At 33.6% G+C, this 72,089-nt stretch overlaps 6 protein-coding genes and 1 long non-coding RNA gene across 7 annotated transcripts; 6 read left to right on the top strand and 1 right to left on the bottom strand.

Moving 5' to 3' along the window:
• Positions 1-14,210: 14,210 nt before the first annotated feature.
• On the top strand, positions 14,211-29,366 carry LOC120580875 (uncharacterized). The gene is made up of 3 exons (XR_005646644.1): positions 14,211-14,375; positions 14,481-14,602; positions 27,536-29,366. It is a non-coding gene; the product is annotated as an uncharacterized lncRNA (long non-coding RNA).
• Positions 29,367-36,490: 7,124 nt separating this feature from the next.
• Positions 36,491-37,906, top strand: LOC112422861 (uncharacterized). The gene is made up of 2 exons (XM_039826844.1): positions 36,491-36,555; positions 36,750-37,906. The coding sequence occupies exon 2, from the start codon at positions 37,378-37,380 to the stop codon at positions 37,861-37,863; it is 486 nt and encodes a 161-aa protein (XP_039682778.1). The 5' UTR covers positions 36,491-36,555; positions 36,750-37,377; the 3' UTR covers positions 37,864-37,906.
• Positions 37,907-41,969: 4,063 nt separating this feature from the next.
• Positions 41,970-42,662, top strand: LOC112422860 (uncharacterized). Its single transcript, XM_024786582.2, has 2 exons — positions 41,970-42,246; positions 42,346-42,662. The coding sequence occupies exons 1-2, from the start codon at positions 41,970-41,972 to the stop codon at positions 42,660-42,662; spliced, it is 594 nt and encodes a 197-aa protein (XP_024642350.2).
• A 70-nt stretch (positions 42,663-42,732) lies between these two features.
• LOC112422859 (uncharacterized) lies at positions 42,733-43,243 on the top strand. The gene is made up of 2 exons (XM_024786581.1): positions 42,733-43,133; positions 43,222-43,243. Exons 1-2 carry the CDS (start codon positions 42,733-42,735, stop codon positions 43,241-43,243), a joined length of 423 nt encoding a protein of 140 aa, XP_024642349.1.
• A 2,258-nt stretch (positions 43,244-45,501) lies between these two features.
• LOC25496777 (protein DETOXIFICATION 16) lies at positions 45,502-48,237 on the top strand. Its single transcript, XM_024786580.1, has 4 exons — positions 45,502-45,699; positions 47,148-47,692; positions 47,932-48,018; positions 48,153-48,237. Exons 1-4 carry the CDS (start codon positions 45,502-45,504, stop codon positions 48,235-48,237), a joined length of 915 nt encoding a protein of 304 aa, XP_024642348.1.
• A 243-nt stretch (positions 48,238-48,480) lies between these two features.
• LOC112422858 (protein DETOXIFICATION 15-like) lies at positions 48,481-49,903 on the top strand. Its single transcript, XM_024786579.2, has 4 exons — positions 48,481-48,648; positions 48,735-48,853; positions 48,965-49,051; positions 49,832-49,903. Exons 1-4 carry the CDS (start codon positions 48,483-48,485, stop codon positions 49,901-49,903), a joined length of 444 nt encoding a protein of 147 aa, XP_024642347.2. The 5' UTR covers positions 48,481-48,482.
• A 9,613-nt stretch (positions 49,904-59,516) lies between these two features.
• LOC25496775 (cyclin-dependent kinase D-3) lies at positions 59,517-65,780 on the bottom strand. Its single transcript, XM_013597477.3, has 7 exons — positions 65,374-65,780; positions 63,841-64,139; positions 63,651-63,759; positions 61,834-61,959; positions 61,085-61,320; positions 60,680-60,994; positions 59,517-60,096 (listed from the first exon to the last, which is right to left on the bottom strand). The coding sequence occupies exons 1-7, from the start codon at positions 65,476-65,478 to the stop codon at positions 60,048-60,050; spliced, it is 1,239 nt and encodes a 412-aa protein (XP_013452931.1). The 5' UTR covers positions 65,479-65,780; the 3' UTR covers positions 59,517-60,047.
• Positions 65,781-72,089: the final 6,309 nt, after the last annotated feature.

Raw genomic sequence — 72,089 nt, 5'->3', positions numbered from 1 at the left:
TCTGAATACGATATTGTGTTCAAAACTCAAAAGGCAATCAAAGGTAGCATTCTTGCCGATCATCTTGCTTACCAACCTCTTGATGATTACCAACCAATTGAGTTCGATTTCCCCGATGAAGAGATCATGTATTTAAAATCAAAAGACTACGAAGAACGTTGATTGATGAAGGTCCAGATCCCAATAGCAAGTGGGGTTTGGTCTTTGATGGTGCTGTCAATGCTTATGGTAAAGGAATTGGGGCAGTCATTGTATCCCCGCAGGGACATCACATCCCTTTTACCGCCAGAATTCTGTTCGAATGTACAAACAATATGGCTGAGTATAAAGCATGTATCTTCGGGATCGAGGAAGCAATTGACATGAGAATCAAACACCTCGACATCTATGGAGATTCTGCGCTCGTCATCAATCAGATAAAGGGTGAATGGGAGACCCACCATGCCAAGTTGATTCCTTATCGTGATTATGCGAGACGTTTGCTGACATATTTTACAAAGGTTGAGCTGCACCATATTCCTCGTGATGAGAACCAAATGGCTGATGCTCTTGCTACTCTATCCTCCATGTTTCGAGTAAACCATTGGAATGATGTGCCAATAATCAAAGTGCAACGCCTTGAAAGACCTTCACATGTGTTTGCTATTGGGGATGTGATCGATCAGGCTGGTGAAAATGTGGTTGACTATAAACCCTGGTACTACGACATCAAACAGTTCTTGCTGAGCCGTGAGTATCCGCCAGGTGCTTCCAAACAAGATAAGAAGACCCTGAGAAGATTGGCCAGTAGATTCCTGTTAGATGGAGATATTCTGTACAAGAGAAACTATGACATGGTATTGTTAAGATGTGTTGATGAACATGAAGCAGAACAGTTAATGCATGATGTACATGACGGTACCTTCGGGACCCATGCTACAGGGCATACTATGTCAAGGAAGTTGTTACGGGCAGGTTACTACTGGATGGCCATGGAGCATGATTGCTACCAGCACGCCAGAAAGTGCCACAAATGTCAAATCTATGCTGATAAGATTCATGTGCCTCCGCACGCTCTCAATGTTATTTCATCCCCATGGTCGTTCTCAATGTGGGGCATCGACATGATTGGAAGAATTGAACCGAAGGCTTCAAATGGTCATCGTTTCATCTTAGTGGCAATTGACTACTTCACCAAGTGGGTTGAAGCAGCATCTTATACCAATGTGACCAAGCAAGTGGTAGCTAAGTTCATCAAGAACAACATCATCTGTCGATATGGTGTTCCCAGCAAGATTATTACCGACAATGGTACCAACCTGAATAACAATGTGGTGCAAGCTCTTTGTGAAAAATTCAAAATTGAGCATCATAACTCTTCTCCTTATAGACCTCAGATGAATGGTGCAGTTGAGGCCGCCAACAAGAATATCAAGAGGATTGTCCAGAAGATGGTAACCACTTACAAGGACTGGCATGAGATGTTACCTTATGCTCTGCATGGTTACCGTACTACAGTGCGCAGTTCAACCGGGGCAACCCCTTTCTCTCTTGTATATGGTATGGAAGCAGTTCTCCCTTTGGAAGTGGAGATCCCATCTCTCCGTGTGATCATGGAAGCGAAGTTATCCGAGGCTGAATGGTGCCAAAGCCGGTATGATCAGTTGAATTTGATTGAGGAAAAACGTATGGATGCCATGGCTCGTGGACAGTCATATCAAGCAAGAATGAAGACTGCCTTTGACAAGAAAGTCCATCCTCGAGAATTCAAGGTAGGAGAACTTGTATTGAAAAGGAGGATAAGCCAGCAACCTGACCCAAGGGGCAAGTGGACGCCTAACTATGAAGGTCCTTATGTTGTCAAGAAGGCCTTCTCCGGTGGTGCTTTAATCCTTACACACATGGATGGTGTAGAACTTCCAAATCCAGTGAATGTCGATATAGTCAAGAAATACTTTGCCTAGAAATGTGAAAAGAACAGCGTGGTAGGTCGAAAACCCGAAAGGGCGGCCTAGGCAAAAATGCGCTTCCCGGTGGATCGAAAACCCGAAAGGGCGGTCCAGGCAAAAATAAGGGACAAAAAAAAAAAAATTTAAAAAAGCTCGCTGAGATTGTACACAACTCAGGCAAAAATGAGTGTCTCGATGAGCCGAAAACCCGGAAGGGCGGTTCATGCAAAAATGAGATTGAAACAAAAGGCAAGTAACTATATCTGGCTAACCACCGTCCCCCTGGGGCATCTGCAGCTGTTAACGACTATCTTCATCAAAAGCTCCTACGCTTGCGAATTCAAAATTTCTAGGAAATGTAATGATTGCTGTGTTCAATGTATCACCAACCCATAAAATTACCATTTTCCAAGCTTTGTAAATCCGTGGAGTCACGCCTTCGGCTGACCACCACTCTTATACATCAATTTGAGCCTGTGCTTTTGTTTGAAACTCTGTTTTCTTTTTACTCTCAAAGTTATGTACAAAAACATTTTCCTTCTATTTTTAATGACAAATGCTCGAAACAAGCATCTTGAAGATTGAAAAAGTTTTTTTTGAAAAGGAAACCTGAGCAACAGGGTACATTCAAATGAAACATGCATGAGCGAGTGTGTGTTGGTGTCTATTTCAATATATGTTACAAGCAGGTTCTCCTCCAGGATAGTCTGTGGTCAATGGCAAGAATGAAAAAACAGAATGAAAATGCATGAAAATGAATAGGCTCGCTAAGTTGAAAACCCGGAAGGGCGGCTTAGGCAAAAATGAGCACCCCGCTGGATTGACAACCCGAAAGGGCAGTTCAGGCAAAAATGGGGCATTGAAAAGAATTTATTTCCCTGGTGGATCGAAAACCCGAAAGGGCGATCCAGGCAAAAATGGGATGCAAAAAATGAATGATTGAAAAATTGAAAAAATAACATGCAAAAAGCATTGACCACAGATGCGACATCCACGATACATCCGACATTATTCCCAGTAGAGTCTCCCGAGATTCTATCCTCAGCAAGTTGCATAGCTACCTGCCCTCAGCCATGGTTCCGATACGTCTCCCAACGACGTCATCTCCAAAGAGGATTTCCAAGAATGTGTAATATAGCACGAGCCATTACGTGCCCAATACTCCAGTGTCTTGTCTGTCTCCGCGGAACTGTGTCTACAAATCGCCAACAGTCATGCATTACAAGCATTCATACATGCATAATCATGCATATTACGTGCCCATGCATTTAATGAAATTGTTACATCATTCATGCATGTTGCATTTCCAATGTCAACATCAGTCTCAACTCAATACTCATGTCGGGTTCTCTGTCAAAACCTTGTGAGCCAATAATATCGGTCAATTTCTACCTTTCAAATCAAATCGACGTCAAGTCAATTTCAACCTATATTTTGTCAAAAAACTAATCCCCTGTGAATTTGTTTCTGTTCGGTCAAGTGGCTAGTTCAAGTCCAAGAACAGCTTGTACCTATCAATTTGCTTATGTTATCGGTCGAGTGCCCAGCTCAATCCAAGAGCAGCTTGTACCTGTCAATATGTTTCTGTTTGGTCAAGTTACCAGTTCGAATCCAAGAACGACTTGTACCCGTTTACTTTTCAATGTTATCGGTGGAATAACCAGTTCGCATCCAAGAACAAGCTCGCACCTGTCTATTTGCCATGCTTTCAGTCGAGTGACTAGTTCGAATCAAGAACAACTCGTGCCTGTCTATCTTTTCTATGTCTCCGGTCGAGTGACCAGTTCGAATCCAAGAACAACTCGCACCTGTTTGTCTGCTTTTATTCCAGGTCAAGTGCCCAGCTCAATCCAAGAGCAGCTTGTACCCGTCAATTTGTTCCTAGTCTCCTATCTACCATGTTATCTGTTATCTCGTCAATGTCTACCAATCCCGCAATGGATGCGACATCTTTTGTTAATTCCAGCTTTCGTTTGTCTCGCACTCATAATCCAAATGTTGCATGGCATTCATGATATTTGAAAATGTACGAGCGTATTTTTACGTCTAAACACAGTGCAAATGTTAATATTTAAGTATCTTCGTCCCGTCAAGCCAAAGACTCCGTCTCTTGACCCTCCAGACAAAGAAACTTAAATAGGGGCAGCTGTTATACCCTGATTTTGGACCTAAAAATACTCGTTCAAACTTCTTTTCTAACACTGATACTTGTCAGTTCGCTGTTATTTTTTCTCTGAATCTTTACTCTCTTTTTAAAACATATTTTACTGCCTCTGTCTGTCTTTTCTTGCATTACAAGTCATTTAAGACCTCTCTGAAACGTCGCATTACTTTTCTTGCATTTTATTTCAAAAAATCATACAAAAGGGTATTTTGGTCATTTCCTGCAGTGGAACCCATTTTAGTCCCTGTGTTCGCCTCTGAGTCTTTTCAATTTGTCTGTACAAATCATTGTGGAGTCTCTGTTTAAAAGTCATTTCAAAAATTGCATCTGAGTCAGTTTGAGTCAGTTTAGCCCCTAGGGGCATTTTGGTCTTTTCCTGTCAAAATTTCGGCAGAGAGGTATTTTAAAATACCTCATTTTCGTAGCTGGTTCATTTTAGTCCTTTTGTTGATTTTATTTTTTGGTTTCACTTTACGTTTTTTTCAAATTACCAATTTTAGTCCAATTTTATTTTTAATTGCATTTTAGTCCAAAACATTTAAAAATTCCATTTCAGTCTTTTTTTTTATTATTGCAGTTTAGTCCTTTTAGTTTCCTTTTTTGCAGGAAGGTCCTTGAATCAAATACAGTCCATTCCAGGTGGCAGTGTCCCATTGGGTCTCAGATACAAGTGGCAGCCTATAAAAGGCGCATTTAATGCACAAGTCAGAAGAAAAAAAAATCACGCGCCACCACCAAAAAAAACACCTGAGAATTCTCTCTCTTGGCAGTTACAGATCAAAACAGAAAAATCACAAGAACAATCACAAAAACCCTAAAATTTCCAGAATCAAATTCATCCAAATTCATCTTTTTTTCTGTGATTCTCAGAGATTCTTTTGCGAATCGTCATCATCGAATCAAATCCTCCGCAATTCCAGTGCGAATTCATCACCATTGGCGACGAATTCAAGCACGATCACGAAGGATCTGGAGCTTGAGAAGAAGAGAAAAAGAAACAGAATCTGAACCGGTGAAGAAGAAGAAGGAACAACACCGATTTATTTTCGATTTCAAAGCAAGAAATCAACAAGCAGAACCAGATTCATGTGTTTCCGAAGATCTTCGCTCAAAATCTCCCATTGAAACCGTAGGTAAACACGTAAAACTCCACTTTCTTTCTCAAAAATATCAACAAACACGAATCAGTTATAGATCTGCAAAGTTCCAAAGATTTCATTCAACAAAACACTAAAAAGAATCAAGAAAAATCTTTTTCAAAACCGTGAACAAAAGTGTAGATCTACAACGATTCAAACCTTGCATGAAAAAACCAGTACCGGATTCGTGTTTAGAACGAAAAAGGATTTCTAAAAGTGTAAAAAATTTTGAAAACGGAGAAAGTTGTTCAGCTTCCGGCGGCGGCGCCGCCGCCCTTGGGGCGGCCGGCCACCACGCCGGAGGAACAAGTTTCACCGGAGAAGATGAAGTTCATCTTCGTTTTTCCAGTTTCCGGCGAGGTGTAGGAAGAGAGAAGTGAGAGAAGAGAAAGAAGGAAGGGGAAACAAAATGAAAAAACCAGTCCCATGCCTTTTATAAACAATTAAACCGGTCCGGTTTATTTCTGTTTTTTTTTCCTTCATTCTAAGCCATTGGATCTAGGGTTTGGGATCTTGGATCAATCCAACGGTTCCTGTGCACCCAGATCCAATGGACGTTGGGCTTATGGTCTGGGCTTAGTTTCTTTTTCTTTCCCTTGTTTTTCCTGCTATCTGCACCATGCCTATTTGTTAATTGCACCATTGTTCGTCCAATTTTTGCCATAAAAATTCCAAAAAAATTGTTATATGTTTCTTAATACATTTTAACACTCTTGTGATATTTTTCAGTGGTTTAAAAAATGATAAAAATGTGTGTGTTATTTTTCTTGATTAATTTTGTGTTTGGTCTAAGTTTGTGTATTTTTGTGGTATATTTTCTCATAAAATGTTGGCATGTGATATGGATGATTGGTGTGAAATTTCATGGTGAATGAGATGCTGATCATGTGTATGTCTTGCTGATTGTGGATGTAGATTTTCATGTCTTTCTTGTTTTGAAAGCAATGTGTGTTTTTATCAAGAAATAAAGTGCAAAATGTCTTTGAAAATGTGTCATGATGCTTGGCTTGAATATGTCCTATTTGTTCCCACATTATAGCTCAAAATTAAACCCCTTTAACATCGCTATAATGAGGGGATTAGAGGTCATGTGCATGTCTAAGTGTCATAACCAATTTTAGGTATATTTTGCCATTTTATTTCATTTCATTACTTTTTTCTCTCTTACTATTCTATCCAATTTTGTTTACCTTTCTACTATTTTTATGCTTTATGATACTAACCATTTCATCTCACATTTCATTCATCCCATAGTTTTGGCATCATTTTTATTCATTTCTATATCAATTGGGTTTGTAATAATTTTAGATAGATTAGTTCCTTTTTAAATTCTTTGCAAGACCATAGCATGTATCTAGGACTCAATGTAAAGGACTATGGACACTATAAGTGATGTACACCGACACGAGCACCGACACATGCACACACCCCACATGGATGTTCTAGATGCATGATTAGGGAATGTATGTTTAGATGTATGCTTAGGTTTTACAACGTTTAGACAAAAAAATCATTTTTCAAAAATATGAATAACCTCACTTGAAAACTTTTTTTTTCTAAAATAGGAGTCAAAACTCCTCATTTCCCTTTTGTTTTCTCAAGAAAAAAATCCCAATGAATTTTAATCATACTTAGACTTTATTTTGCAAAATAACTACTTCCACCTCACATTTTCCAAATCTCATGCCCTTGAGGCCTCTCATCTCCATTCTTCAAAATTCCTTTTTCAAACTTAAAATCAACCAACAAAAACAAAAACAATTTTCGAGAACGAACTACGTTTGGTTTTGATCCCTTAAAAGGGTACGTAGGCAATGAGTTAAAACTCCTCCAAGCCAAGTAAAATAAAATCTCAATCATCTTCTCTTCCCCCATTCTTCACTCAAATAAAATTTCTCTTTTAAATAAGTAGGCAATAAAAATAAAGCGTAGAAATAAACTTAGGAGAACGGTTCTTATGGAATACCATAATCGTTCCGGGTGCCTAACACCTTCCCGTAGCGAAAACGACCCCCGAACTTAGAATCTAAGGGTTTTTTCTCAATTTTGCCCTTCCCAAGAAAAAATAGAGAATATCAAAGATTGAAAGGTTCAAGCCTAATTAATGACTTGACACCCGAAAATCGCGATAACAGGGTTATAGTTGTAAGCTTGATTAGTCGGTTATAGTTCCAACTCAAATTCAGCAACCAAATTCTCCCACCTACTTTCAAACTCTTCGATATCAAAATCACCAAACATACATCGTTTGAACTTCGGGACAAATTTTGGATTTTTGATATTGCTTGATGCATTTCTTGCCAAGTGCCAGGCACAAAAACGATGATGAGCATGTGGAAATACACTTCTAATAGCATTTCTCATGGATAAATCTCCGTCAGTTATAACCGACACATGTGCCTTTCCGTCCATTGCCTCAAGAAATTGTTGCAAGAGCTACACGTAACTTACCTCAGTTTTATCACCAACAATTGCACTGCCGAATATTAGACTTTGATTGTGATGATTTACTCCGGAAAAAAATAACTAACGGTGTATTATATCTAATTTTCCGATAATTAGCATCAAATGCCAAAACATCTGCAAACACCTTGTAGTCCATACGGCTAACCCCATCACGCCAAAATAAATGTCGAAGTGTTCCATCCTCATTCACAATGTGCCTCCAGTACATCATATCGTCCGTCCTAGACAATCCCTTCAGAAATTCAACTGCTTCATCTACATCCGATGTCTTCCTCTCCCTCTCCTTGAATTTCTCATTGTACATGGTCCTTTTTTAATATCCTAGATTTTTGAACCCACCACCTTGTGAAGCTAAAAAACCATAGATACGTGACGTAGGAATGCCAGCTTTTCTCATTGCTTTCATTTGAAATTTGTCATAATCACTCATCTTTCTATGTGCAGGTAGCATCCCTCATACTTCTCATCCAAAAATGTGTGATTATGAATATCGTCAAACATTTTTATGTACCACCGTTCACAACCTTAGTCAACGTGTACTTGAATTTTTGCCATACACCCACACCTACTAGTTGGCTTGTGCTCTCTTTTTCTTTCATGATTATTGACATTCCTTGCATCCCAGAGACCTTCTCTATGATAAACAAAGGCTTGTTGAATAACATCGCGATCCTTGTTCTTAACAACACGGGATCTTCTACAAGCAAATCCATGCACACAACCATACATATTGTAAAACTTGAATGCAACTACACGATCTGGAAAATGGTACATCATATTTTCATCAGAGCTTAATTCCTTGAAATTAATTTTCTCAAAGTCAGTCGTTCAATCAACCGCAAATTCATCTTCAAAACTGCACCCATACATCGAATTCTACGTGTCTTCCATATCATCATCCGAGGAACACATAACACTCTCCGAACAAGAGCCATTATCCAAGTCCTGTAGAATATAACATGCTAAATAACTTAGTAATTGCAAAACCTACGACCGTAATTATTGTATGCTTTTCGCTAATATATGCAACTTCTATAATATTTTAGACAGAAATGTAATCACTTTAACATACCTCTGAACCTTCCTACCTATGTTGCCTTCCCAAGTTATGTTGCCTTCCCCAGTTATGTTGCTCACATTTGAAACTTGAAAAATTTCAAGAATTTCACTAATATCCATTTTGATGTTCCTAATGCATACATAAATTGAATTAGACACGATCACTTGGATAGCCATACACAGCAGGAAAACAAGGATGGGTATACTAGTAGAAGAAAAAAAAACTTATTCAATGAAGCTTTGGTACAAACCATCCAGTGCAAACCAATTAAATTTCCTAATAATTGAGCACGACCGTGCCAATATAACACATGGTCGTGCGTGGTCCAGGCCATATTGAGTTTAGTTCCAGGGAGTTCGCACACGACCGTGCCAAAAAACCACACGGTCGTGTGTATGCTTCAGTACAATTCCAACTAGAGTTCCAGTGAGATTACGCACGACCATGTGTTTAATTTGCACGACCGTGCGTTACTACATAAAAGTAAATCTATAATCGAAAATTAAGAACACTCAAGAACAGCAACTTCAATGGTGACCATCTTGATCAAAATGCATTTCAGGTATGAAAACCAGTGCTAGTATTCAATAACCATACTTCATCATATATACCAAGCTTATACATACCTTCAAGTTTAAAGATTTCAGAAATCTACCAACATCTTCAATGAATTCAGATCTACAAACCAAACTAAGATGCAATCTCCAAACTTCAATGGAAAAATGAACTGATATTGAACAATATTGTTGATGGGTAGGTTGGTTGATGGTGAGTGAAAATTTTACGTTAATGGGTAGGTTGGTTGATGGTGAATGAAAATTTCTGGAACTATGAAGAAATGAAGAACATGATGAAGGAGAAGAGGATGCAAGAAGGAAAACGTGAGAAAAAACTAATGTGAGAAACTAGTTGTGCTGATGTGTTACCAAGGGGTGAATTACTACTCTCAATGTTTAAGTTTTGGGGGGTGTATCCAGCAAAAACAATAAAACCAATATTTTCCATTATAATATGTTTCCTTTTATTATTTATTTATTTTCAGCAGGTCACCCCACCCCACCAAAACTGTCACCTGTCCTTAAAATGTTGCATTTTTGTTGTTTGTGCATGGTGCACAAATCTTACATTTGTGCATACTAAATGCCACTTATAATAGACAATTAGAATATATTATACAATATTAACATCATAATATACAAAGGTGGTCTCTGGAATGTCAGGCATAAATACCACATCAGAGTAACTACAAAATAAAAATATCTACATGAAACATCAATCCCACCTCAAAAAAAGTAGCAAAGTACAAGTTGTTCAAATATGATACCCATGAAGTTTATTTCCTGCTAAAAATAGATTAAAGTTGGGGTGAGAACTACCTTCTCAGTGGCTTCCTATCTAAAAATATTAAGATTCCATCAATCTTGCTTTCTATACAAGCAAAAATGGCAAAATGGCAAATTCACAAGTCTACCTAAAGACTACTTGTGTACATCATATTTATTCTTAACCATTTTCATAAATATACATCTAAATGTTTAGAATTCCGAACGTGAGAATTAATCTGGAATACTAACTTATCTGATTTGTGAACTTTAGGGGTCGTAACAAAAAAGTAACCACTAACAAGTCAGTTACCTCAACATAAATTAGTAAGGCGGAAATATATTAACTCCTGTAAACGGGTGCACCGTTTACCCTTCTTACACGTCCCGTCGTATACTAGACGAAGGAATCGCTTAGCTAAGGCGACTCTAACATTCTCACTTAATTCTAAACAATAATTTTAAATGATTATTTTAGCAATTGACTAATAAATTATAATCAATTACATCTCTTCAATCATAGATTATCAACATATGACAAACAATTAGGACATGCTCAAATTCACACAACTTTCAACTTTAGACTAAACACCATCAATTTATGGATGATCGACAAAAACAAAGGACATTGAAAAGCAACGGATCTTCAATGGGAGTCGCATCAAATTTTCATCCCCTCTGGCAGGGGCAATTGCTGATCAATTAAGATATAACAAAGGTTAAAATAGCACAAAGGAATGAAACTAAGTTGATAGTGGAATCACATCTAATGAAGAAGAAGAAGTGATATCTCTATGAAACACGTAAAAAATGTATAGAAATCATTACAAATTACATAAAACAACAAAGTTAGACAAATAAAAAAAGTAGAGATCTAAAAAGAAAACACTCTTAAATTTTTTTATTACTGCTAGAACAACGGCATAAACTTTAAACCTAACATAAATGAAAAAACTTGCTTATTGTATCCCCAGGGCCGGCCTAAGGGGATGCCAGCACCACCAGCAGCAGCAGCACGATTGATATTTATAGCTAGCAGCAGCAGCAGCAGCACGATTGATATTTATAGCTATGGAGTGATCTTAATGGAAATATTAAGTGGAAAGCGTGTGGAAGATCAAGAATTTGATGAAGGGGAAAACATTGTGGATTGGGTTAAGTCCAAAATGATTATTTTTATTTTTTTTGAAAGAAGTCCAAAATGACTTGTTCTCCAGTAGTTTATAGTTTTATACTACTCTTTGTTCTTCACATGCTATCTCTACATTTTGTTTCTGTGGACCAACATTTATACATTACGTTTTGCTGTTTGTGAATATTTTTCTATTTGTTTTTTTTAGGGTACAATTTCTATGTTTGTTTTTGTTATTATAATTATTGCGCAAACTTTTATTACTTAATTGTTGTTACTAAGTAGTAGATAATTAAATGTATAAAATATATGATTGGATAACAATTCCATGGTCATTGTTGGGAAGTGTTGGAGGAAGAATTCTATACCTAACTACAAGCTAAGGTTTGAATTGTTCCAATTTTACAGAGAAGGTAAGAAGCCCGACTACTTGGGATTCTTTCGTAACTAAAATCATTGTCAATTTGAAGGTACACATCAATGTACTAGCCAAATTGACAATGATACAAACAATGCATCATTTTTTTACAAAACAAACAATGCATCATGTGTACCGTATGGTATGTTATGATTATTGACTATGTGAGAGTGTTCTATTAGATTCACTAATTGGGGAATCAATCTAAAAGTTAGATTTTGTAAACCTAAGGGTTCTTAACACTCATTCTATTGTATGAATTTTACTTGAACCTCTTTGCTTACAAGAATATGAATAGGAGATAATTTCATGAATCCTTATTATTTTCATCCTACACTCTTACCCTTATATAAAATAAATAAAAATAAAAAATCCTTTATTTGGCAGACCTGTTCTATTAGTAAAGTAATTATAAGATTTTGATGAGTCTAATTTGACTATTTTTTCAGAGGAATAATGTGGGCCATATAGTTTTCGGAGACCAATATGTTTTTCACTTGGTTAAATATTTTTTAAAATAGGAAAAATTATGCATGTATGTAGTCCTTTAGTTTTGACCTTGTTTCTTGGATTGATCTATCAAGTATAGTTTACTTCTCAAATTGTTCTGTTAAGTTTCAACACATGCACGCTGTGATATATTGTATAAACTTCCGTTGGACTATGTTTTTCTTCTTTTTTTTTTTAAGCAAAAATAGCTGCAGATGGTGAACTAACTGCAACACCCTGTAAATATATAAATAAAGAGAAATAAGAACAAAAGGAGAAGTGAGACATAAACCAAAACCTTCTCAAACAAAGAAAAAGCAAAAGCAAAAAAACAAAGCAAAAAAAAACCAAAAGATAGCAAGGAGAGAGACAAAACCCACACATGGAACTCAAATCAATTCGGAGGTCTGCCCCTGGAACGAGTGTTATGACCCTGAAAATGTTTCTGCACCTTTTTCTTCTTAGACACCTCAATAAAAGGCTCTTCTTCAGCAAGAGAACGATTCTTCAGGTAGTTGATAGCTGCCTCTCTTTCTTCCTCATCAATATAAACTCGAGGCGCACTTGCACAAGCATCATTGCCTTTCAATATGGCCGCAAAATCTCCAAGTCATGATCAATGTTAGGATTTAAAACCTCTTTAGAAACCATGACATTGGAAGAACCTAAACCATACCAAGATGGGGAATCTTGATTATAATCTAAGTTTATCACAACGTCACTCCAAGTACCAACGATGCGCATATCAGGAAATTCGTTGCTTTGTTGGTCTACACCTTGTATTTCAATCATAGCTTCAACAGATGTTGATTTAACCTGAACTGCCCCAACGGAAGTGCTAGAAAATAGTTCTTCCTCAAGGTTTATAACATCACCCACCAACACATTAGTTGTTACTTCCTTAGACCTTATTATGTCACGGATAATAGGATCTTCATCAAACACAATATTACTACAGCCTTGCACATGCCTTTTAAGGACATTCTTAATAAGATTATCTTTAGTGGACACCTTTTCACGAGCAATTTTGTTGGCATAATCTTTTTTACAATGATCCGTTGAATGACCAATAGAATTACAAGTGAAACAAAAGTATGGTGGATGCTCATAGTCAATCTCAATGTCAAAAGCAAAATGAGTTGTGTTATTTAAACAATCATTAAAAAAACTAACTAAAAATTACTACTCCCTCCGTCCCTAATTATAAGACCCTTTTGAGAATTTTTTTGTCCCTTTTTATAAGACCCCTTTGCTATTTCCAACTATATTAATATTTCTTTACATGCATGCCCCTATTTATTATACATAATTTTCTTCAATCAGCAATAAATATCATATTGAAAACATAAATCAATTCTCTCTTAAAGGATAAAATTGTAAAAACAGTAGTAATTACAAACATATTTAATACAAATATCCACTATCTTAATTCCCGTTATTTTTTCAAAAGGGTCCTATAATTAGGGACGGAGGGAGTAATTTTTTTATAGAACAAAAATTACTAATTAAAAAATTAAACTGCAAATTATTAAAAATAAAAACCACTAAATTAAAATTATTTCGGGTTCATCACACTCATTCAAGTGTTTACAACCATAACTTAAATTACATGTAAATCAATTGGTCCTCCTCGTCGAAATTATTGGTGTTTGGTTGTTGAGTGAGGAGCCATAAAGATGAGTGGGTTGTCTCGTACATTTTTATTCTTGTGTACTTCGGTATTAACTCCAATCTCCAACCACCCTAGTTCACCAAATGGTACAAATGTTTTTTCTTTCAAAAAAAAAAATAGTACAAATATTTTTAAAATAAACAATCAATTTAGGGTGAACCAATTGTTATTCTTTGGGGTTGAAATTTGGGTCCCCATATCGGTCCTTTAAGATCAATTATGTAATATATATTATTTTATAACTTAGTTAATTGTTTATACAAAAAATTACACACTTCATCCATTAAGAAAAATTGTTTAAATTACACACTACATAAATTGAATCCCACTTTTTTTTTTTTTTTAAATTAAATCACACATTTATTGAAGTTCAACTACTTCACTCGGTTGGTGAGCTAAGGCCTTTATTATATAATCTAAGTTGAAGCAACATAATACACTCATCACTTGAAGCATTTTATAATCCCACTCTACTCATCTCTCAAAACAATTTCAAATTTCGGCCAATATTCTTTTGTTTCGGTTCATGTTTTAACCATCATTAATCATTGCACTTTGTCCAAATCCAAACCCTAATTTCGGTTGGTGAGTTTCTAATTTTATTTCTTTTTTTTTTACTTTCTTGTTATGTTTCGAATTTCCTGATCTATTCATCAAATTTCTATTGGTTTGAAATTTTCCATGTTGAAGTTTAGAGAACAAGGTTTGGGACTGCTCAAAATCAGTAGATATATTTATTAAGAAATATGTGAAGAAGCATGGCTGCAAGAAGTTCAGGAGGACTCAAAGTGAAAGGAAATTTTTTGTACACGGTAAGTATTCATCTTCCCATGTATTTGATTTCACGTGTTTTTCTTTGAGAAAAAATTTCACTCCAAAATGTTTTTAGTTGAGAAATTTTTTCAGGAATTTCTACGATACACCCGCAAATTAAGGTGTACCGGTACTCCTACTTCAAAAATCTTTAAATTAACTATTATTTTTACGGAATAAAGAGCTATTTGTTGATATATATATTTTAGAAAATGTCATTTCATAAGAAAAAAACGTCATTTGATTGTTTATAAAAATCATACTAATTTTTTTTACATTTTATTGTAAAAAATAATCAAAATTCTCTATTATGAGTACTAAAAACTCAGAAAAATTAAATTTTATTTCGTCGACGTTTTTGGTTAATAAGATTTAATTATTATAATTATAGGTGATGGAAAACAATTTTTCTCTTCAAAAAATAAGACATTTAACTATTAATTTGTTGATTGGGTGTACCAATACACTCAAATTTTTGAGTGTACCATAGAATTTGTCAATTTTTTCACTTATTCTTCATGACTAGATGTATGGTCGTGCTCCGGACCGATTCGTATGGTCCGACTCAAAAAACGACCCAATATACATGCGACACGTGGCACTATTTTGTCTTTTTGCAACGGTCAAAATTTCAACCCATTTCGTCCTTTTACCTCTTTACCCTTTCAGTAAAATGGCCAGTCTAATTGTGCGTATTACATAAACACCCCTGTCAATTTCTCTCTCGTAGGTCAGTTTAAAAAAATAAAAAAATAATCTCGTGTCTATTACATAAACACCCGTAGATCAATTCTCTCTCTTGTGCGTATTACACAAACACCCTAGATCAATTTCTAATAAAAAAAATTATCTCTTGTGTCTATTACACAAACACCCCTAGATCAATTCATTCATTCATTTCCCTTCGAGTTCTACATCGTTCCACCTTCTCGTATCATTGTTCGTCGTCGCTGCAAATCTGGCAACTGTAACTGTTCATCGTAGTCTACACGAGTTCCAGAACTGATTCTCCAAAAACCTTTCTACAGCTGTTTCTCAAAGACCATTGTCAACCATCATTCATTCAGCTTCTATCTTGATTTACATTATCCATCAGCGAGGTCTGTATGTCCTCTTTCAAACTCATTATTGTTTCACGATTTAAGTTATACTCCCTCCGTCCGTCAATAGATGACCTAGTTGACAATATACATTATTGACTACTTTGACCATATTTTTCTACTAATTCACAAAGATAAATAATATCATGTAAGATGTTGTTGGATGCGTCTCGATGAATATTTTTCGGAGGGAGTACTATTTACTTAGAATCAAGAAAGAATATTTGTCGCAAATAAGTTTGCAGTGTTATTTATAGGTTAAATAACTTTGAAGAATAAACCGTTGATTCAGTACCTTAACTATTAGGATCAGATAAAAGGAAGGACTTAATTGAGGAGTGAGTTGATAGTTGTTTTAGATAGTTAAGTCATAGTTTATTTGATTGTAGTTTCAAAGCCTAACTGCTATGTTCTGGTTTGGGATTCTATGCTTTGATTTATGGATTTGAATGGTTAAGCTTAAGCAGCCTCTGGTATTGGGTTTATTTACAAAATATTGATTTCCAAAAACTTATTGGTTACATTCTTAGTTTACTTCCAAATGGATGCATAAAGTTCAACCATACATTACTTGTTTGTGGGAAAACACATAACCGAATTGACTGATTAACATATAGCAAAAGGTGACTCGTGGTCTGCCATGCGTAAATTTCAAGATAGAGCAAACAAAGACCCTGTGTTTTTTTTCAAAATTTACCTTGAGTGAAGATGGAGATATTGAGATATTGCCATTAATGAAGCAATTAAATGTGTTACCCCGAATGCTTTACCCACCGTCTATGTTCGTCGTATTTCTTTAATAGTGCTGTTTTCCGGCAATCTTAATCTGAATCTGATTGCACATCAGATATGAACAACGTTATGTATCATGTTGAAAAACACACAATGTGAACAACATAAGTGTCAGGGGATGTAGTCAGGAACGAGTTCCTACGTAGGTTCGATTGGCCGGTGTAGGAACGTAAAACGAGGGACGTAACTGTTGGAACAAAGATGTATTTCATAATAAACCTTAATGAGTTTTGATGATAACAAGGTATTAAAAATTGTCAATTGGTTATTGCTAATATTTGTTCAAGTGTACAGGACCATAGGCAAAGTTAATCAATTTCAATAGGTCTTGGAAGAACAATAGAGAGCAAAGGAATCTAAAGCATCTGAAGAAAACTGCGTCTGAAGCTATGAGTGCTTCTGAAGTTTCAAGTGCCTCTGAAGTGATGACATCATCAGAAGCAGAAGTTCATCAGAAGCAGAAGTCCATCAGAAGCAAAATTTCATCAGAAGCTATATCATCACCAGAAGCTACAGTTGATCAGTATATTCAAACTGAAGTTTCAAAGGAGCTGTTTTTCGTTATATCCTCGTCTAAGAGAACGAAGGATTAAAAGGGAGGTACCAACGTTCATTTGAAAAGCATTGGGTGCTTGTCCTTCATTGAAGAGTTAACAAAGTACAAGTGTACAATCACTACCTCCACTACTCTGTTTTTGTCTACGCTACAAGACAAGACAACAGCTCTGCCTGCAGAAATGTTCCTTCAAGATAGGAATGAATTTGAAGTTAATCCTTCACAGGACTACACCCAAATCAGGCAAAAGATTAATGGTGGATGATCAAAGGAACTCAACGACTCTTTAGACGTGCTAAAAATCTCAACGTCTCTTTACTCACCTCTATATAAAGGAGTGAAGACTTGAAGATTGAGAGAGACATCAACACAAGTTAAAAGCGCTAAAACTCTGCCAAATTTGATTCTAAAAAGCACTTTGAATTTCTGCACTGATTTGATATATCTTAGAAATTCTTAAGTCTAGAGTCTTTATTGCATTGTATTGTGAACACCACTGATTGTATATCAAGTGTTCAGGTCAAACAATTTTCTGTGTAATTCTGTTTGATTAGAAGTCTCTCGCCTGAGTGCTTGAGCATTAGAAGACTCTTGCTTTAGTGCTTGAGCATTGGAAGTCTCTCGCCTGCGTGCTTGAGCATTTGAGAAGTCTCATACTAGTGAGTATTGAACATTTGTAATCTGTGTGATTATTAGTGGAAATCTCCTTGGAAGTGCAAGGGGGACTGGACTACTTCCGGTTTGTGGAAGGAACCAGGATAATTGCTTGTGTCCTTCGTTCTTTTCTCTACTCTGTTTTATTCCGCTGCATATCTGATTCTGAACATTACATCAGAAGCCCTCCCAACTAGCTTCTGAAGTAATACCAGAAGAAGATTTCTTTAAGAGAAAAAGAAAACACAATTCAACCCCCCCTTGTGTTTTTCTCACCTTCAATTGATATCAGAGCTTGCTCTGTTATCAAAGCACTTAACCGTGTGACAGATCAAGATCCGAGAAAAACATGTCTACTGAGGAACCTAAATCTTCTACATCTACAAGGTACAATAATGTTAGTCATGACTATGGTACATCTGACAAGAAATCAGATTCTGGAAAAGCTCCAAAGTTCAATGGAGATCCAGAAGAGTTTTCTTGGTGGAAAACCAACATGTACACCTACATCATGGGATTAGATGAAGAGCTGTGGGATATTCTTGAAGATGGAGTTGATGATTTGGTTTTGGATGAAGAAGGAGCTGCTATTGACAGAAAGATTCACACTCCTGCTCAGAAGAAGCTATACAAAAAGCATCACAAAATCAGAGGGATCATTGTTGCTTCTATACCACGCACTGAATATATGAAGATGAGTGATAAATCCACTGCTAAGGCAATGTTTGCATCACTCTGTGCTAACTACGAAGGTAGCAAGAAGGTTAAAGAAGCAAAGGCACTAATGCTAGTTCATCAGTATGAGCTGTTCAAGATGAAGGATGATGAGAGTATAGAGGAGATGTACTCAAGATTTCAAACCTTAGTATCTGGACTGCAAATACTGAAGAAGAGTTATGTTGCTTCTGATCACGTAAGCAAGATTCTGAGAAGTTTGCCTTCTAGATGGAGACCCAAAGTAACTTCCATTGAGGAAGCTAAGGATCTAAACACTTTGAGTGTTGAAGATCTTGTCAGTTCCCTCAAGGTACATGAAATGAGTCTGAATGAGCATGAATCCTCTAAGAAGAATAGATTTATTGCTCTACCATCTAAAGGAAAGTCTTCCAAAGCTTACAAGGCCAGTGAATCTGAAGAAGAGTCACCAGATGGAGATTATGATGAAGATCAATCTGTGAAGATGGCTATGCTGTCTAACAAGTTTGAATATCTGGCAAGGAAGCAGAAGAAGTTTTTGAGCAAGAGGGGTGGTTATAAGAACTCCAAGAGAGAAGATCAAAAGGGATGCTTCAACTGTAAGAAGCCTGGACATTTTATTGCTGATTTCCCTGATCTTCAGAAGGAGAAGTCAAAGAGCAGACCTAAGAAACCAAGTTTCAGCTCTAGCAAATTCAGAAAGCAAATCAAGAAGAGTTTGATGGCAACCTGGGAAGATCTGGATAGTGAATCTGGTTCTGATAAAGAAGAAGCATATGAGGATGCAAAAGCAGCCATGTGGTTGTGGCAACAGTGTCATCAGAAGCTATATCAGAAGCTGAATCAGATTCAGAAGATGAAAATGAGGTATATTCCAAAATTCCCAGACAAGAACTTGTTGATTCTCTTAAAGAACTTTTATCACTATTCGAACACAGAACCAATGAGTTGTCTGATTTAAAAGAAAAATATGTTGATTTAATGAAACAACAAGAAACAACTCTATTGGAACTGAAAGCTTCTGAAGAAGAGGTCAGAGGGTTTAACTTCATATCAACCACATATGAAGACAGACTCAAGATTCTTTGTCAGAAGCTGCAAGAAAAGTGTGATAAAGGTTCTGGCAAGAAACATGAAATTGCCTTAGATGATTTTATTATGGCGGGCATTGACAGAAGCAAGGTAGCTTCTATGATCTACAACATATACAAAAACAATGGCAAATGGATCGGATACTCTGAGGAGAAATCCAAAGAGTACAGTTTCAAAAGCTATTGTGATTGTATTAAGGATGGATTGAAATCCACCTTTGTGCCTGAGGGTACTGATGCTGTAACTGCTGTTCAGCCAGAACCTGAAGCCTCTGGTTCTAAGGGTAAGATTACATCAAGGTTAGAAAACCTCAAGACTAAGGTTATGACAAAATATGATCCTAAGACTACAAGGATCAAAATTCTGAAAAGATCAGAACCTGTTCCTCAGAGTCTGATCAAACCAGAACCTAGAATCCTAAAGTCAAAGGGTCAGAAGAACAAAATAGTTGTTGCTTCTGAGAAAACAATATCCAAAGGTGTTAAACCTAAAGTATTGAATGATCAGAAGCTACTTAGCACTCAGCCCAAGGTACAAGGGAGGAAAAGTAAAACCTCCAGAACTAACCCAAAAGGACCCATGAAGATATGGGTACCTAAGTCTGAATTGATCAAAACTGCAGGTATGCCTAAGGGCAAGAGAGAAACAAAGGTCCTGGTACCTAGACAGCGGGTGTTCAAGGCATATGACAGGAGAGAAAGCTTTGTTCCTCACCCTTACCATGAAAGATGGAGGAGAAGTGAAGTTTGGTGGCAACCAAACTGGAAAAATCATTGGTACAGGTACTATTGGTAATTCCTCCATTTCAATAAATAATGTTTGGCTAGTAGATGGTCTGAAGCATAACCTATTGAGCATCAGTCAATTTTGTGACAATGGGTATGATGTTATGTACAGTAAGACCAACTGCACTCTAGTCAACAAGGATGACAAATCCATTACCTTTAAGGGAAAGAGATTTGAGAATGTCTATAAGATTAATTTCTCTGATCTGGCTGATCAGAAGGTAGTTTGTCTTCTGTCAATGAATGATAAAAAGTGGGTATGGCATAGAAGGTTGGGACATGCTAATTGGAGATTAATTTCTAAAATCAGCAAGTTACAACTTGTCAAAGGTTTGCCTAACATTGATTATCATTCAGATGCACTCTGTGGTGCATGTCAGAAAGGAAAAATTGTTAAAACTTCTTTCAAATCCAAAGACATTGTATCAACCTCCAGACCCTTAGAATTACTCCATATTGATCTGTTTGGACCAATTAATACTGCATCCTTATATGGAAGTAAATATGGATTGGTCATTGTTGATGATTACAGCAAGTGGACTTGGGTAAAATTCTTAAGAAGTAAAAATTATGCTTGTGAGGTGTTTAGCAGCTTCTGCACTCAAATACAATCTGAAAAGGAAATGAAAATTTTGAAAGTTAGAAGTGATCAAGAATTTGAAAACGAGCCATTTGAATCTTTTTGTGAAAAACATGGAATTATCCATGAATTCTCTTCTCCTAGAAATCCACAACAAAATGGGGTTGTAGAGAGAAAGAACATAACTTTACAAGAAATGGCTAGAACCATGATCCATGAAAATAATTTAGCTAAACATTTCTGGGCAGAAGCAGTTAATACTTCATGTTATGTCCAAAATAGGATCTATATCAGACCTATGTTGGAGAAAACTGCATATGAACTCTTCAAAGGAAGAAGACCCAATATCTCTTACTTTCATCAATTTGGATGTACTTGTTACATTCTAAATACTAAAGACTATCTAAAGAAATTTGATGCCAAGGCTCAAAGAGGAATCTTTTTAGGTTACTCTGAAAGGTCAAAGGCATACAGAGTGTATAATTCAGATACACATTGTGTTGAAGAATCTATGCATGTTAAATTTGATGATATAGAGCCTGGAAGTGAAACTCCAGAGCAAGTTGAAAGTAATGCAAGTGCAAATGATTCTGAAGATGCATCAGAATCTGATCAACCTTCTGATACTGAAAAGAATTCGGAAGATGAATCAAGTCCAGATGCTGAATCAAATCCAGAAGCTGAGTCAAGTTCAGAAGCTGAACCTAATTCAGAAGCACAGAATGAAAATGCTTCTGAGGATATTCAAGATAACACTCGGTATGTGGTTCAACCAAAATTCAAGCACAAATTTTCACATCACGAGGAGCTAATAATTGGAAGCAAAGACAGTCCTAAAAGAACAAGATCTCATTTCAGACAAGAAGAATCTATGATAGGATTGCTATCAATAATTGAGCCAAAGACTATTGATGAAGCTCTCTCAGATGATGGATGGATATTAGCTATGCAAAAAGAGCTAAATCAGTTTCAAAGGAATGATGTGTGGGATCTAATACCCAAACCTAATCAGAAGAACATTATTGGAACAAAATGGGTATTCAGAAACAAGCTGAATGAACAAGGAGAGGTAACCAGAAACAAAGCTAGACTTGTTGCACAAGGTTATAGTCAACAAGAAGGCATTGATTACACTGAAACATTTGCTCCAGTTGCAAGATTGGAAGCAATCAGGTTACTTCTATCCTATGCAGTTAATCATGGCATAATATTATATCAGATGGCATAATATTATGCCATGATTAAATGCATAGGATAGAAGTAACCTGATTGCTTCCAATCTTGCAACTGGAGCAAATGTTTCAGTGTAATCAATGCCTTCTTGTTGACTATAACCTTGTGCAACAAGTCTAGCTTTGTTTCTGGTTACCTCTCCTTGTTCATTCAGCTTGTTTCTGAATACCCATTTTGTTCCAATAATGTTCTTCTGATTAGGTTTGGGTATTAGATCCCACACATCATTCCTTTGAAACTGATTTAGCTCTTTTTGCATAGCTAATATCCATCCATCATCTGAGAGAGCTTCATCAATAGTCTTTGGCTCAATTATTGATAGCAATCCTATCATAGATTCTTCTTGTCTGAAATGAGATCTTGTTCTTCTAGGACTGTCTTTGCTTCCAATTATTAGCTCCTCATGATGTGAAAATTTGTGCTTGAATTTTGGTTGAACCACATACTGAGTGTTATCTTGAATATCCTCAGAAGCATTTTCATTATGTGCTTCTGAATTAGGTTCAGCTTCTGAACTTGACTCAGCTTCTGGATTTGATTCAGCATTTGGACTTGATTCATCTTCCAAATTCTTTTCAGTATCAGAAGGTTGATCAGATTCTGATGCATCTTCAGAATCATTTGCACTTGCATTACTTTCAACTTGCTCTGGAGTTTCACTTCCAGGCTCTCTATCATCAAATTTAACATGCATAGATTCTTCAACACAATGTGTATCTGAATTATACACTCTGTATGCCTTTGACCTTTCAGAGTAACCTAAAAAGATTCCTCTTTGAGCCTTGGCATCAAATTTCTTTAGATAGTCTTTAGTATTTAGAATGTAACAAGTACATCCAAATTGATGAAAGTAAGAGATATTGGGTCTTCTTCCTTTGAAGAGTTCATATGCAGTTTTCTCCAACATAGGTCTGATGTAGATCCTATTTTGGACATAACATGAAGTATTAACTACTTCTGCCCAGAAATGTTTAGCTAAATTATTTTCATGGATCATGGTTCTGGCCATTTCTTGTAAAGTTATGTTCTTTCTCTCTACAACCCCATTTTGTTGTGGAGTTCTAGGAGAAGAGAATTCATGGATAATTCCATGTTTTTCACAAAAAGATTCAAATGGCTCGTTTTCAAATTCTCCACCATGATCACTTCTGACTTTCAAAATTTTCATTTCCTTTTCAGATTGTATTTGAGTGCAGAAGCTGCTAAACACCTCACAAGCATAATTTTTACTTCTTAAGAATTTTACCCAAGTCCACCTGCTGTAATCATCAACAATGACCAATCCATATTTACTTCCATATAAGGATGCAGTATTAACTGGTCCAAACAGATCAATATGGAGTAATTCTAAGGGTCTGGAGGTTGATACAATGTCTTTGGATTTGAACGAAGTTTTAACAATTTTTCCTTTCTGACATGCACCACAGAGTGCATCTGAATGATAATCAATGTTAGGCAAACCTTTGACAAGTTGTAACTTGCTGATTTTAGAAATTAATCTCCAATTAGCATGTCCCAACCTTCTATGCCATACCCACTTTTTATCATTCATTGACAGAAGGCAAACTACCTTCTGATCAGCCAGATCAGAGAAATTAATCTTATAGACATTCTCAAATCTCTTTCCCTTAAACGTAATGGATTTGTCATCCTTGTTGACTAGAGTGTAGTTGGTCTTACTGAACATAACATCATACCCATTGTCACAAAATTGACTGATGCTCAATAGGTTATGCTTCAGACCATCTACTAGCCAAACATTATTTATTGAAATGGAGGAATTACCAATAATACCTGTACCAATGATTTTTCCAGTTTGGTTACCACCAAACTTCACTTCTCCTCCATCTTTCATGGTAAGGGTGAGGAACAAAGCTTTCTCTCCTGTCATATGCCTTGAACACCCGCTGTCTAGGTACCAGGACCTTTGTTTCTCTCTTGCCCTTAGGCATACCTGCAGTTTTGATCAATTCAGACTTAGGTACCCATATCTTCATGGGTCCTTTTGGGTTAGTTCTGGAGGTTTTACTTTTCCTCCCTTGTACCTTGGGCTGAGTGCTAAGTAGCTTCTGATCATTCAATACTTTAGGTTTAACACCTTTGGATATTGTTTTCTCAGAAGCAATAACTATTTTGTTCTTCTGACCCTTTGACTTTAGGATTCAAGGTTCTGGTTTGATCAGACTCTGAGGAACAGGTTCTGATCTTTTCAGAATTTTGATCCTTGTAGTCTTAGGATCATATTTTGTCATAACCTTAGTCTTAAGGTTTTCTAACTTTGATGTAATCTTACCCTTAGAACCAGAGGCTTCAGGTTCTGGCTGAACAGTAGTTACAGCATCAGTACCCTCAGGCACAAAGGTGGATTTCAATCCATCCTTAATACAATCGCAATAGCTTTTGAAACTGTACTCTTTGGATTTCTCCTCAGAGTATCCGATCCCTTTGCCATTGTTTTTGTATATGTTGTAGATCATAGAAGCTACCTTGCTTCTGTCAATGCCCGCCATAATAAAATCATCTAAGGCAATTTCATGTTTCTTGCCAGAACCTTTATCACACTTTTCTTGTAGCTTCTGACAAAGAATCTTGAGTCTGTCTTCATATGTGGTTGATATGAAGTTAAACCCTCTGAGCTCTTCTTCAGAAGCTTTCAGTTCCAATAGAGTTGTTTCTTGTTGTTTCATTAAATCAACATATTTTTCTTTTAAATCAGACAACTCATTGGTTCTGTGTTCGAATAGTGATAAAAGTTCTTTAAGAGAATCAACAAGTTCTTGTCTGGGAATTTTGGAATATACCTCATTTTCATCTTCTGAATCTGATTCAGCTTCTGATATAGCTTCTGATGACACTGTTGCCACAACCACATGGCTGCTTTTGCATCATCATATGCTTCTTCTTTATCAGAACCAGATTCACTATCCAGATCTTCCCAGGTTGCCATCAAACTCTTCTTGATTTGCTTTCTGAATTTGCTAGAGCTGAAACTTGGTTTCTTAGGTCTGCTCTTTGACTTCTCCTTCTGAAGATCAGGGAAATCAGCAATAAAATGTCCAGGCTTCTTACAGTTGAAGCATCCCTTTTGATCTTCTCTCTTGGAGTTCTTATAACCACCCCTCTTGCTCAAAAACTTCTTCTGCTTCCTTGCCAGATATTCAAGCTTGTTAGACAGCATAGCCATCTTCACAGATTGATCTTCATCATAATCTCCATCTAGTGACTCTTCTTCAGATTCACTGGCCTTGTAAGCTTTGGAAGACTTTCCTTTAGATGGTAGAGCAATAGATCTATTCTTCTTAGAGGATTCATGCTCATTCAGACTCATTTCATGTACCTTGAGGGAACTGACAAGATCTTCAACACTCAAAGTGTTTAGATCCTTAGCTTCCTCAATGGAAGTTACTTTGGGTCTCCATCTAGAAGGCAAACTTCTCAGAATCTTGCTTACGTGATCAGAAGCAACATAACTCTTCTTCAGTATTTGCAGTCCAGATACTAAGGTTTGAAATCTTGAGTACATCTCCTCTATACTCTCATCATCCTTCATCTTGAACAGCTCATACTGATGAACTAGCATTAGTGCCTTTGCTTCTTTAACCTTCTTGCTACCTTCGTAGTTAGCACAGAGTGATGCAAACATTGCCTTAGCAGTGGATTTATCACTCATCTTCATATATTCAGTGCGTGGTATAGAAGCAACAATGATCCCTCTAATCTTGTGATGCTTTTTGTATAGCTTCTTCTGAGCAGGAGTGTGAATCTTTCTGTCAATAGCAGCTCCTTCTTCATCCAAAACCAAATCATCAACTCCATCTTCAAGAATATCCCACAGCTCTTCATCTAATCCCATGATGTAGGTGTACATGTTGGTTTTCGACCAAGAAAACTCTTCTGGATCTCCATTGAACTTTGGAGCTTTTCCAGAATCTGATTTCTTGTCAGATGTACCATAGTCATGACTAACATTATTGTACCTTGTAGATGTAGAAGATTTAGGTTCCTCAGTAGACATGTTTTTCTCGGATCTTGATCTGTCACACGGTTAAGTGCTTTGATAACAGAGCAAGCTCTGATACCAATTGAAGGTGACAAAAACACAAGGAGGGGTTGAATTGTGTTTTCTTTTTCTCTTAAAGAAATCTTCTTCTGGTATTACTTCAGAAGCTAGTTGGGAGGGCTTCTGATGTAATGTTCAGAATCAGATATGCAGCGGAATAAAACAGAGTAGAGAAAAGAAAGAAGGACACAACCAATTATCCTGGTTCCTTCCACAAACCGGAAGTAGTCCAGTCCCCCTTGCACTTCCAAGGAGATTTCCACTAATAATCACACAGATTACAAATGCTCAATACTCACTAGTATGAGACTTCTCAAATTCTCAAGCACGCAGGCGAGAGACTTCCAATGCTTAAGCACTAAAGCAAGAGTCTTCTAATGATCAAGCACTCAGGCGAGAGACTTCTAATCAAACAGAATTACACAGAAAATTGTTTGACTTGAACACTTGATATACAATCAGTGGTGTTCACAATACAATGCAATAAAGACTCTAGACTTAAGAATTTCTAAGATATATCAAATCAGTGCAGAAATTCAAAGTGCTTTTTAGAATCAAATTTGGCAGAGTTTTAGCGCTTTTAACTTGTGTTGATGTCACTCTCAATCTTCAAGTCTTCACTCCTTTATATAGAGGTGAGTAAAGAGACGTTGAGATTTTTAGCACGTCTAAAGAGTCGTTGAGTTCCTCTGATCATCCACCATTAATCTTTTGCCTGATTTGGGTGTAGTCTTGTGAAGGATTAACTTCAAATTCATTCCTATCTTGAAGGAACATTTTTGCAGGCAGAGCTGTTGTCTTGTCTTGTAGCGTAGACAAAAACAGAGTAGTGGAGGTAGTGGTTGTACACTTGTACTTTTTCAACTCTTCAATGAAGGACAAGCACCCAATGCTTTTCAAATGAACGTTGGTACCTCCCTTTTAATCCTTCGTTCTCTTAGACGAGGATATAACGAAAAACAGCTCCTTTGAAACTTCAGTTTGAATATACTGATCAACTATAGCTTTTGGTGATGATATAGCTTCTGATGAAATTTCGCTTCTGATGGACTTCTGCTTCTGATGACGTCATCACTTCAGAGGCACTTGAAACTTCAGAAGCACTCATAGCTTCAGACGCAGTTTTCTTCAGATGCTTTAGATTCCGTTGCTCTCTATTGTTCTTCCAAGACCTATTGAAATTGATTAACTTTGCCTATGGTCATGTACACTTGAACAAATATTAGCAATAACCAATTGACAATTTTTAATACCTTGTTATCATCAAAACTCATTAAGGTTTATTGTGAAATACATTTTTGTTCCAACAAATTGTGTAGTCCTTTACCGCATCTTTGAAGTCTTTCATGTTGGTGAATGTCATTCCCTTCTTCAAATTGGCCAGGTTTGCTTATCGTTGGATCAGTTCTGGCTCGGAAGGACGACCTTCTTCAACAGGGGCAATATGTTGTTCTGCGTGCGTTTCTTGCTGAGCACGCTTGTCATTTTCAGCAGGTGTGTCCTTTGCTGGTTGATTACCACTCCTTTTCCTTGTCATTTTCAGCAAGTGTGTCCTTTGCTGAGCACGTTTGTCTAGTGCATTTGGCTTGGTAGGAGCATGAATTTTGTTTATAATTAGTTATTGAACTTGATTAGATATCGGGGTAATCTTAGTCCTTAATCCTAACTATTTGTAATGATACAGAAAATGAACACGTGTAAATAAGGCCCACATAAGTTTTGATTTGCAGGTAGAAATGATCTTTGATTGTAATACTCTCGGCTGGTAATTTAGAAGCTAAATAACTAATATTCAGAATACTTGCATCCCGGAGAAATGAGTCTTATTGATGACGGTGGTAACGGTGTTGTTCAATCCATGTAACCAACTTCGTTGAGTGGGAAATGACTTTCATTGTTTTATTTCAATAGAATTTGGTTTTGATGGATCATTTTAATTATAATTGAAATCGGTTAAGCAAGAATATCGTTTCATGTATTTCATTTAATTTAATCTTTTCATGTATTTCATTTTAAAAAAGAAACTACCGTCGCACGTGGGAAGTAAGTTTTGTACGTGTTCCGTGAAAATTCATTGACAATCTTCCGTGACATATAACATCTTTATAGGATTGGGATGCAAGTATTCTGAATATTAATTATTTAGCTTCTAAATTACCAGCCGAGAGTATTACAATCAAAGATCATTTCTACCTCCAAATCAAAACTTATGTGAGCCTTATTTACACGTGTTCATTTTCTGTATCATTACAGATAGTTAGGATTAAGGACTAAGAGTACCCCGATATCTAATCAAGTTCAACAACTAATTATAAACAAAATCATGCTCCTACCAAGCCAAATGCACTAGACAATTACTCCATAAAGTAAGTGTTTATCAATACTCCTTGGTTCATCTCTGGGTTTGTTATTATGATGGAACAAATTTGCTAAAAAGATTGCTAAAAAGACAGAATATCGTTTACTTTTAGTCCAAAAAAAGTTTATATGTTTGTTATTAGAATCTGAAGATAAAAAATATAAAAACGGCTACATATGAAAAGTTGTTTTGAGAGTCCCTTTCTTGTAATTTATTTTGCAGCATTAAGAAAATTTTGGTAAAAGATTATGAGAATATTGCATTTGGAGTTATGATTTATTGATTGTGATGTTTCCATTCAATTTAAATCATGTTAGAAACATCCCTTTGTGCCTATTCAGTTGTACTATCTTGGTGTTCATTCATGTAATAATCAAGATATGATCCATCAAGACCATTTTGATATATACTCTGCATTCATGCATGGATAATAATTCATATCATTAGAACATGACATTTAACAAAAACTCGCGTTTCAACTTTCAATAAACACAAGAGAAGCTTTTCAACAAAAATAACCTAGATTATATCATTAGCAGTAAAAAAATTGTGACCAATGCACAGTCAAATAGAATTAAAAGCACTGTCACCTTTTAAACTAAAATCAATAACTTTTAAACTCTTCCTTTCCTCCATTCTTCCTTTCATCTAACCAGCGCACAAATGTCTTGACGTGCTTTCTAAATGTCAGAAACCAAACTTTCAACATAAACCTTGGTAGAGAACCATTGTATTTCATCGATAATTCTAGCCAACTTTACTGTATTATTCCTCAAATTATATAGAATTGCTCGTTGTTCTTGATTATTAGCCAATATTAGTGTATTGTTGTGATCCGAAAGGTGCAATGGCAACAATTGACAATTTTCCAAGTCAGCAAAATCATGATATCTAGTCCGAAGATTTTGGCAGCTAATTTTAAGGAGTTGAGTCCACGGCTCTTCAACTCTAAATGTTTTCATCTTCCATATAATGAATTTAGTTCTTTTGTAATCATTAGAAAACACAAGGAGTCTTTCAATATACATAAAGATGGCAGCTTAATAGATGACATTTCATCAAAACCAGAGGGAGGCATCATTTGCATGTACAACTCTGTTCCCATATCAAGTGAAACAATGACAAATTCCTTAGCCTTAATATTCTCCCAACCATAAACACTAACAGGACGATCCTGAATGGCCAACCAATTAAGACGACCAATCAAATACACACCATCACACTCACCTTGACCAGTATATCGAGTAGGAAGAGGAACCGCATGAAAATTTGGAATAGTTTTCCAAACATTATTAGCCACACTTAAAACTCGCACATGAGTTCTATTTTCAACTGCATCCAACATTAACATTACAACCTTATACGTCTTCGATGAATTGTCATAAACAAAAGAAAACTTGTAATGTTTATCGATGGTGGTGTTATCATGAACCAAAATATGCGTCATTTTTTTTAACGTTGTAAAAATCCCGAACTTTTTTGACATTGTATGTATGATAGGGTTCCATAAACAGAACCACAACTTTGTAGGTTCAGACACGTAAGGATTGTCAGAATAACCAATCAAACAAAAGTTGTCGGGTAATTAGGGTTGACATTCCATATCTTGACATCGATAACTAGGGTTATACGGAAGGAGGATCAACGGGTTCTCGAGAATTAAAAGATGCACCGGGAAGGGAATAATTTTGTCGGATATGTTGCCTCCGAATAGTGTCATGTACGGGTTTCACGCCGATCGCTTAAGGTGAAGTTTGACGAATTCAGGTTCAGAAATAATAGATTTCCAAGATTGGCATACTCATCGCATTAGCATAAGAGATTTCACATTGGAAAAGGAAAGGATTTCGGCGATAAGGTCGTAAGGCTTACCGGAAACTCTGCGTTGGGTTGAGCACTTGAATTAGCTGGAGGATTACTCAAACTTGACGGAGTCGCGAAGCGATGCTGGTGGATGAAAGCAGCCAGCGGCGGTGTAGTCTATTCAAGACTTGTGGATGAAAGGCATAATAAGTGCTCTCAACTAATTTCAATTATAGATCATCTTTGGGTCTAATATTAATAAAAGAAACAAAGAAAAATTATCATAGAGGAACATTTATACCAATACATTCAATCATGGAAAGTAGATAACACCAAGATTGAGATAAAAAAAAAAAAGTGAAAAAATGAAAACGATAATCTTCATTGTAAAAAAAAGAAAAAAGGAAGAAAAATTGAGTTTTTAACATGTACACCCTCCGGTCACTAATATAAGCAAAAATCCCTTTTTTAGATACATTCAATTAATGATGTATGTGACATATAATAAAGCCACATACATCATTAATTGAATGTATCTAAAATGTGGATTTTTGTTTATATTAGTGACCGGAGGGTGTATTACACAATATTGGGAAAAATAAAAACATGACAGCATAAAGTACTCAACAGTCAACACATAAGCTTATAATAAATGACTAAATTTAGTTTTTAAGCAAATCTATCCATTTTAAGCACACTTCAGTCTCTTAATAAATAAGGAGCCGTATTTTTTACCAATCATATTGATAGTGTAAGCAAGGGAAGTTGTTGAGATGAGTTGCTATAACAATAACATTAATGCAAACAGATGAAAGAGATATACATATGTAAACAGACTGTGAACAACTCTAACTTTCTATGATTCCAACAAATTTTATATATGTCTTTAAAATGGTAGAAAATGATTCCATTAAGTAAGAAAGAAAGACGATATAGGACCTTGAAAACGACGAACGAGCTCCAAGATATGCAACCATGTGTGAATAGGTAGGAGAACAATGTACAAAGTTGACGAAGTAATGACCTCCAAGATCTGAAACACATTTGTCACAAGGTTGAAGAACGATGTGAACAGTGCATAGGGAACCATACTCGTATTCTCACATAGGAATACAATACAATACTTCAGTCTCATCCAAGTATGATACCGAACATACACTGATGACTCGTTTGATCATTGCAACTTTCAATTTTCCATGAATCCTATTTGTGCACCTTGGGTTATAGCCAATAAGTTTGGAGTTTAGAGAAATAATTTCATATATAGTGTACATTTTTAAAACAACTTTAGAAAATTGATTAGTGATGGTTGAAATTCAATTGCAATGTACAAATACAATTTATGAATTGATGACAATGTGCTCCATTTTCACGTATATGTTGGTATCAAGTACAAAAATGGAGAACCTCCTTATAAAGCAATGAACTAAACTCTTTTAAAATTGACACCAATTTGTTCTACGTCAACTCAAAAAAACGTTACCATTAACAAAAGGTTTCGGGAATTGTTGTAGTCTTAATTCAATCGTGACTGATTCTCAATTTTTGTTACACCATTGTTCGTGATTTTTTTAAAGGAGATTGGAAAATGCTTTAGAGACATTCGTTAAACAACCAAAACAAATGTCTCGTGAGCTTATATCAGTTGGTAGAGATAATGCATAACATATGGAAGGTCATGGATTCACACCCCGACTACCACCGGAAACAACCAAAACAAATAAGTTTTCCTAAAAAAAAGAGTATTGCACCATTGTTAATTATTTCTTTTTTTATGGAGAATGTTAATCAGTAATTTAAAGGCATTGGTTAAACAACTAAAACAAATAAGTTTTTGTAAAAAGGAAAAGTGATGCAGTTTTTATTTGATCAAAAGTAACAAATTACATTTTATAAACAAAATTTTGATAGAAAATGTTAACGAGTGTCTACAAGGTACTCTTTAAAATCTTTAAAAAGAAACTTTTTTTTGAAAATTTATGTAATCAATGCATTGAAAATTGTAATATTTGATTTTTTATAAAATAATTTTTTTTTTTTTTTCGAATGCTTAAAGAATGCTCTTAGGCATTCGTTAACAAGACTTAATTTGTATTCATGGATTCTTTAACCAATGCACCAGAGACCATGCTAGTTAGCAATGCTCTTTTTTTTAATTTGATCTTAATTAGAAAGGATGAGAGAATAAAGATGATAAGCACCTACTAGGGGTGTTCGCGGTCCGGTTTGGATCGGTTTTGAGGTAAAAAGTCAACCGATCCAAAATAAAAATCACACGCGGCTTGGTTCGGTTTGGATGATTATTCTAAAAAAATCTGATCCGATCCGATCCAAATATATGCGATTTAATTTGGATCGCTTTTTGGATATCCAAAGTGCAATATGTAATTTTTTTTTATTAATATTAATATTATACATACACAATAAAGGAATAGGTTTGATGCAAAATATAACACAAATCTATTAAAAAATTAACACTACATATGAACCGGAGATTTGAAGGCTTCTTCGGTGGAGTTTAAGAGAGATTTCAGACCTTCTGGATCAAACACATCAGCACGGACGGTGATGGCTCGTAGAGTGGTTTGCTTAGTGTTGATCTCGGCGGTGAATGAGTCTGCTTGAATGGAATTGGAAGTGTAGTTGATGATGAGTCTTGGCTGAGTGAAGCAAAGTGAAGTGCGATCTTTTTTCTGATTCCGCGGGAGGAACTGATGACGATTGCAACTCGGTCTAGAAGTGGTAGCGAAGCTATGCATGGTTCTTGACTGATATCTTAGCTATATTGTCGGAGGACAGTTTGTCGCAGCGCCCATTCAAGATCAGATATTTTGTTGAAAATAATTTCTACATTTCTTCGCCATATACAACGTGCTTTGTTTGCTCGATCATCCGTAATAATTTACTCATTTGAATGACCGTGATTTCCATGATTAATATAATTAATAAGGTAAGATCATAATGCTTTAATCTTAATTTTTTAGGTCAGTATTAGTTTAATTTAATAGTGTCAAAGTTGATGTATATAGTTAAATTTGACAATGCACTATAACCAAAATTACATGAAACAAAATTGATGAATTTGGTTTAAAATTAAAACAAAATACATCAACTTTCATTCACTCATTTTGCTTATATTTCATTACTCTGATCAAGATTTATGCACTGACATAACAGTAAGCATTTTATCATCAAGTCCGGCATATAAAAACTTGAATATAACATACACCGGTGGACAATGGTAAAAGGTATAGCTTATTCGCTAAAATTGAATAATGTACAAACATTGTATTATCTTTGAGAAGTGCTGGAGGAAGAGTTTTATTTCCCAACTGCAATTTGAGGTTCAAACTGTTCAGAAAGCTTAAAAGACTTGGATAATAGAGTGGACAAAAGACATTGAAAAAGTTGCTGGCCTTTCGAACATCTAACTATCCAAATTTTGGAAACTATATATAGACATTATTTCAAGAGTTAAATATGTTTTTGGTCCCAATAAAATTGAGAACTTCTAAGTTTAGTCCATACTTAATTTGGTTCTATAATCATGCCTTATGGAACCATGATAGACGACAATGTACGCAATGGACCACGCATCCTAAGTTCCTAACCATCATAATTATATACACTTTAAGAGGTTTTGCAGCACGTCATTTCGTGAGTTTGTAATAAGAAGTACACGACAGTTTTTGCAGCACGAACCACGCGACAGTATACGTGGCACTCTTTTATTGTTTAAATAAATTTTAATTAAAATAAATGGAAAAAATCAGAAATTGGTGCGGGTTGCACGACAAATTCATGTCGTGTACTTTCGCAATTTTCGAAGAAGTATTATCCTTCAATTAATTAAAAAAATGAAAAATGGATGTTTTTCGTTTTTTTTTATAAGACAAATAACGAATTAAGAAATTAAAACCAACAAGTCCTTTTATCTCTCTTGTGACTATTATTTTCGATTTGTGTTGTTCCATTCATAGTGGATCCTTTTGTTTGCTATGAACAAGGACATTGCTTGAAGAAACGATATTAATCTTGACATTCTATATAACATTTTTTATTTGCTTTTCAAGATCTACGTTCTCTAAGATATTGATGTTGCTTGCATGTTCATTCCACTCAACAATCCATCTCTTTCTTCCGATTTCACATTTTCTTCACGAGGCAAAAAATAATAATATCAAATTTAGAAAGTGTAGAGCTATAATCATAATCCCAGGATAAGTTTTGAGAGGAAGGGACAATTTCAAAATGTGGAGAGTTTTGTGTTACTACTTTAATAAATAATAACCTTAATTGAATCCGCAATTTTGTTTGGTTCGGGTAGCAAAACAAAAATCGCAAACCCGATTGAGTGAAAAATGGCTTGAATACATCCATACTAAACCTGTTTTTTTTTTTTTTTTTCTATTGAATTAGTTCGATTTTGAACATACCTAAAAGAATCGTTTATTTTAATGATCCTCATTAAGTATCACTTTTTTCTTACAACCAACATCAACGAAATGTGTTAGGAAGCAAAAACGAATTCTTTCATCATCAATAACTTGTTGATGCAAGATTTGAATGAATAAATATTTGTATAAACATAAATATAAATATTGTCTTCTTATAAAACAAAATCCAACATGGTACAATGACGTGTGAAATGAAGCATAGATAAACATAAACATTATGATAATATAAGTTCAAAATGTTTGATAAAAAATAAAAAAATGGATACTCATATTTCAAATATCGTGAACTAACATTTGATAGAATGGTGATGAGAACTAACACCCCACAACCCTCCATGAATCCTTTTGATGCATGGAATCATAAAACTCATCCATGACAACAATAATAGAGCCTATAGATCCAAAGGACAACTTTTCAAGACTCTACCCCATGAATTCAATTCTCATCACACAAAGGGAAAGTTAAAGAAATTTGGAGTAGGAAAATTGTTAAACACAAAATGGAAAGGCAAAATTGACATAGCATTGAGCTGCATGTTACCTATCATTTAATTTAATGTTTTTAACTTTCTTCATTCACACATATATTTACTACAACAAGGAACATCATTTTTTTTTACTTCATACATTAGTCACACTAATGTTTTTTATGTAATATTTGAACATTGTATTATATGAAAATTTTAGTCCTAGTAATTAACTAAGCGCAGCTACTTTCCTTAAAAAAAAACTAAGCGCAGCCACTATATATATAAGGCTTCCTCCCAAGAACAAAAAAAAAATGATAAATAACAAATCTAATTAATCTTATAAATTAATTTGATCAGGCTCCAAATTGATAAATAGTTAATATAATTATGAGAAATATATTTTCTCACATAATGACATTGAAATATAATTAAATAACAAAATATTCCAACACAAACACTAAGTAATAAGACTTTGATAAGCTAGTGTGGTGTGAATAAAAAAAATAGTAATTATTATTTTCTATCCATGGATATCTAATGTGGGACATAGGTGGGTGGTCCGATCGATAAGCTCTAATATACCATATTGAAATTTGGGGTTGGTCCTAACAAAATCCCAGAAAATCGGTTTATAAGGTGGAGATTTCCCCCACTTATAAACACATGTTCATGTTATCTTTTGTGTGTTGTGAGACTTTTTAACACAGTTCTCACGACTAGTATTATTGGACTTGATTCGTGGACATAAATGATGAGTGACAAGATAATTATGAGAGATTTTTTTTTATCTTTACTAAAAATTAAACAAGAACCAAAAAATCGATTCTACATGGAAAATCTTGCAAAAGAAATGGAGCTCATAATATCTAGTAATGAATCATTCACAATAACCAACTCACGATAATGGACGTACCTCCCACCTCACAATTTTCCATTTTATGAAAAGTACTCAATTTTCTCTTTATTCTTGTCTCTCCATATTCACTCTTCCAAACAATAATAATCATACCTCTCACATTTACAACCTACCACGAATCCAACTCATCACACATGTATAAATTAGTTTTAGCGTAAATTTGGCTAAGTTTTTTTTTATATAGGAGAGCAATTATTGATACACTAAAAAGGAATAAGATGCTGACACAACATTGAAATGCATCGTGGCCATTAATCGAATAGTGTTGTTTTTCTCTCTTTATATACTTATATACATGCTGCTCCATGAACAACATAACGGGGAGGAAAACAATTATAAATTTGAAGCATGGCAAGAAGTTCAAGAGGTCTCAAAGTGAAAAGGAAATTTCTGTACACGGTAAGTATTCATCTTCCCTTGTATTTGATTCCACATGTTTTTAGTTGAGAAATTTTTTTAAGGAAAAATATTTTTAGTTGTAAAAATATTTCATTTCTTCTTCATTAGATGTGATTTCACACCTGATTTTTTTCCTGGATTTTCTAATCTTTGCTATATCTTATTCTACAATTTTCTCCATTTTTGGAGGACAGTTTGATGCAGATCCTGTTGATGATATGATGCTTTTGTTGAAGATTATTTATATTTCTTCCTCATCTATGACGTGCTTTGTTCTCATTTTAACCACCGTAATTTCCTTGATTAATAAGGTAAGGTCACAATGATTTTATCGTGGGGCTGCAACTAGCTCCAAGGCCTTCTACTATATTCTTCTCTCCCAAATTTAATCCACTCTCTCTATAATACCTTTCAAGGAAAAAGGCGAAGGGTGCAATGGCATTACGATATACCACAAAAACATAATGACTCATGCCCTTGTTAAAGGCAGCCATTGTAATAACAAACATGCTAGCCGAACCAAGTTCGATACCTAACATAGGCAAGTATGATTTATAAATTTTGAACCATGCATTAACTTTCTCACAAAATGTTAACTCACCCATCATGTCTAAATAATATCTATGTGTTGTGAGGAAAAGAAACTTTGTATACTTGATTATGTTTGCGTGGGATGAGTAGAAGAGTAAGGTTATCCATCTCTATAATTTATACCCAAAGTTCAGCATAATTCCGAATAATTTTAATTATTATAAGAATAATAATCCCCGTGAGCTTAGCTCAGTTGTTAGGGATATTGCTAAGCGACATTGATTTTGGTGCATGCTAAGTGACATTGATGGCTCTGCTTTGGATCATCCTTCTCATGGTGTCATTGGGATTGTGTTTCGATCTCACCTTGCTGTTTTTAGAGGAGCTCTTGTGCAGAATATTGGTTATGCCATGCCCTTGGAAGCAGAGTTCAATGCTTTCATGATTGCGATTGAGAAGGCTCTTGAAATGCATATGAATAATATTTGGGTAGAATGTGACTCTCTGATTGTGGTTAAAGCTTTTCATCAGGATGTGGTAGTGCCTTGGCGGATGCACAACAGATGGTTCAACTATAAGATCCTTGCTAGACAGATGGAATGCATCTGTTCTCATACTCCTCGAGAGGGAAATATGGTGGCTGATGTCCTTGCTAAGAATGGGCAAGGTCTTTCTATGTACTCTTCTCAACGGTGGGACTCTCCACCCGCGTTTGCTTTACCTATGCTAGATAGAGATAAGCTAGGTTTATCTTTCTCTAGAATTCAAATGACTTGATTTTTGTAAAGGTTCAGGCCTTATCCTGGGTGTTCAATTTTATTTCACTGCTTGATAAAAAAAAAAAAAAAAAATTATGAACACATTTTTGATTAAGTTTCTAAAATTACTAAACGACAAATATTTTAATTATATAAATGCTAAAATATTTATTTAATAAAGCATGCATTTAAAACATTCCGCTTTGTTAAAATTGCTAGAAAAAAATAATCTGCAATATAAAAACACAATTATTTTCCCTCAGCAAAGAAAACGTAACGTAGTAAAAAATTTAAAAGAGATCTTGTAAAAAATTACAAAATATTTTTTAAAAAGGCTTTATAGTTTCCCTAAAAAGAAGCAATTTATATTTAGAAACGGAAGTAGTAATTAGGATTTTTTCCGAAAAAAAAAAATGTAACCTGCTTGCAACTTTTTCTTGCATATTTTGTTGAAGGAGCAATGGAGAAATTTTGTCATTCATATTGTTGACAGTATAGACAATGTAAGTCTACATTTGGAATAAAGTATACTTATCACAAATAAGAAAAATGCACTTGTATATTTTACTTAAATTAAGCTATTGAAAATATGAATCTGCAATTTTAAAATGAGAGATGAAGTGTATTTGCATTTAGGTCATCTCGAGATGTGGCGTAACATTTCAGCAAAAGTGAAGTAAAGTTCACAAGTGAAGTAGACCCTTAATCAGGACAACTACTGCAGCTCAAGCTCAAATATTTGTTTATTATTCAATTCCAAGTCCTTCTGCCAATAACCTCTTTAGTGTTTCCCATGGTGCTAGCAAATACACTCACTGCCTTCTATGTTTAGCTCCAAAGTTTGCTTTCACTATGTTGGTATGGAAAGTCTGTGCCAAGGCTTAATTTTAGCAATGTATCTAAGTGTCCATATTTTGTTTTGTTTTGATAGAAGCTACAATACTGTAACTTTTGTGTCTTCGAAGATTCTTAAATGTAAAAGCAAATATGCTATAACTCCAGTTACCCGCGAATCATGTTTATTCAATTTCATGAAAGATTGTGTAGCGCTTAATAAATTTTGAACGATCAAGTCTTTATGAGCTTAACTTAATTGATATGCACATTGTATAATATATATATATGTGTTGGAATTCGAACTTCCTAGATAGGAAGATCTTATTTCTATCTTCCATATGTAGGAGATAGATGGTGTACGGTGAACATGTCAAACTCCAATAATTTTTTGGCCGAAGGAATCCAATAATTTTGAATTGTCTTTCACCACCAATACATGGTGTACTTTTTTAACATCAGAGAAAAATAATACCAGATTTTGCAACTATAATGATTGGATATTACACATTCTAATTTGGTATTGCACATTTTGCAAAGGATATTGCTTTTAGATATTACATTTTGCAACTATAATGATTGGTATCACATATTCTAATTTGGTCCTAACAATTTTTTTGTGGTTCAATTTGGTCCTCAATAAAAGAAATAATACCAAAAGCTAGTCATTGAGATTTTCAAATTATGGACAAGTCTCCTTGTTGTAATGAGATAATGAATTGTGGACTAATTTTTCATTTGTATAAAATTGTTAAAGATTAATTTGAGTATTATTGCATATAAATTAAAGAATTAAATTGAGTTGCAAGATAATTATGAGATTTTTTTTTATCTTTACTCGAAATTAAACAAGGACCTAAAAATAATTCTACATGGAAAAACTTGCAAGAGAAATGGAGCTAATAATATCTACTACCTCCGTTCCTTTTTAATTATCACATTTTGACATTTTACACAAACCAAGACAATCAACAATTAATACTATTTTTGATGCAATAAGCTTTTTTTTTTTGAAGGAAAAAAAATATAATGTTGATGCAATAAGCTATACTTTTACTATAATGATCTTATTCATTTAATATCTTATTTCATATATTTCTCTCTCCGCAATAAATAACTAAGCATAATATTGGTAAAACAACATTTAATGTTTCATTGAACTTTGAAAGTGACAGTTAATTAGGAACAAAAATTTTCTTCAAAAGTGACACTTAAAAAGGAACGGAGGGAGTAGTAATGAATCATTCACAATAACCAACTCAAAATAATGGACGTACCTCCTAAGAAAATCAATACCTAACTTACAAAATAAATCAACACCCACCTTACAATTACTACCAAGAATCAAACTCCTCCATTTTTATGAAAAGTACTCAATTTTCTCTTTATCCTTGTCTCGCCATATTTACTCTTCCAAACAATAAATAATACCTCTCACATTTACAACCTACCAAGAATCCAACTCATCACACAAGTTTAAAGTAGTCTTAGCGTAAATTTGGGTAGAAAAATATTTAGGTTTAATTGTACTTTTTCCCCCTATCTTTTGCTAATTGTGCGATTTTGCACCCCCTTTTTTTTTGAGCGATTTTGCACCCCATCTTTTTACCCCCTTTCTGATTTTGCACCTCATCTTTGTGTTCAATTGCACTTTTGCCCCTTATCTTTTTGCTAATTGTGCGATTTTGCACCTTCTCTTCTTTTTTTTTTGAGCGATTTTGCACTCTATCTTTAGTCCCTTTTTCTCTCTTTTATTGATGATTTTGAACAAAACATAATTGACAAAAGATGGGGTGCAAAATCGCTCAAAAAAAAGAGAGGCTGCAAAATCGCACAATTAGCAAAAGATAGGGGGGAAAGTGCAATTAAGCCAAATATTTATTGGAGAGCATATATTGATACACTAAAAAGGAATAAGAAGCTGACATAACATTGAAATGCATCGTGGCCATTAATCAATTAGTGTTGTTTTTCTCTCTTTATATACACACATGCTGCTCCATGAACAACATAACGGTGTGGAAAACAATTATAATGTTGAAGAAGATAAGAAGCATGGCAAGAAATTCAAGAGACCTCAAAGTGAAAGGAAAATTTGTGTACACAGTAAGTATTTATCTTCCCATGTATTTGATTCCAAATGTTTTTAGTTGAGAAAAAATTTCAAGGAAAAATGTTTTTAGTTGTAAAAATATTTCATTTCTTCTTCATTACAGTTTGATGCGCGCAGCTTCAATTGAAGATCTGATGCAGTTTGATGGAGTGTGGATGAGTTTTAGCTTCTATGTCTCCATCTCCGACTTTATATGCTTATATGTTATTCTACTCATATTTAACGGAGATGAGAAATTGAATTACATTTACATCTCCATCCTTGACAGATTTGAGTATTCACTCTCCATCCCCGCAGTTAATCATTTTTCTAATAAAAAAATAAGTGTTTTTTTCATCCCTAAGAGCAACGTTGTAAGTAATATATGCTCACTTTAATATTCTATTGACCGAATGGTTTAATGCTCCTATGAATATCAATGGCTCATCTTTCTTCTTAACTGCTTGTAGGCTTGGTTTTAACACCGGTAAGGGGTCATTTTGAGCGTTGATTTTAGATACTCCTCCCCATGTGAATATGATATACGTGGGGTTGCTAGATGCCATGATGTGGGACGTAGCAAGCATGCTTTGAAATATGGTGAAGAAATTGAGGGCCTAGCCGCCTCGGGAGCATAAATCCAGAAATGGTTTTGGAGTACAACTCACAGAAACCATTTCTACAGCAAAATGATTTTGGCATAATTTTATACAAAACATATTATGATATATGCAGGGTCCTGGAAACCATAAAATACATCTAATAGTTTTGGAATCCAAACTAGTGTAATTCTTGCTTTTCGTTGAATTTGTTTTCCTAACAAACAACATTAGTCTTTTTTTTATTTATATTTGAGACAAATAGTAGTATTGACCATTTTGATGTAACCAATGGTATTAGGGGCAGATGGTAGTACAAGGGAGGGGTAGCCCTTGCTACCCAAAAAAAAATATTTTTCTGAGCGAGTAGGTATATTTTTATATTTAGCTACCCCTAATAATATATATTTAGCTATCTCAAGTTTAATTTTAAGTGAAATATTTTTTTCTATCTTTATTTAACTTTTCAAGCTTGAGCTGTTGAGATTTCTAGGAAATGCAATCCTAAAGTGGATAGAGTTATCTTACAAAATGCTCCATCTTATGCTAGACTAGATATACTTCAAGTGATATTCAAAGATTCTGAAAATATTGGCCAACATGGTGAGAAACTCAATTAGGAAGGAGATAGGAAATGCAAAATTTTGTATCCTTATTGATGAAGCTCAAGATGAGTCAAAAAAGGAGCAAATGGCGGTCATCTTGAGGTTTGTAGATGGTGATGGTTTAGTTCAAGAACGATTCTTTGATGTTGTCCATGTTAATGATACTAGTGCAATGACCTTGAAAAATGAATTGGTATCTGTTCTTTCTCGTTTCAACCTTGAAGTTGAAAATATCCGAGGTCAAGGATATGATGGTGCTAGTAATATGCGCGGTGAATGGAATGGCTAGCAAGCTTTGATTCTTAGAGATTGTCCTTATGCTTATTATGTGCATTGTTATGCTCACAGATTGCAATTGGCATTGGTTGCAGCATCAAGAGAAGTAGTTCATATTCATGAATTGTTTACGCAACTCACACTTGTTGTAAATATTGTTACTGCTTCTTCTAAAAGGCATGATCAATTGCAAGCCGCTCAAGAAATTAACATCACAAATATGATTGCTAATGATGAACTTCAAACGGGTAAAGGTGCAAATCAAGTGGGTGCAATCCGGAGAGGTGGAGATACTCGATGGAGCTCTCATTTTCAATCCATTTGTAGCTTAATGAAAATGTATGATGCAGTCTGCACTGTTATTGATAATGTTATTGATGAACGGGCTACTTATTCTCAAATAAAGAGGTGATGCTTCTGCTGCTAGTAAAATGCTATCATCATTTGAATTTATTTTCATACTACACTTGATGTTTAAGATCATGGGAATCACTAATATTCTTTGTCAAGCATTGCAATCACGCTCTCAAGACATTTTAAATGCAATGCATCTTGTTTCTACTTCAAAAGTACTTCTTCAACAACTAAGAAATGATGGATGGTCTGATTTGTTAGAAAATGTGAAATTGTTTTGTCTAAAACATGAGATAGAGATTCCTGACATGAGTGCACAATATGTCTTGGGAAGAGGTCGATCCCGTCAAACAAATGTAACTATGGTGCATCACTATAGGATTGATATTTTCTTGGTTGTGATAGATTCTCAGATGAAGGAATTAAATTTGAGATTTAATGAACAAACTGTGGAACTTCTACGTTTAAGTACAGCTTTGGATCCTAGCAACAATTACAAGAATTCAACATATATTGATAATATTTGCAGGTTAGCATGTAGTTTTTATTGTCTTAACTTCATTGTCTACAGAGAGTTCATTGTATTTACTAATATGTTGCATTAATTATATTTATAGGTTAGCAAAGACTTACTATTAATGATTTCACTGAGCAAGAAAGACTTCATCTTAGGGGGATGTATTGGATTAGGATTCTATGAGATTTTAAAAGATTTTTTGCAACTTAAAAAAAGTCTTGTGGTATTCAATCAAGACTCTTTGTCATTTTAAAAAAGTCTTGAGGTATTCAATCAAGACTTTTCATCACTTAAAAAAAGTCTTGTGGTATTCAAAATCATTCAAATTTCGAAGGATTGTTTAATAAATTGGATTTTGTGGGATTTTGTAGTGTAATTTTAACAACAAAGTCTTTCATGAAAAGATGAGATTTCTTGAGATTGTTTTTCTTTTAAAAATTACTATCTCTTTCTTCTCCTTTCTCCCTCCCTCCCTCCCTCCCCCTCCCTATTCTATCATTTCTCTCTTCGTTTCTCAATCTCTCCATTCTCTCTCTTTCTCTCTCTCTCTCTCTCTCTCATCCCCCCTCTCTCTATCTCATAAAAAAAATAAAAAATTGTATTGAGAATATTATAATAGAGAGTATGTCGTAATCAATGATCCGCAAATCGAGTGTTAACTCTCCGAGATTACCGAGTTTATGTTTTTAGGTACAAAAATCGTGTTAACTCTAAGGTAAAATCAGTTTCTGATAAAATTGGAAGGTTTAACGAGTTTGACTGAGTTAACACTCGGTAAACTCGTGTAACTCGACCGATTTGTAATGGCTGACATAATTTTTTTTTTTTAAAGATTTGTAAGTGCTAGCATAATTTTAAATATGTACAATTGAATTTTGTGGGAATAACATTTTTAACAAATAAAAAATGTGTACCGAGAATAATGTGTTAGAGTGTTTTTTAGTCCCTTAAAATCTTATAAAATCCATAAAATTCTTAAAATTTGAAAATCAATAGTAAAAGAATTTTTTATTGGTTTTATTTTTCTTTATTCAAACACTAGAATTTATTTGTTCATTATTTTTATCATCCACGCTTGTAAGTTTGTTCTTTTTCCTCTAAAATTCATTGAATCCTTTGAAATTTTAAAATCACATAAAATCCTTTGAAATCCTTAAAAGTCAGTGTGATAAATCCTTTAAAATCTTGAGTGTATAAAGTCTTTTACATAAAAAGTCTTTTAAAATCTCACAGAATCAATACAATCTCACACAGTCTTTTAAAATCTTAAAGGCTTTTTTTATTAAAATAGTCTTTTAAAATCCTAATCCAATACACCCCCCCGTCATTACATTGTTGATATACCTCAGACTTTTCAAAATATAACAAAACTCTCAGTTGTGCAAAAAATTAGTAGAATCTGAGAAATCAAAGCGCTATCATTTTATTGATAGATTGATTCGTCTTGTTTTGACACTCCTAGTCTCGACAGCAACGACAAAGAGAGCTTTTCTCAGCAATGAAAAAGCTCAAGACAAAACAAAGAAACAAAATGAGTGATGATTTTCTTTCAAACAGCTTGGTTATCTACGTTGAAAAGAACATTGCAAGTCAATTTAGCTCAGATGCAATTATGGATGAATTTGAGTCTTTGAAGGGCCGACGAGTTCAATTTTCATAAATAGCTACTATTAATTTCTTTTGTTGTAGCTTTTTTGGTACAATCCGCTATTCTATTGTGGCTTTTTTGGTACAAAATAGTTCATTGCCGCATTTTTTTGTATACTCCGTTCTTGTTGAATCAAGTGTATATTTTATGAAGAACATTTTATATAAGTAATAGTTATTGTGAATTTTTGTTGCCTACTGGGTTAGTTTAGTTCAAAAAAAAAAATTCTTTATATGTGGCCACCTCATAGAATTATTGCTAGCTTCGCTGATGGTATATATTCAAAACATTGATGGTTTTCCTAATCACACCTTCTTTTTTAATGACATTTTTTATATTTGAATTTAATTATAAAATGAGAATTACCTTTTACACGAACACTTTAAAAAAAATGAGAATAACGCTACGTCACAATTTTTTGGTCAAAAACGTGATATTTATTATAGTTGCAAAGGTTTGTCGTGATTCAGGTGAAATTGCATGTCGTGGTAAATAGCATCACATTTAGAAAATATCAATAATTAATTACCATGATTTGTTTTAATTTTTTCTAGAGTCAATATTTTCTATATATCTTCAACAAAAAAAATTCTTTAGGCCTTTGCTTGTATGCAATCATCTTTCACTACATAACTTGTGCACTAGTTATAACCTGATTTTTCTTCTCTCTCAAAAACACACTCATATTTGTGTGGGTAAGCTTTCAAAACTTGCAAAGGGAGAGAAAGCACAATGAAAATAGAGAGAAAGGAGATTATTGAAGAAGCAAAGAAGCAGCTATGGTTGGCAGTGCCAATGGTAATTGTTTGTATCTTTCAAAATCTACAAATTATAACTCTCATGTTTGTAGGACATTTGAATCAAGATTTGCTTCTTGCTGGTGCTTCTTTGGCTATTTCAATTCTCAACGTCATTGGTTTCAATGTAATGGTAAGTATTCTTAATTTTACTTTCCAATTCTTTTTAGTGATGTTTTTGAGGGAATATATGAAAATATCATGGATATGTTCATTGCATACAACAATTATGTGCCTAACAGTTCTACGATTCATATCGATATTAATCTTTGTTTAAAAACTAGCATCTAGGGTTTCAAAAAAAATAAACATTTGAACGGAGAAAACATAACTACTTTATTGTTGAGAAGAAGAACGAGTGAATAAATGGAGAGATAGAATAATGAAGAGAGAAGAATAAGAAGATGAAGCAATGAAAACAGTTGCAGCAGCTGCTTTATTGAAAACAGTAGCCGCAGCAGCTGATTGGAGCTGACAGGTAGCAGCACACACAAAACAAGAATTTAGTGATTGATTAAGGTTTCAATTTGGGTTTGGGCCTTTTTATTTTTTACTGAAAAACTTCTTTTAAATCTTTTATTTTTTAACAAAAAACACATATAACTAAAAAACATTTTTATTATACTTCCAAAAAAATACTTGAACGAATTTTTTTATTTTTTTTTAAGAGTCAAATAGTAAATATATATGCTATTTTATTTATTTATTATAGATCCAATTCAAAGAGAATAATCACATGAAAATGTGGTTGCTCTATTTTTTATTTTTTTTTGTTAATAAAAAGGTGCTTACTCTTTATTTGGGACGGTACCTTGAATCAAAAATTTTATATTTTTGTAAGAACTATGTGCCAAAAATTAGCAGAAATGGGAAAGTCAAAATTATCTTTCGATTTACATATCTTTTTCATCTTTTCTTGAAACTTTTAGTCTCTTTAAACACCTATTGATAGATCTTTGATAGCAAATAAAGTTGTCAAGACAAGACTCGATCAAAACTAATGATTAGATGATGAGTTTCTTGCAAATAATTTAATTATTTAATCGTTTAAAAAATAGTGGAATGGGGAAGTTATTATTTGTTAAAAATTAATAATATGGTACTAATCAGCATTTTACAAGTTACAAATCTGTTGAAGTTTTTATTTATTAAAAATTAATAATATGGTACTAATGATATGTTGAAGTTATAAGATCAAACTCTTAGGCCTGACCTGACATCTTACGTACATCCTAATAAGTTTTATGCAAACTCAATTAATGTTGAATTCGACTCTTTTAAAAAAATTGTTTTGATTTACCCCTCTAATAGGCCAAACAAAAACGAAAATTTTCTTGAAAAAAAATAAAATTGGTTTTTGTTTGGCCTATTAGGGGAGTAAATCAAAACAGATTTTTTTTAAAGGGGGTAAATAAATAAAAAATTACAGTGAGGAAAACCGAAAATAACCTATATTACAGGGGATAAAGACCTATTAACCTTAGAATTTATACTAGCTCTGCCACTAATTTGTATCATGCTATTATTTTTCTTTTACTAATAATCATACTATAGTTATTAACTTATTTTATATTTATTTAGATGGGTGTGTCAAGTGCACTAGACACATTTTGTGGTCAAGCATATGGAGCAAAGCAATATCATATGGTTGGCATATACACACAAAGAGCCATGTTGGTTACCACCCTTGTTAGTATACCCTTGTCAATTATATGGGCATACTTAGAACCTATTTTGGTGATTTTACATCAAGACCAAACTATTGCAGCACAAGCTCAATTATTTGCTCGTTACTCAATTCCTAGCCTTGCTGCCAATGGCCTTCTTAGGTGCATTGTTAAATTCTTGCAAACTCAAAACATAGTTTTTCCCATGGTGTTGGCTAATGGAATCACTACCTTAGTACATGTCCTTCTATGTTGGACATTGGTTATAAATTTAGGGTTTGGTATCAAAGGAGCTGCTATTGCACTTTGCATATCAAATTGGTTTAATGTGATACTATTGCTACTTTACATCAAGTTCTCCTCTTCATGTAAAAGGACTTGGGTTGGTTTATCAATGGAATCCTTGCACAACATCCCTCAATTTCTCAAACTTGCTTTTCCTTCAGCAGTCATGGTTTGGTATGTAATTTATTCAAAACCAAAATTGAATTTGATAGGATATAGAAGAATAAATAAGTACTTAAATCTTAGTAGTAGAGTAATCTTATCTTAGTCCTTTAAAGATGCACATTATTATTTTTTTTTGGTTTAGTAACTATAAATAAGATTATTAAATTTTTTTCATTGAAGAGAATTCTAATGTACTTAAACTTCAGACAATATCCTTTACAATTTCTAATTGTTTTTTAATGTTACAGTTTAGAATCATGGACATTTGAACTAATGGTGCTTCTTTCTGGTGCTCTTCCCAATCCAAAATTGCAAACATCAGTGCTTTCTATATGGTTAGTTTCTATCAAGTCATGGTCTCATGATTATGCTAATGCATGTTTTGGATACATTTTCTTTTCTTTTCTATTCAGATACATCAATTTATTGCTTTGTTATATACCTGACCCAAGTACTTTTTCTTCCATAGTATTAATATATTGGGTACATTCTGGATGGTGCCATTCGGAGTTAGTGTTGCAGGAAGGTTAGTCTTTCATGCTAAACATGATTAATAATACTATATTATGATCCTAAAAGATACCCAAGAAATGTGCTATCACTAAAAATGATATTGATGTAACATTTATTTTGTTTACTTATGATATTGATGTAACATATATTTGGTTTACTATATGTTGTTATTATTGAGTATAATAAGCTTTGTTTCATGTTTCCACAAAATAGTACAAGAATTTCAAATGAATTAGGAGCAGGAAGTCCAAATGCTGCAAGTTTAGCTATGTTAGTCGCCTTATTCATGGCCTTTGCCTGTGGAATTTTAGAGTTTGCTTTCATTATGTCACTATGGAAAGTTTGGGCCAAGGCTTTTAGCAATGTATATGAAGTAGTTTCATATGTGACTTCCATGACACCAGTTCTTGCAATTGCCATCTTTGTAGATTCATTTCAAACAACACTTCAAGGTAAAAATAGCTCAACCCTAGTGTTGCAATTTGGCATGAAATTATTTATGTTTAGATATATAGTTTGATTATTTGATTGTGTATAGGTATTGCAAGAGGATGTGGTTGGCAGAAACTTGGTGCATTTGTTAATCTAGGATCATTTTATCTTGTGGGAATTCCTTTTTCTGCTGTCTTGGCTTTTATCTTCCACATGAAGGGACAAGTAAGATTTAACCATCTTTTAATCAAGTTCCTATGTTGTTGAGTAGTAAACTAAGTTCTTAATTTGAAGCTCTAATAAATTTTAGATTAACTTGGTTCTTCAAAAATATAGGGGCTCTTTTTAGGTCTTGTGACAGCACTTATTGTGCAAGTGGTGTGTTTTCTTATTGTCATTTGGCGTACCAATTGGGAGAAAGAAGTAAGTTACTCTATTTTGCTAAAGCTACTATTTTGATTATTAAATATGTTAGGTTGTGTCATAGTATTTTGAATGTATCAAAATGTGTCTTTTGTTAAAAAGTTCGTATACCAAACTGACTAAAGGAAGACATATTTGAAGACCAAACTAATTAACGAAAGATACATATGATAGACAATCTGACTTAAAAAACACCTTCAAGTATATTTTTGTAATTTTCATAGATTCGGACACTATGGTAATAACAACTCACACATTTAAAGATTAAAATGAATATTTACTCACCTATATTAAAAAATAAAAAAAAATAGGTCAAATGTATCTAAAGGTCCTTTAAGTTTTTCGTTTTTCCCAAAGTGGTCATTTAAGTTTCAAAAGTCCCAAACAAGTCCTTTTAGTTTTTGAATCGTTTCAAACAAGTCCTATTGTAGATAGCATAGTTGGTAATTGCTTCCTTGAACTCATCTTTGGTACCAAATCTGGCTTCTAACACCCACTTAAAATTAGTCATCTTTTTAGGCATGGTAAATGGTGGATAATGTTCTTTGTTGCTATCATCTGAATCATCATCATCATCCTCTAAAAGGACTTGTTTGAAACGATTCAAAATTTAAAAGGACTTGTTTGGGACTGTTGAAACTTAAAGAACTTGTTTGGGACTTTTGAAACTTAAAAGACCACTTTGGGAAAAACGAAAAACTTAAAGGACCTTTAGATGCATTTGACAAAAAAAAATATTATCAACTATATGGCTCTTAACAATATTTCTTCATTGCTTAGGCAAACAAGGCAGCAATAAGAGTGCAAGGAAACGGAGTCCAAGCTAATGTACTTCCACTGCTCAATAGTTGAAGAACTTCTTTTAGAAATTTTATTTTTAGAAATTTTTATGAGGGAACAAAATTTGAGCATCATGTACTTGCTGCAAAACCATAACTATTCCTTAGAATATAATCTACCAATACAAAACTTGGTGAAGAAACTATGTTATCTTTTGAATTAGGACAAATTTTTGCCTTTATTGATCTTATAACTTTTAACACAGCGCCACCATTTAAATTTCAAAAATATTACATTCAACCTTGAAATTCCATTTGGTTATGAATTAAAAATGCACCAAACCATACAGTATTAATTAAGTGTTCCATACTTACCAACATTTTACTATGGTTCAATATGTAAGCTCAAGAGAGAGTATTAATATCTACTTTTTCACTAAAATTCTCACAACCCATAAAAAATTATTCAAAAAAGTAATTCTTTTTTTTCACTAAAATTCCTCAAAATTTCCACATTAAAGGTATTTAACTTTAATTTGAACTTTTAGATTTTTCTTTTTCTAATTTGCAAACGTTATTGACTGTATGGTTGGTATCACGGATGTTATCCGAGAATCAGGATGATCCACTATGATTTTTGATAAGCTACGTGTTGTTTGGATAAGCTTCTAGCAACTCACGTTTCTCTGAAATCACGGCAGCAACACATATTAACGTAGAAGCATCCTTTAGTAGCTTCTTGAAACCACATAAGTTTTGCCTCGGATACCACCCAAACTTACCTTTTGTGTACACAACACATATCCAAAAGACCATACATAGTATAACTTTTGGAAAATCACGATTGATCAACGTGATTTTGGAACACTCACCATGATACAAATATTTGTTGACTGCTATTGAAATTCATAGAAGTCTTAATTTAACCGACAAATATTTGTTTAGTCAATATTCATGGTTCTTCAAGAATGAACTCGGAACTTTTCCTTTGTGTGTGTGAGTTTCATGAAGTATTTATCATTTTGTCAGCATACCTGAAAAATGAGTTTTGTTGGAAGAATGGTGATTCTATCTCGTGAGATTTTCGCTGGAAAGAGTCTCATAAAAATCTACATCTTTCAAATCCTTTTTGATTAATTTTGTCTGCCTGCAGAAAACATAATAATAAGCTGATGAGATCTTACTAAAGAAAAGTATTTGTTTCCGCTATTAGAAACATTGATTCACAAGTTTAAAAATAATTTGCTGCGAGAGATTGTGTGTTTCATGTATTTGGTAATACTCTTGTATTTTTATTCAACAATTATCATTTTTGGAATTTTTAAACAATACCTTGAAATACTTGATATCAAATAGAATATTCTGAAGATTTATAAGAGAAGTCTCCGAAGTCAAAACATCAAAAGAATTTTGCCTAAGGCTATCAGGAATCATTTCAAGATGAATCATTCATAAATATTCAAAAAGAAGTCTAGTCACGTTGGTTCGGAAGAATGAGTGAATGACAATACAAGACACTTGAACGGTTTGAATAGTTTCTCTTTTTTACTTGAGAGAATACTATTGTTCAGCAGAGAGAAGTTGGATAGGTTGCACTATTTTCTGGTTGTCTTCGTTTCTTTAAACATGATCTCTTTTTGATGAAGAGATTTTCAGAGAATCATGTCATCAAAGCTTTACGACTTGATCTTCAATTCGATCCATTCAGAGGATTGTTGTATCCGCGGAATTGGCTTAGACTGGCATCCGAGCAAATTATCCAGAAGATTAGCTTAGGCCAGACGATTGATATATTTGAATTTCTTATGAACGAGCCAAACTTAGACCTTAATTAATATTTTGACAGACCAAACTTGGTCTTGAAAAACCTAACCAACGTATTCTCACTTCTGGTACAACAAATGTATTTTGTTTAACAGAGAGCGTATAAGTCCATCTTAAAAGTTTTTTCCAACAATTATAAGCACTTTTTTACGTTAACAATTATAACCACTTTAAAATATATATATAAATATATATATATTCATAAGCAAGATTGGAATCTCCATAATGGCACCAATGAGAGAAATAACTATGAATAAATTAGTTAATGATAATATTTCCGCAAATTGTTTTAAAGGGAATGCTAACTTGTGCCCTTAGGGGTTAATGTACTAAACATATTGTGTTAATTTATTTTTCAAAAGTTAAATATTTTATGTGAATTAATTTTTCTCAATAAATACTTGCTATTATTAGACCCTTGTTTTAATATTAATATTATTTTCTCAAATCACATATGCATGGGATCGGTGTTGTTTAGGAGCACCAAGTGTTGAGAAATTGAGAATTTAGAGAATTGGAAACAAAAGAACCATAAGGCTTTGATCGAGAAAGAATTCACATAGAAACATTTGATAAAGATAAATTGAGATATTGTGGAGTGGCTTCTTTATAGTTCTCTATAACCCTAACTAGAGTGGTTAACTAACCATCACCACCTAACTGTGATACTAACTATAACAATCTAACTAACAGCTACGTTAACTAACTCCACATAACTTCCAACTATTTTAACACCGAGATACTGATGTTGGTGTTTCCTTGTTGAGAGAATTTTCTATGTAGAAAAGTCAATGCTACATGTTGAAAATACCTTAAAATTAATTTGGACTTTAAAATTGAAATCAAAATTAGTTGAAAAAAATAAAAGTCGGTCAATTTGAAGTAAATTTTATTAGAAGATTTCTTCTGTTTCCGTTTAACAAGGAGTGAAGATGAAGGTCAAAAAGAATACAAGACAAGTGAGGATACAAAACCAACCTCTAGCCACAAAATAAAGCTAGAAATCATCCAACAATGATATGTATACACCTCGGTTTTTTCCACACTCATTCAACACCTTATTTTAAGTCTAACTTTCTCCTCCTATAACATCACTCTTTCGTATTTCTATCTCTCTCTAGGTGTATGCACCTTTTTGATTGTCTAACAGACATTTTCCAAAACCATTAAAAGGGAGAAAAACATAAACTGCTACTTCAGGACTAAACAAACCAAAGCAAAATCCTGCTAATCATACAAAACAAAAATAATAAGAAAACCATAACGGCCATAACCTCCCGCACCACACAACAACTCCCAAATACAAAAAAAAAAAAAAAAAAAAAAACAAGAGTAAACCAAGCATACCATGAAAAAACACCCCCGGCAAAAAAATAAAGAAAAAAAACTTGCCAAACTTACACCTCTAAAAATTATACAATAGAAGCTTGTCACACAACAAGACCTCTACAAGCAGGCATAATACAAAACTTATTCAACCTCTTGAAAACAATGACCTCCAAGCCTCATCTCTCCATACATTCGCAAAGATCACATGACCGTTCATAGAAACAAACAATAGGACATGTTCAATTGATTCATTCCCAACTTCCACGACACCTTTTTTTATCTCACCCACACTTCCAAAGGTTTTTTTTTTCCTTCCAATTGAAAAAATTATCATTCCTTGCTTATGAAGTAAGACGTGTCTTAATGAGTTGGAAAACCCAAAATCTCTTTCTCTAATTCTTAGTTCTCGAAACTCCCTTAAAACATTGTGAACATGTTATATGCAATTATCATAACAAGTTTCTTAGTTCTTAGGTATGAGGGTGTGATTCTAAGAGATTTGTGCGAGCGTAAGTCCTAACCTTGAGAGCAATATGATATTTGATGTCTCCTACTTTTGTGCGAGTATAGCTCTATTAAATAGTTATAGAGAAACACAATATTACGAAGTCAATTACTTGTGGGAGTATAAGTCTATGGCAAATCGATATGGAGCAATACGACATCTGGATGTCCTAGAAACTTAGGCCCACAAGGTTAACCATTGTTTATATAAATCTTAGATAGTATTTGGTTAAGATATGCATACCAACAAAGTAGAGGTGATTCAAATAATAATAATAATAATAATAATAATAATAATAATAATAATGATAATAATAATAATAATATATGTGATCATATTTTTTTTACATATTTAAATGTAGTATTATAAACTATAATTGAAATATGGTACAGTTAACTTCTATAAAATATCATGTTAAATATTATAAAAAGGTTTAGTTGCATTAGTCATTTTTTACGTTTCTCTGGTTTATTAAATTATTGTTCTATTTAAATAGATATGATTACTTAGATACCTTCATATGAGTCATCGTGAGTTTACCTCAATTGGTAAGGACAATGTATAATATATGCAAGGTTTGGGATTCAAACCTCAGCCACCACAAGAAAAAAAGATACCTTCATATGAAAAAGACATTTAAACATTTTAATAGGGCGTATAAGATTTTTTAGGACATAGTTAGATCTGCAAATAAACATTTCTTTGAAAAATAAACATACGACATACTAGATGCCAAATTTAGACCTTAATTAATATTTTGACAGACCAGACTTTAAGTTTTGAAAAACCTAACTCTTCCAACCTATTCTCCCTCCTATCCATAACAACCGTAGTCACATAGATAAGTTATATAAAGAATTAGTTAACGTAATTTGTTTAACATAAAGCATATAAATGTCCATCTTAAAAAAATTATTTTGCAACAATTATAACCACTTTTTTTTTTACGTTAACAATTATAACCACATAAATTTTAGCTATTTAAGATCAAATTTTGTATATGCATTAGTAAGACTGGAATCTCCATGATGGCACCAATGAGATAAATAATCATTAACAAAGTTAATACTAATATTTCCACATACATGGCAATGAATATTGTTTTAACATTAATATTATCTTCTCAAGTCGCATACGCATGGGGGGATTGGCATTGTTTGGGAGCAACATATCATACAATGACCTTTGAAAATCGTATATCTGATGGGACGTTTGAGAGTATTACATGTTATTGTTTCTTTTGTTTGAAAGCAACACAGTATAAAAATGAATTGGGAGAACCTTTGAGGTTATGTGGTTCATTAGAATTGGTTTGCGAAGTCTATATGGAAGATGGAAACTTGAGAGAAATGTTTGTTGCTTTTCGTTCGTCTTATGAGTGTGGTAAATATAAAGAAAAACATTGTCACTGGCAAATATTTAAAGATCATGTCAAACTTTATAATCCAAAGAAAAAAAAATATGAAGACCATGAATATTTATGAAGTCGGACTTGTTATTAACTTCATGATTGTTAATGTAAAGAAAAATAATAATTGTAAACTTTTGTCGATCTCTTCAACGTTATTATATTATTAGGGCAAGGATAGCCAACCAAATTCGAAACACAATGTTTAATGAGATTTTGAAAAAGTTCATTGGTAATCTTAGATATGTGAAAAGCAGTTTTGAAGATACCTTTAAAATTAGTTTGGGTTTTAAAATATAAATAAAAATTAGTTGAAAAAATAATAAACAATCAAGAACGATGTTATTTAAACACCCTTTTTTTTCTACATTCATTGAACATTGCAAGCAATTTGATACTAAAAAAACGACAATTCTACCACTCGCGGCCATTGCAAGCAATTTGATACTTTATGTACGCTTAATTTATTTAACTACTGTTAATATAATATATATATATATATATATATATATATATATATATATATATATATAGAGAGAGAGAGAGAGAGAGAGAGAGAGAGAGAGAAATAGAGGGCATTTCAAGTGAGAGGGTTTTTATTATGAGAGATGAGAGTGTTAAATTACAACCCTTGGATCAATCTTAACGGTTCAAAATGAAACTTTACTTATGTGGTCTCTCACCTCTGGATTATCGCTTCTTTCCTTCTCATATTCTAGATCTCCCCTTTCTACTTCTCTTCTTTGTCACGAGAAAAAGGGTTACTCACAACAACACCATAGAAAAAGGGTCAGGAATTTAACTACCATAGATCCTCCAATTTACCGTTCATGTCATTCATCTATCTTCCATCTTCTCGTTTCTATTAATTTGAAGTCTCTTGCTTGTGTGGTTGAGCAATTGTAATTTTGTGTAATTATAGTGAAAATCTCCTTGGAAATGCAAGTGGGATTGGACTACTTCCGGATTGTATAAGGAACCAAGATTATTGCTTGTGTCTCCCTCTCTATCTCTTTTATATCCACTGTATAAGACTCTGAACATTGTTTTAAACTCTGAACTTTATCAGACTTTGAACTTAGTTAAAAAGAAAAGAAAAAGTTAACACAATTCAACCCCCTTTCTTGTGTTTTTCTCACCTTTATTTTATTTTTTAATCATTGAAGAGGATCTTAATATTGTACCTAAACTTCAGACAACTTTATCCTTTAGAATTTCTAATGGTTGTTCTATTGTATCACTACCATGTCATAGTTTAGAATCATGGAAATTTCAATTAATGCTCCTCCTATCTGGTGCTCTTCCCAATCCAATATTGCAAACATCAGTGTTTTGGATACTTTTTTTTATATTTTCTATTCATATACATAAATTTATTGATTTGTTATATACCTGACCCAAACAATTATAACCACTTTAATATATATATATATATATATATATCATAAGCAAGATTGGAATCTCCATAATGGCACCAATGAGAGAAATAACTATGAATAAATTAGTTAATGCTAATATTTCCACAAACATTGCAATGCAAATTGTTTTAATATTAATATTGTTTTCTCAAGTCACGTATGCATGGGATTGGTGTTGTTTGGGAGCACCTAGTGTTGAGAAAGTGAGAATTTAGAGAATTGGAAACAAAAGAGCCATAAGGCTTTGATTGAGAAAAGGATTCACATAGAAACATTTGATAAAAGATAAATTGAGATACAGTGGAGTGGCTTATTTATAGTTCTCTATAACCCTGACTAGAGTGGTTAACTAACCATAACAACTAACTATGATGGTTAATTAACTATAACAATCTAACTATCAGCTATCTTAACTAATTTCACATAACTTCCAACTATTTTAACATCGAGATATACGATAATCTTTAAAAACTGTATTTCCAATGATCTGATTGATACTGATGTTGATGTTTCCTTTGTTGAGAGAATTTTCTATGAAGAAAAGTCAATGATACGTGTTGAAAATACATTAAAATTAATTTGGAATTTAAAATTGAAATCAAAATTAGTTGAAAAAAAGTAAAAATCGGTCGATTTGAAGTAAATTTTATTAGAAGAGTTCTTATGTTTCCGTTTAACAAGGAGTGAAGATGAAAGTCAAAAAGAATACAAAACAAGTGAGGCTTTAAAACCAACCAATAGCCACAAAATAAAGCTAGAAGTCATCCAACAATGATATGTATACACCTCAGTTTTTCCACACTCATTCAACACCTTATTTTAAGTCTAACTTTCTCCACCTATAACATCACTCTTTCGTATTTCTATCTCTCTCTAGGTGTATTTACCTTTTGATTGTCTAACAAACATTTTCCAAAACCATTAAAAGGCATAATAACATAAATTGCTACATCATGACTAAACAAACCAAAGCAAGATCCTGCTAATCAAACAAAACAAAAATACTAAAAACCATAACGGCCAGAACCTCCCGCACCACATGACAACTCCCAAAGACAACAAAAAAAACAAGAGCAGACCATGAAAAACATCCCCGAAAAAAAAAAAAAAAATAGTCAAACTTACACCTCTAAAACCTAGAAATTAGAAGTTTGTCACATAATAAGACCTCTACAAGCAGGCCTGATACAAAACTTCTTATTCCACCTCTTGAAAACATTGACCTCCAAGCTTCATCTATCCATACATTCGCAAAGATCACATGACCGTTCATAGAAACAACAATGGAACATGTTCAATTGATTCAATCCCAACCTCCACGGCACCTTTTTTTTTATCTCACCCACACTGCCAAAGGTTTTTTGCTTCCAATTGAAAAAAAATATCATTCCTTTCTTATGAAGTAAGACATGTCTTAATGAGTTGGGAAAACCAAAATCACTTTCTCTGTTTCTTAGTTCTCGAAACCCCATTAAAACATTGTGAACATGTTATATGCAATTAGCATAACAAGTTTCTTAGTTCTTGGTAAGATGGTTAGGTTCTAAGAGATCTGTGCGAGTGTAAATCCTAACCTTGAGAGCAATATGATATCTGACGTCTCCTACTTTTGTGCGAGTATAACTCTCTTAAATAGTTATAAAGAAACACAATATTAAGAAGTCAATTACTTGTGGGAGTATAAGTCTATGGCAAATCGGTATGGAGCAATAGGACATCTAGATGTCCTATAAACTTAGGTCCACAAAGTTAACCATTGTTTATATAAATCTTATATAGTATTTGGTTAAGATATGCATTAATCCAACAAAGTAGAGGTGATTCAAAGAATAATAATAATAATAATATGAGATCATTTTTTATTTTTACATATTTAAATGTAGTATTAAAACTATAATTGAGATATGATATCATATACTTCGTAAATAAAATGGCATCATATACACTTAACTTCTCTAAAATATCATGTTAAATATTAGAAAAATGTTTAGTTTCATTGGTCATTTTTAACGTTTCTCTGGTTTATTAAATTATTGGTCTATTTAAAAATAGATATGATTACTTAGATACCTTTGTATGAGTCCTCGTGAGCTTAGTTCAGTTGGTAAAGATAATGCATAATATATGTAAGGTAACCCCGGCCACCACCAAAAATAAGATACCTTCATATGAAAAAGACATTTAAACATTTCAAACTTAATAGCAGTTTTGGCCCCCTAACAAAATAAAATACAAAACTGCCCCTAAGTATTGCCCATTTTGCAGTTTTGGCCTCCCAGACCAATTTTGACCGAGTCAAGGCTGACGTGGACACCACGTGAGTAATTTTTTTTTTTAATTATTATAAAAAAAATACACACGTGGCGTCCACGTATGCATTCACTTAGTCAAAATTGGCTTGTGGGGCCAAAACTGCATAAGGGGCAAACTTAGGGGGCGGTATAGTATTTTATTTTGTTAGGGGACAAAATCGCAACTTCTTAAAACATAAGGGGCCAAAACTGCTATTAAGCCAACATGTAAAAGAGGCATGTGTTTGAACAAGCTATGTGTATAAAAGAAGAATCTTAGGATCACATTTGACCAAGGATTGAAGAATTCGAGAATAATCAGTATAAAAAAAAAATTGCTTAATGAAGACTTTATATTTTTTTCAACGGTACCAATAATAACAATTTGGTCCGGTCTAGAACAGTTTGGTTCAGTTCTAAAATACAAACAGTTCAGTTTTCATCCCGAACTGAACCATGCCCACCCCTAGTTTTCATGAAGGCGAATGTCAAAGATCGCAACTCTATAGATGGCAGTCAGTGAATGATTATGAAGACTATAAGTTGACAAAAGCAATCCAAGAGGAGAATATCAACCCCTCACTAACCATATGTTATGACTTTGAGGATGAAGATGGCCAAAATTACAAAAGCAATTTACGATAACAAGTAAACTTTGAACTAGGCCAAATATTTACCTCTATTGGTCTTGTAAAACCTGTCAAAGAGTGTGCAAGCTAAGAAAAACATTTACTTCTAAAACCAAAATCTAGAGTGATTAAGGTACCCTAGATCATGATTTAAGTCGCACAATCATAGATAGATACAACTGATTCTTATATGAAGTATACATTTTTATTTCATAAAACTTTTTGGCAATAACCAACAAAGCATTCATCTAGATAGCAAATGGAGCAAACCACACTCATAAATGCATGCAATCAACCAACACCTCTTGATATTTTGTTCAGGAAACAACCTGTCTGAAGCACCCAAGAAAATACATACTTTATCCCTAAAAGTTTAACAATAATTTATCTTATGATCAATAAAAAATTAATGTCAAAAATCGGTTTCCACAAACATTGCTTTCTCAAGAGTCAGATACAGCAAGGGCTACAGAAAATGCCCTCACTCAAAGGCCTTCTTCCGCGGACTTGTACAAGTTTTTTTTTGTGTTTTTTTGTACACAAGAACATAAATGACAACAAAGGGTCCAGAGAGTATTGGTTAACGTTAACCTTTTTTTCTATTATAGTTATTTTTGGTCTCTGAACTACTATTGAGATGAGATGTTTATCGGTTTGCACTGCAACTTCCTTTAAACATCTAGACATCCATAGCAGCTTCAAGCAGATCGACAAAGATAAAAAAGCGACATACAATGAAAGCTGATTCACAGCATTTTATCAGCTACATCAAACGCCATGTTCTAAGCGGCGGTCATAGAATACTTGTTCTGGTTACTGGAATTCTAGATCTAATTTCCTTTTTAAATGTGATCTGTCAGCGCTGCAAAACAAAATAAACACAAGTTAAAAAAAAAAAAATTAAAAAAAAAAAAAAAAGATCCTTTACATGTAGAAATTAATAGATAACAAACACTTGGGCAGCATTATTAAATGTATAAAAGATGAAACTGTATTCTATAGATCCATCTTCAGTAAGATTTCTCACAAGTCTTTCAACATAGCAATTGCATATTCATTTCAACACCTAAAAATAATTTTGCTCTCAATGATCTTATTTACGAATAAAATACCCAACATGGTTTCAGAAGTTTGATGTAGACCACAACCAGCAGTACAATGAAGCACTTTGGTATACCACACCTAGTACTAGTATAGTTGGCTTTAAAACAGCTCCACCATTTAAATTTAAGAAAAATTACACTAAACCTTGAAATTTTATTATGCACAAACCAGACAGTATTAAGTCTTCCATATCTTTCTCTGTCAATAACATTTTACTATGGTTCAATATGTAAGTTCAATAGAGAATATTATTATCTTTTTTCATGTTTGACACAGATGAAATCACAGAGTACAACCTATAATGCCACTTCGAAATGACAGGATGATCAAAGTTGTATTACCTGTTAATTGTTGGTCTGTTTGGAGGTTTTAATCCAAAGACAGAAAAATCTAGTGACATTGGTGCAGGCTCATTCTTCCCTGTATTATCACCAGCTGTCTGTTTGAGGTTACCATGATTATCGTCCCCCCTATCTCCTTGCAAAGAATTACCTTCAAGTCCATCACGTCCTGGCATTACTCTCCTAGTCTTTCTTGGAGGTGACAAGACAGTGGGACCCTCTGGAGGATTCAAATCTGATGGCTTAATTTCCTTCTTAGGGGCAGGTCTTGGAAGTTTAACTGGGTCTGTTGGTTGAGGAGGACAAGTGAAGTATCTGAAGTGGAAGAGGAGAGATTAAATTAGGGAAACAGAAAGGAAATAAATTAATTTATTTTCTTAACAGAATCTTTATTAAGGGCAATACCTGTGTTCTAATGCTTGTTGCACTGAAATTCTATCTTTTGGGTCATATGTGAACATTTTAGACAACAAGTCTAAAGCATCATCAGTTGCCATTGGAAATAAAGACCGCAGAGGAGGGGCCGGCACAAATTGATATTCAACATAATCTGGAAGGTATACCATATCAGGCCACTGAGTAGGAGATGGAGTTCCAAATGCAGCAAAAATCTTTCCTAATTGGTCGATATCACTTGATCCCTACCAAGTAATAAAACCGAATGCATGAAATTACTAACCAAAGGAAAGATAGATGCGTAAGCACACAAACAAATGAATAAAATCAATCAATGCAATAGATGACGCTGCACACTTAGATTATAAAGAAAACTGCAAAAGAAAAATATCAGATCAGGAATAAGATGGAAGCCAAAAGTAATAAATAGTCAATAATTTCTCTTTTTTTTTTGAAGCAAGTAGTCAATAATTTCTATATAATATATATACACCACAGCATCAGCTCCTGATCTGATCCTAATTCCTAATTCAGTAAAACAACTACAATGGTTTTTTGAGACTGCAATTTGAACAACATGATAAAATTTAATAGTTATTTTCATCCTAACATTGATTAAATAGTTGAAAGTCTAGTGAATGGTGAATTTTCGAAAGAAAAAACATCAATTCTATCTTTTTTAGAATATCAACCATTTGTGATTTACCAGATAAATAATCCATATATATAACCCAACCACCATGATGATCTTGGTTTACCTGCAAAAAAGGTCGACGAAGAAGAAGCTCGGCAAATATGCAGGCTGCAGCCCAAACATCTACTCCTGGGCCATACTGCTTGGTACCAAATAACAGCTCAGGTGCTCTATACCACCGCGCAAATACCTATTCACATATAAGAGTCAAATTTGAAAATACATCCAAGAGAAAATGCATAATACAAACATAAAACAGAAACGGGTAATGTTCAATATTAGGCAAAAGCTTACGTGTAGAGAAGACAATAAAATTTAAAGACAGACAAGAGTTCCAAAAGAAGTATTTTTATCCCATAGAAGTTTGTATGTAAGCTGCTACTTATTCAACAGTTTATACAACATTCATATGGTTATCCTGGATAATCACAATTCTAGAAAACATGCCCCAAAATCTAATACATTTCTCAAATACATCAAACTATGGTTATTTCCACAACCTTTTTTTTCCATCTCCTCTTCTCATTAGATTTTGGGACATAAACAAGTAATAGTGGACAATTCAAGATAAAATCCATTGAGTAAACACTTAAATCATCCTCCAACTTTTAGAAAAGTTTGCTAATTTAAAAACAATGGGGAAAGGGAAACTATTATTAGTAATGGTGGCAGTGATAGTCTTTTACAACTGTGCTATATGTGATTTGAACTCCGTCACTTGAGGTTACAGGGTCACGTTTTTATCACCGAGCTGACATCTCGTGGGCTTGCCAATTTGATAGTAAAAGAATATGAGGAAAATGGGATGATAAACGGTATAATTTAATTTTAAAATTCACAGTTTACTAAGAAAGCTGAGTTTTATCAAAGGAAAATAGTTCATCTTAGAATTCAGGTTAGACCTAACTCAACCCCACAAAACTGGTTTGTAAAGTGAGGATTGTTTAGACTTAGTAATTCTCTCACCATTGAGGGATTTTACCAATACAACCCCTCTACACCCAAAGCTATTGATTCTAGTAAGTGGATAATAAAAGTGGCCCATTAATATATCTAGGCTAGCTCTGACAGCATTTTAGGTTTCCAGCCGACAAAACCGGCTTCATTAAGTGAAATTATAAGTTTTACAAACTACAGTGATTATATCTCTAGGAGATGTGGGACTAAACCCACCTCTTCAACCAAAACACGCTAAAGTTGTTGCACCAAGACAGTAAATGCTGACAAAGTGGCCGAATAAAAGACCACAGTAGGGGTGGCTGCAAATGAGGAAGAGTTTCCAATACTGCTGTTCACGGCCAGACCTAATGGACCGTGAGTCTGAGCAATTCGAGCAACCCAATATAAGATCTAAGATAAGCTCTATTATCATTTTCAGGTTTGGGCTTAGAGATCAACTCCACCCTACAAAATCTGCGCAAAACGTGAGAATTACCCATACTTAACAAGTTTAATTTAGGTCTTATCTCTAGCTAATGTGAGACTTGGGTTTTTCCAAATTGCCAAGGGCTATTGGGTCTGGTGTATGAATAAATGAGTGACCCATTAATAGATCTAGGATAATTCTGATGTCATCTTAGGTTTTGGCCCTAACTCAGCCCACAAAATCAGCTCGTAAGGTAATGATTGTCCAAGCCTTTATAAGCACTACACAAAGGCTATATCTCTAGGCCGTGTGGGACTAAACCCAACCTTTCAATCCTACACACTAAAGGTGTTGTATCGTTGCAATGAATGCAAACAAAAAAAGTGTCGAATAATATAACATAGCGGTGGCCTACCACAATTAACACAGATTTTCTAACAAATTCCAAAGTTGTCTACGTGCTTACTCCCACATTCTGAAAGGGATTCTCATGATACTAAATATGAAAAACAAACCTGATGAGTGAACCTGCGATCTGGGCTTCCAAAAATACGCGCTAAACCAAAATCTGCAAGTTTCAGTTGTCCATTAGGTCCGATCAACAAATTATTTGGTTTCATATCCCTGAAAATACACAAGAAAACTTTTCAGTTATGAACTAATAGAACATTTCAATTTGTAATGACCAAATCTTACATTACCCACCTATGCAATATCCATTTTTTGTGACAATGAGCAAGACCTTTTAGTGTCATTTGAAGGTAAGATTTTATATCACCCGGTGCAAGGAAAATATTTCGGTCTCTTATGACAGCTTCAAGATCTGTCTCCATGAATTCAAACACAAGATGCAAATTCCCTTTATGTGGGAAGCAATCAATCAACTCAATTATATTGGGATCTTTGAGCTCTTTAAGCAGTTTAATTTCTCTAAGAGCAGTAAAATTCACCCCTTCTTTCTGTTTTCCGATTCGAATCTTCTTAATAGCAACCGTCTGTCCCGTCTGTCCATGAAATAAATATATCTTTGTAAGGACCACATGATAATAATAGTACTATTGATGTCCTATCATTTTCACTGGGAATGGATTCTCTCAAGTGAAATTTTCTCCATTTTTCTCAATTGTTACATCTACACCATTAAACATGAGAGAGAAAAAGAGATATTAAATGTGTGGTTGAGATGTAACAATTGAGAAAAAATTGAGAGAATTACACTTGAGAGAATCTATTCCCTGTTTTCACTATTGAATAAAAAGCCAGCTCATCAAGCCATTTACACACATCAACATAACATCAACTAGTAACCCTCATCGCTCCAAACAAAATTTTCAATTAAAATTCACCATTGCAAGGTTATTGTAGAGCAATGCACGCATGAATATTTAATCTTAAGAGCCATTTTAACCCCTTCATCAAACTTAAACAACTTAAAAGACATACTCGTGAATAGTCTCCTACGACACACTAAACGCAATATCACACACACACACGTTATATTACTCCAAAGTTCAATAAAAAGATCTATTTTCCTATTATTTCAAGATTCCTTTAACCCCATCAATCTATAACACACTCAAACTTCTCTAACAACATCCAAATTTTTATTTTAAAAGTTCGATTTTCACAACACAGAAAAAAAAATCAAAAAATCATAAATTTTTCACTGAAATTCCCCATTATCTATACCATATTCAAACTTCTCTAACAATTTCCAACTTTTATTTAAAGTCCAATTCTCACAAGCCAGAAGAAAATTATTCAAAAAATCAACTTTTTTTTCACTGAAATTCCTCACAATCTATCTATAACATATTCCAACTTCCCTAACAACTACCAAATTTAAATCAAAGGTCCAAACTCACAACCCACAAAAAAATTATTTAAAAAAACACTTTTTTCACTGAAATTCCTCGGAATTTTACTCATACTCTATCTATAACACGCTTAAATTTACCTTACAACTTCCAAACTTCATTCAAATGTCCAATTCTCAAAACCAGAAAAATTATTCAAAAAATCATACTTTTTCATTGAAATTCCTCAAATTTTCCTTCATGATCTATCTATAACACATTCAAACTACACTAACAACTTCCAAATTTCATTTAAAAGTCCAATTCTCACAAACCAGATAAAAATTATTCAAAAAAATCACTTTTTACACCGAAATTCCCCATAATTTCACTATTACTTAAAGAAAAAATTCAACATCCGAAGCAAAAAAAAAAAATCTACCTGGGTATCAATGGCTTTGTAAACAACACCATAGGTACCTTCACCAAGAACCTCACGTTTGAGATACCTATCAGCTACTTTCTTAGCCGGATCTAATTCTGCCATTTTTGTCGCAATGAATGGTTTTGTGAAATCAATTGAATTTTCAATTTGAGCAACGAAAATCGACAATTTACCAGAAATTGGTCATTTTGAAGAAATTAGGGTTTCGGGAGTGTGAATTCGGAATTTTGATTTGATTGAAATTCAGATGAAAAATTGAGGATTTGAGAGTGGGGGTGTAGTGGAGTTGATTAGGGTTTTGAATTGAGAGAGAGAGAGAGAGAGAGAATGCGCTGGAAGCACAAAATGCAGAGAAAAAGAGAAATGGAGCGTAAGAGGAGAGAGAGAGAGATGCAACGGCTACACTTGTTGATAAAGAATTGGTCTATGATACTAATACTATATTAATAATCTAATCTAAAGAATTTTTAACTTTAATTTGAAGTTTTAGATTTATTTTTTTCTGATTTGCAAACGTAATTGAATGTATGTTTAATATTACGGTGAATGTATTAGAATCACGATGATCCACTTCGATTTTGTATGACATATGTGTTGTTTGAATACACTTCAAGCAACCCATGTTTCCTTAAAATTATGGCGGCAATACACATAAATGCAGGAGTTTCCTTTAGTAGCTTCTTGGAACCATGGACGTTTTGCCTTGGGTACCCCTCAAATACATGTTTTGTTAAGACGACGCATATTCGAACAGATCATATATAGTATAGCTTTTGGAAAATCATAACTGGTCAACGTGATTTTGGAACACTCACTAAGATATAAACATATGTTGAGTGCCATTGGAATTCATAATTCTTAGTTTAACTGACAAATGCAAACAAAATTATGATGATATGATGTATTTCAGGTTTGAACTCGGGACCTCTCCTTTGTGTATGTGTGTGTGTGTGTGAGAGAGTTTCATGTAGAATTTGTCATTTTGTTAGCATTAGCATAATATAAAACATGAGTGTTGTTGAAAGGAAGATGATTCTCTCTCGTGATATTTTTCATTAGAGAGAGTTCCGTGAAAATCTACATCATTCAAATTCTTTTTGATTAATTGACTGCATGTGAAAAACATGATGAGCATATGAGATCTCACTATAGACAAATGTCAAGCAAATTATTTGTTTATACTATTGGAATATTGTTTAACATGTTTGAAAATTTATCAGTTGCTTTGTTACATAGATTTAATTATGCCATTTTTTGTCACAAAGATTTGTTTAGTGAAATCTATTGAATTTTCAATTTCAGTTGCGAAAATCGACAATTTACAATAAATTGGTCATCTGAAAGAAATTAGGGTTTCGAGAGTGTGAATTGGGAATTTTGAATTTGTTACAATTCAGATGGAAAATTGAGGATTTGGAAGTGGATTGTGGTGGAGTTGATTAGGGTTTTTAATTGAGAGAGAGAGAGAGAGAGAGAGAGAGAGAGAGAGAGATGCAACATATACACTTGTTGATAAAGAATTGGTATATGATTCTAATACTATACTAATCTAACCTAAAGGTATTTTAACTTTAATTTGAAGTTTGTCATTTTCTATCTTGCAAATGTCATAGAGTGTATGTTTGGTATCGCAGTGGAAATATCAAAATCACAATGACCCACCATGATTTGTAGAAGATACTGAAGTATAGTTTATGGGACATCAGCATGGGTAAACGTAATTCTGGAAGATGTGCCGTGATACCAAGTATATGTTAAATGTTATTGGAATTCATAAGTCTTAGTTTAACTAACAAATGTCAAAATAGTTGTGCAGATATCATGTGTTTCAAGTTTGAACTCAGGATCTTTCCTTTGTGTGTGAGTTTCATTTAGCATTTATTATTTTGTTAGCATATCTAAAAACATGGGTGTCGTTGGAAGTATGGTGATTCTCTCTGTCGTGATATTTTTTTGTTGGAGAGAGTCCCGTGAAAATCTACATCATTCATTTTTTTTATTAATTTTGACTGCATGCGAAAAAATGATGAGCATATAAGATTTCACTACAAATAAATGTCAAGCAAATGATTTGATTCCGCTATTGGAACATTGTTTAACATGTTTGAAAATCTATTAGCTACTTCTTACACATATTTAATTTTTTCCATTTTTTGTCACAAATGTTCATTTAGTGAAATCTTCTCAATTTTTAAATTCAGCTACCAAAATCGACAATTTACGATAAATTGATCATCTGGAAGAAATTAAGGTTTCGAGAGTTTGAATTGAAAATTTTGATTTGATTGCAATTTAGATGAAAAATTGAGGATTTTAAAGTGGATTGTAGTGGAGTTGATTAGGGTTTAGAAATGAGAGAGAGATATGCAAAAATACACTTGTCAGAGAGAGATATGCAAAAATACACTTGTTGATAAAGAATTGGTATATGATTCTTATACAATACTAATCTAAACTAAAGGTGTTTTAACTTTTCATTTGAAGTTTTTATCATTTTCTGTTTTGCAAATGTCATAGTGTGTCTGTTTCGTATCACAGTTGAAATATCAAAATCACAATGACCTGTCATAATTCGTAGAAGATACTGAAGTATAGTTTATGGGAAATCACCATGGGTAAACGTAATTCTGGAAGACACGCCGTGATAGCAAACATATGTTTAATGTTATTGGAATTCATAAGTCTTAGTTTAACGGACAAACATCAAAATTGTTCTGTAGATATCATGTGTTTCAAGTTTGAACTCGAGACCTTTCCTCTATGTGTGTGTGTGAGTTTCATGTAGTATTTATCATTTTGTCAGCGTATCTAAAAACATGAGTGTTGTTGGACGGATGGTAACTCTCTCTCTCTAGACTTTTTGTTGGAGAGAGTCCCGTGAAAATCTACATCATTCATATTCTTTTTTATTAATTTTAATTGTATATGAAAAACTTGATAAGCAGATGAGATCTCACTACAAGCAAATGATTTATTTCCTCCATGGGAAAATTGTTTAATATGTTTAAAAACAAATTGCTACAAGAAATTATGTATTTCATGTATTTGGAAAAAATACTCTTTGTATTTTTATTCAATAACTATCTTATTTAGAATTTTTAAAATATATTCTTGTTAACAATATTGTATTGTTTCTTAGGTTTTTTTTATTTTTTTTTTATTTTTATGTATTGTCGGGTAGAGCCCAAAAGAAAGAAACAAACCACACACATTTTTAGGCATGCAAGTTTCTAAAATATCACTAAATAGGATATTTTAAAGATTTGTAAGAGGAGTCTCCAGATTCAAAACATCAAATGAATTTTGCACAAGACTATCATGAATTTATCAGCTCTTCATTTCGTTTTTTTTTTCCTTCTGCTTTTCATTACAAAATAAATATTTTTTAGGCAACATCTGAAAATAAATAAAATACTCCATAGACACTAAAACAAAATATGATATCGGAGACGTATAGAACAATAGGACCGGTGAAGTATACTGAAATTTTAACACCTAAATTTTTTAATTGAGATTGATATTTTTAATGTTAGTGAGACATATTATTAGGAACAAAAGGCCTAAAAAAATATCACGAATTTCTTCGTTGATAAATTTTTTGGCACATTATTAAGAACAACAAAAAAAATATTATAGGGAGGATGTATATAGAAATATTTGTGTTAAAAGGGAGTATATATAACATATTGCTCAAATGAGGCTTCAGCCCAACCCTTCATCATTGTCAATATTCAGGGCCTTTATGTGATCTTTGTTACATACACCTCATATAAACCAAAAATTTCTACATACATCTTCCATCATAATTTTTTTACTGACATGGGTCCTAGATTGTCGCACCCCCGTCCTATACCTAGGGCCGGCCCTGGCGTGATGGAAATTATTAAAAAAAGTTTGTTGTCTTTCGCTTGGTTTATAAGTGTGGCAAACATAAAAAACATTGTCAAATATTGTATTGTTTCTTAGGTTTTTTTTATTTTTTTATGTATTGTCGGGTAGAGCTCAAAAGAAAGAAACAAACCACACACATTTTTAGGCATGCAAGTTTCTAAAATATCACCAAATAGGATATTTTAAAGATTTGTAAGAGGAGTCTCCAGATTCAAAACATCAAATGAATTTTGCACAAGACTATCATGAATTTATCAGCTCTTCATTTCGTTTTTTTTTCCTTCTGCTTTTCACTACAAAATAAATATTTTTTAGGCAACATCTGAAAATAAATCAAATACTCCATAGACACTAAAACAAAATATAATATCGGAGACGTACAGAATAATAGGACCGGTGAAGTAGACTGAAATTTTAACACCTAAATTTTTTAATTGAGAATGATATTTTTAATGTTAGTGAGACATATTATTAGGAACAAAAGGCCCAAAAAAATATCACGAATTTCTTCGTTGATAAATTTTTTGGCACATTATTAAGAACAACAAAAAAAAAAATTATAGGGAGGATGTATATAGAAATATTTGTGTTAAAAAGGGGTATATATAACATATTGCTCAAATGAGGCTTCAGCCCAACCCTTCATCATTGTCAATATTCAGGGCCTTTTATGTGATCATTGTTACATACACCTCATATAAACCAAATATTTCTACGTACATCTTCCATCATAATTTTTTTACTGACATGGATCCTAGATTGTCGCACCCCCGTCCTATACCTAGGGCCGGCCCTGGCGTGATGGAAATTTTTAAAAAAAGTTTGTTGTCTTTTGCTTGGTTTATTAGTGTGGCAAACATAAAAAAACATTGTCATTGTCAAATATTTAAGGATCATATCAAAATTTATAATCCGAAGGAAAATAAATATGAAGACGGTAAATACTTATGAAGCCCAGACTTGTTATTAACTTTATGATTGTCATCCTCGTGAGTTTAACTCAGTTGGTAAGGAAAATGTATAATGTATGCAAAGTCCGGAGTTCGAATCCCAACCACCACTAAAAAACTTCATGATTGTCAATTTTTGTAGATATCTTTATCATTATTATGTTATTAATATTATTCCTAACTTCTCCCAAGAAATATATACCAATAACATAATGTTTGGTCAAGGATGACCAGCCAAATTCGAAACACATTGTTTAGTGGAATTTTTAACAAGTTCATTGGTACATGAGTGAATAATAGTTTTGAAAATATCTTCGAAATAATTTGGATTTTAAAATAGAAGTTAAATTAGTTGGAAAAAAATAGACAATCAATTTGGAGTAAATTTTTTTAATCATTCAAATTTTATTAAAAGAGATTTTCCCCTTAACGGAGTAACGAGGAAGGTCACAAAAAATATGAAACGGGTAAGGATCCAAAACACTTGTAGCCCAATAAAAAAAAAAGTAAAAATCATCAAACACCCTAATTTTTTCTACTTTCATTCAATATTTTTTTTCTCTAACTCTCTATTTCTATCGTATCAATCTCTCTTATTTCTATCTCTATCTAAGGTGTATACTTTTTGGATGTCTAACAAAACATTTCCAAAAGCATCTAAGGGAGTAAAATATAAACTTCTACATCATGGCTAAACGAACTAAGGAAATACCTTGCCAAACATTAAAAAAAAAAAAATGCCTATAAAAACCATAACAGGTAGAACCTCCTACACTAGACAACAAATAATTAAAAAGATAGGAGAAAACCAACAAGACCATGGAAAATACTCCATGACCAAAATCTAACCTAGTCTTGAAGCTCTAAAAACTCAATATCAAAAGCTTGTCATAATGCATAAAAAACCACAACAAGACCTTTATCAAAATGCTTGCAATAAAACTCTTTGTTCCAACTCTTGAAAACAATGAACTCCAAACTTCATCTCTCCATACATCATCATCAAGGCTCCCATGTTCGATCATAAAACAAACAATGAGTCATATTTAACCAATTCAAACTCCACCTTGACAACAAAGGTTCTTTGCTCCTGTTTGAAGAAAAAATAATATCATTCCTTGCTTTAGAAATAAGCCATATCATAATAAACCAAACAAATCAAAATCCCTTTATTCGTTTCTTAGTTCCCGCAACCCCATTCAAACATTGTAAACATGTTATGAGGAATTATCAACACACATTGCTTATTTCTTAGTATGATGGCTAGGTTCTAAGAAATTTGTGAGTGTAAGTCTTGACCCTGGGTGGAATATGACATTTGATATCTCCTACAAATATGCAAGTATAACTCCCTTAAATAGTTACGGAGCAATATGACATTCTGAAATTAGTTACTTGTGGAAGTAAAAGTCCACGGCAAATTGGTATGGAGAAATACGACGTTAGAAAAGTCTAGAAACTTAGGGGTAAAGAGGATGGCAAAGAGAGTACAATACAAGTGAGAATACAAAAAATCATCAAGCCCAAAAAGAAAACTAAAAGTCATCCACCAATGATATTTAAACACCCCAATATTCATTGAACATTTTATTTTCTCTCTAGGTCTCTCTTCCTATCACATTAATCTCTCTCAAGGTATATACACTTAACAAACATTTTTTAAAACCATCAAAGGGAGAAAAATAAAAATTGCTAATTTGATTGTCTAACTAACATTTTTCAAAACCATCAAAGGGAGAAAAATAGAAATTGCTAAATCAAGGCTAAACAAGCCAAAGCCATACCTCGCTAAACAAAAAAAAAAATAACATATGAAACCCATAATAGGCAGAACCTCATACACCACACAACAACTTCTGATAATGAGAAAAA

Source organism: Medicago truncatula, chromosome 6 (genome assembly GCF_003473485.1).
Source record: "Medicago truncatula cultivar Jemalong A17 chromosome 6, MtrunA17r5.0-ANR, whole genome shotgun sequence".
Classification (NCBI taxonomy): Eukaryota; Viridiplantae; Streptophyta; class Magnoliopsida; order Fabales; family Fabaceae; genus Medicago; species Medicago truncatula.
Note: the sequence above shows the minus strand (reverse complement) of the source record. Positions and strands in the feature narration are given on the sequence as shown.

Excerpts from the sequence above, each read along its gene's own strand:
- LOC112422860 (XM_024786582.2), top strand. The coding sequence starts at position 41,970 with ATGGTGAGAAACTCAATTAGGAAGGAGATAGGAAATGCAAAATTTTGT. Across the intron at positions 42,247-42,345 it reads TGGTGCTAGTAATATGCGCG|CATCAAGAGAAGTAGTTCAT; the intron begins GTGAATGGAATG and ends CATTGGTTGCAG.
- LOC25496777 (XM_024786580.1), top strand. The coding sequence starts at position 45,502 with ATGAAAATAGAGAGAAAGGAGATTATTGAAGAAGCAAAGAAGCAGCTA. Across the intron at positions 45,700-47,147 it reads TCATTGGTTTCAATGTAATG|ATGGGTGTGTCAAGTGCACT; the intron begins GTAAGTATTCTT and ends ATATTTATTTAG. Across the intron at positions 47,693-47,931 it reads CCTTCAGCAGTCATGGTTTG|TTTAGAATCATGGACATTTG; the intron begins GTATGTAATTTA and ends TTAATGTTACAG.
- LOC112422861 (XM_039826844.1), top strand. The coding sequence starts at position 37,378 with ATGCTAAGTGACATTGATGGCTCTGCTTTGGATCATCCTTCTCATGGT.
- LOC112422859 (XM_024786581.1), top strand. The coding sequence starts at position 42,733 with ATGGGAATCACTAATATTCTTTGTCAAGCATTGCAATCACGCTCTCAA. Across the intron at positions 43,134-43,221 it reads TATATTGATAATATTTGCAG|GTTAGCAAAGACTTACTATT; the intron begins GTTAGCATGTAG and ends TTATATTTATAG.
- LOC112422858 (XM_024786579.2), top strand. The coding sequence starts at position 48,483 with ATGGCCTTTGCCTGTGGAATTTTAGAGTTTGCTTTCATTATGTCACTA. Across the intron at positions 48,649-48,734 it reads ATTTCAAACAACACTTCAAG|GTATTGCAAGAGGATGTGGT; the intron begins GTAAAAATAGCT and ends GATTGTGTATAG. Across the intron at positions 49,052-49,831 it reads GTACCAATTGGGAGAAAGAA|GCAAACAAGGCAGCAATAAG; the intron begins GTAAGTTACTCT and ends TTCATTGCTTAG.
- LOC25496775 (XM_013597477.3), bottom strand. The coding sequence starts at position 65,478 with ATGGCAGAATTAGATCCGGCTAAGAAAGTAGCTGATAGGTATCTCAAA. Across the intron at positions 64,140-65,373 it reads ACAAAGCCATTGATACCCAG|ACGGGACAGACGGTTGCTAT; the intron begins GTAGATTTTTTT and ends TTTCATGGACAG. Across the intron at positions 61,321-61,833 it reads TTCGTCGACCTTTTTTGCAG|GGATCAAGTGATATCGACCA; the intron begins GTAAACCAAGAT and ends ATTACTTGGTAG.